The sequence below is a fragment of the Danio rerio genome, chromosome 6 (assembly GCF_052040795.2).
Source record: "Danio rerio strain M-AB ecotype USA chromosome 6, GRCz13ab, whole genome shotgun sequence".
Lineage (NCBI taxonomy): Eukaryota > Metazoa > Chordata > Actinopteri > Cypriniformes > Danionidae > Danio > Danio rerio.
The window spans coordinates 40,951,364-41,023,452 of NC_141026.1; the positions used below are offsets into that span (position 1 = coordinate 40,951,364).

General features: G+C 38.2%; 3 protein-coding genes and 1 long non-coding RNA gene across 9 annotated transcripts in view; 2 read left to right on the forward strand and 2 right to left on the reverse strand.

Moving 5' to 3' along the window:
- ube3a (ubiquitin protein ligase E3A) overlaps positions 1–9,593 on the forward strand; it is a 16,696-nt gene extending 7,103 nt beyond the window's left edge. For all 4 annotated transcript variants that reach the window (XM_087256132.1, XM_087256134.1, XM_087256133.1 and 1 more), the window contains 8 exon segments: positions 1,130–2,376; positions 2,460–2,604; positions 4,046–4,251; positions 5,248–5,412; positions 5,525–5,680; positions 5,771–5,844; positions 6,022–6,165; positions 8,171–9,593. In XM_087256132.1, coding sequence (XP_087112258.1) covers positions 1,130–2,376; positions 2,460–2,604; positions 4,046–4,251; positions 5,248–5,412; positions 5,525–5,680; positions 5,771–5,844; positions 6,022–6,165; positions 8,171–8,291 — 2,258 coding nt within the window. In that variant the 3' untranslated portion in view covers positions 8,292–9,593.
- A 3,325-nt stretch (positions 9,594–12,918) lies between these two features.
- cnga3a (cyclic nucleotide gated channel subunit alpha 3a) lies at positions 12,919–38,772 on the reverse strand. Of its 3 annotated transcripts, XM_087257642.1 has the most exons (9): positions 37,875–38,772; positions 35,929–36,066; positions 30,927–31,028; positions 22,195–22,371; positions 21,769–21,828; positions 18,498–18,740; positions 18,264–18,365; positions 18,081–18,187; positions 12,919–16,259 (listed from the first exon to the last, which is right to left on the reverse strand). In XM_087257642.1, exons 2-9 carry the CDS (start codon positions 36,027–36,029, stop codon positions 14,854–14,856), a joined length of 2,298 nt encoding a protein of 765 aa, XP_087113768.1. In that variant the 5' UTR covers positions 36,030–36,066; positions 37,875–38,772; the 3' UTR covers positions 12,919–14,853. The 3 variants fall into 3 exon arrangements, with proteins under 3 accessions (XP_087113768.1, XP_087113769.1, XP_087113770.1); XM_087257643.1 differs by lacking the exon at positions 22,195–22,371 and having other exon boundaries at positions 37,875–38,716; XM_087257644.1 differs by lacking the exons at positions 18,498–18,740; positions 21,769–21,828.
- Positions 38,773–64,135: 25,363 nt separating this feature from the next.
- On the reverse strand, positions 64,136–65,082 carry LOC141386322 (uncharacterized). The gene is made up of 2 exons (XR_015493954.1): positions 64,835–65,082; positions 64,136–64,352 (listed from the first exon to the last, which is right to left on the reverse strand). It is a non-coding gene; the product is annotated as an uncharacterized LOC141386322 (long non-coding RNA).
- Positions 65,083–65,325: 243 nt separating this feature from the next.
- Positions 65,326–72,089, forward strand: part of stk35l (serine/threonine kinase 35, like) — a 13,319-nt gene continuing 6,555 nt past the window's right edge. Inside the window, 2 exon segments of the mRNA NM_001008627.1 lie at positions 65,326–65,948; positions 69,359–70,122. Of these exon segments, the coding sequence (NP_001008627.1) occupies positions 65,483–65,948; positions 69,359–70,086 (1,194 nt within the window). The 5' untranslated portion in view covers positions 65,326–65,482 and the 3' untranslated portion in view covers positions 70,087–70,122.

Sequence of the window (72,089 nt, forward strand, 5' to 3'; positions counted from 1 at the left end):
CAGGATATTTATATTTGTTTATTTGCTATAAATGCTCATGACGTTCTGTGCATACTTGAGTTTTTAAAGGTACAGTTTATAAATCTGACTGTTTGTATTAAAGGACAAAATTGTACTACAAATATGATATAATTATAAACATATTTGTACATTTTAATACAAGAATTGCTGTGCTGTGCAGAAAATTTAAATTGTTTATGGAAAACATAGTCGATGCGATTGAACTGAACTGATGGCATGATATCGAATTTAACTGAATCGATGGCATGATAATTATTACTGAACCATGAGACCATGGAGGTTCACATCTGAAGGTGTTCATGTTCCTGAGCAATGTATCTAAAACAATGTGAAGACTTGTGCTCCTGTCTTTACGCTTCTCTCCTGACCTTCAAAATATAATTGGCTGAATCCTTGTGATGCTTAATTAAGATCGTGTGTAAGGTAGAATCGAGATCACAATCCTTTTTCGATTAATCGTGCAGCCCTAGCTCCAACACAGTAGTTTCTGCACTGGAAGTTTCTAGTTAGTCTGAAGACCATGATTAGCTGGTTAGGTGTGTTTATTAGAGTAGCAGCTAAACAGTGGCTCTTTAGGATCAAGTTTGGGCAACCTTGCTTTGAGAGATGGTAGTCTGTAGCCTGTCTATGCTTGTCCTTGGTTTTTCCCCAGCTCTGACCCAAATCAGTGCAGAATGTCATATTTGTGACAAAATGTGCTAAACGTCTGCTATAAAATGTGAATAGAATAACATGATATTGTAAATAATGGTATTGTAAATGGAAAAAATGACAAATAAAAACAGCTAAAATGATTCAACAGTCAGTCTGATTAATTTTGAAATTGATATCCAATGTCTTTGTTTGTGCAACCTTTTACCAGGCCAGTTCTGGGCCTAACTTTATTAAATTTGCTAAAGAGAAAAAATTGCTTTACAATTGTAAGTAATATTTCAAGTATATTTTTAATAGATGGACAAAGATGCTCAACATTATTTCTTAAGCACACACTTAATACTTAAAATACTTACATTCTTTATAGCAGGATGGATTCTGTTTGACTGCATTGGTCTTTTAACTGTGTCTTTGACTTTCAAGTGTTTTACTATGTTTTTTTTTTATTTGGCAGATCTGAATTTCTTGACTGAGGATAAGGTGTATGAAATCCTGAGCATCTGCAGTGAGACAGAGGACTATTCTCCTCTAATCCGTGTTATTGGTCGGGTTTTCTCAAGTGCAGAGAGTCTAGTCCAGAGTTTCCGCAAAGCAAAACAACACACCAAGGAAGAGCTCAAGTCCCTTCAGGCCAAGGATGAAGACAAAGATGAAGATGAGAAAGAAACGGCTTCTGGTTCATCCACAGCAATGGAGGTGGAACCAGAAGCTTCAGCATCAAGTGGAGACGGGTCATCTCATGGGGAGAACAACGTCCAAAAGTTGAGTCCTGTAGAAGTTTCTGTAGACATTGATGCTGTAAGAAGAGTGTACGACAGATTATTATCGAATGAGAAGATTGAGGCAGCTTTCCTCAACGCGTTAGTCTACTTGTCGCCCAACGTAGAGTGTGACCTCACCTATCACAATGTGTACGCCGCTGACCCTAATTACCTGAACGTCTTCATCATTGTGATGGAGAACAGTAACCTCCACAGTCCCGAATACTTAGAAATCGCCTTGCCACAGTTCTGCAAGGCCATGAGCAAGCTACCTCTTCCGGCTCTGGCCAAGCTTGCACGGTTGTGGTCGCAGTACGGTGTGGACCAGATCCGACGTTTGGTCGAGACTTTCCAGCAGCTTATTACCTACACGGTCATCAGCAACGAGTTCAGCAGTGATAACCTAGTCAATGAGGATGATGGTGTGGTGGCAGCCACCAAGTGCTTGAAAATCGTCTACTATGCAAACGTGCTGGGCGGCGACCTAGACACGGATCACAATGAGGAGGACGACGATGAACCGATCCCTGAGTCCAGCGAGCTGACGCTGCAGGAGCTGCTGGGAGAGGAGAGACGCAATAAAAAAGGCCCTCGAGTGGATCCGCTAGAGACAGAAATGGGCATCCGTGCCTCGGACTGTCGAAAACCCCTCATCCCATTCGAGGAGTTCATCAATGAACCACTCAATGAGGTGCTGGAAATGGACAAAGACTATACCTTCTTCAAGGTGGAGACAGAGAGCAAGTTCTCCTTTATGACCTGCCCTTTCATACTTAACGCTGTGACTAAGAATCTGGGCCTGTACTATGACAACCGGATCCGCATGTATAGCGAGCGCAGGATTACTGCCCTCTATAGTTTGGTGCAAGGACAGCAACTAAACCCTTATCTGCGTCTCAAAGTGCGCAGAGACCACATCATAGACGATGCTCTTGTCAGGGTAAGTGCCAAAAAGCTCAGATGATGAATGCGGTTTCAAAGAAGTGAATAATTTATATAAAATAAACATGTAATTGGTTGTAGTTGGAGATGATTGCCATGGAAAACCCAGCAGACCTGAAGAAACAACTGTATGTGGAGTTTGAGGGTGAGCAAGGTGTAGATGAGGGAGGAGTATCCAAAGAATTCTTTCAACTGGTTGTAGAGGAGATCTTCAACCCAGATATAGGTAATAATCATTTGTTTTTCCTATTTGGGTTTTTCAGTAGAGCTTTTGGGGTTCTTTCATGCAACCTAATGTACATTTTAGATTCACTTATCAAATAATTAAAACTGACTAAAAACATCTGCTCACTTTTGATTGCATAACTACGCCCCGTTTACACTAGTGCGTTTTAGATCGAAAACGATCCGTGTCCACACTAGCGTATCACCTTGTGTCTCCGAACATATCTCCGTCCACACTACGCCACCAAAATCGTATATCACGTGACCATTCGCACACTCAGGGCATGCGCATTCTGGTGTAAACAGAAAGCATGCGTCTCACTTGGCATTTGGTTATTTGGTTAACAAACGCCGGTTGAACATTAAACGCGATGGCAAAGAAAGCAAGAGAGGTATTTTTGTGGACAGATGACGAGGTCGAGTTGTTACTAAACATACCAAATGAATAACTGCACAATGATGCCTAAAACTGAAAATAGTGCAAACAACGCTCCCATTTCTGTGCCCATGTTGTTGTTTACAGTACTGTCTTCCGGTAGCGTTATAGTCATGTGATTGACTTGACGAATAAGGGAAGTATACGCAATGACACAAAAGCCCCAATCAGGTAGCGAATCTCAGCAGCCCCGCCTCCGTTTTCAAATGTCTCTGTTTTTCCTCATCCACACTGGGATAGAGCAGCAGCGTTTCAGAATGAAAACGGCCTCTCCAGTGTTTTCAAAACGCTCCGTTTTCGGCGCTCGAGAACTTCGGCGTAGTGTGGACGGATGGCGTAACCGTAGCAAAACTTATGCGTTTTAAAACAAAAACGCATTAGTGTAAACGGGGCGTTAAATGCATGTTAATACCAGGTGACATAAACATTTATTATGTTCTTTTAGATTTTAAGGAGTTTGTAGTGCACAATTCCTCTCACAGTCAAACACATTTTACTGGATTGTCCTGCTTTTAATGATTCCAGAAGACTCCAAGAAGAGTGTTAGAATTTATTATGTATTATCGCTAAAAATCCTTACGTATTCAATTGTTGATTTTTAAGTGTATATTTATTATTGAAATGCTCTTGCCATGAAATTAGTCTTGGTTGCTGACATTAGGGTTGGGTACATAGACGATGCCATCGTCCATCGCTGATGGCCGATAGACATCACAATGCTAAGCTGGCATTGCGATCCCACCTTTTAAATAGTTTCTATCTACATAGCAAACAAAACTGTCATGCCTTGGGAACTAAACATAACTAACCAATATGTCATCTGACACAAAGTTCATTGACGATCATTTATACTTATTGTAATTGAATGTGTAATATAATATGTGCCAGTAAGCTTATCATTTCATTCAGAACTTCAGCATTATTCTGTAAATGTGAATAATGAATCAGTGAGGATAAGGTGGATGGTGTCTGTTTTGCTCACTTGTTCTACACTTTTTACCCACAGGCATGTTTACCTATGATGAAAGCACAAAACTTTTCTGGTTCAACCCTTCATCATTTGAGAATGAAGGCCAGTTCACTTTGATAGGCATCGTCCTGGGCCTAGCTATCTACAATAACTGCATTCTGGATGTGCATTTCCCTATGGTGATTTACAGAAAACTAATGGGAAAGAAAGGAACGTTTCGAGACCTTGCAGACTCTCATCCGGTAATCTTTGCCTGCATACGTTTTTAAAAATATTTAGCTTGCTTAATGTTTGTTTTTAAAAATGGAAACACAAATGGTTCACCAAGATGTTGAGATGAATTTGAAAGAAGTCTCTTATGCTCACCAAGGCTGCTTTAATTTGATTTGAAAAATTACGATTCATCAGTTCTTTGTACTTAAATGTCATAATTTTTTAGAAATCATTATAATATACTGATTTATTGTTTAATATATATTTGTTATTTTTTACCATTTAAAAACAGCTGTGCTGCTCAGTGTTTTTATGGGAAGAGTTAGACTTTTTTTTGCAGTGTTTGGACATGTTATCTTTTAATTTCTATTAGTTTTGCTGAAGTATAGTCCCTTAAAATGTTTCTCATACTTTTGAAAAGTGTTGTGTATTTATTTACAGATTTATACTATAAACTTGTAGCTTTTATTGTTTTAATATTTTCCACATTCAGGTAAATTAAACTAAAAGCAGCTGTAGTACACTGTAGATCAAAATCCAGCAAGACAGTGTGTAATGTTTTTCCAAATATTTCTTAAGTTATGTTAACATAGTTATAGATGCATGATTTTGGACCCTCAAACTACAGGCAGGTTTTTTCCTCAATATTTCTAGTCCATACTTTAAATTGATAAAGAGATAATGCATTATGAGCAGCATTTCAGCTTTATTACATGTAGTTATGCATGTCCAGTTCTCAGTCATGCTGTGTATCGTCTATCTGTCTACACTTGTTCAGAATGCAGGCAGTTTTAGATCAGAGATTATGTCTGCTGGGAGATTTAGGCAGACACATCAGCACTTTGCTGGCGGAGTCCGTCGTGAAGACTTTAGCACACGGTGACTGCTCATCAAAATAATTTGGGGCAGGTTAATGCTTGCCCTTTGTCACATAGCAGTTATTTGATGGGCAGGATTAGAGAAATCTCTATCAGTGCATCTCTGGAGAAAATGATTATAATGGTGCTGTTCGTCTGTTTTTACAGGTTCTTTTTCAGAGTCTGAAAGATCTCATGGAGTATGAAGGCAATGTTGAAGAAGACATGATGATTACCTTCCAGATCTCGCAAACAGACCTGTTTGGAAACCCATTAATGTACGATTTAAAGGAAAGCGGTGATAAAATCCCTGTTACCAATGAGAACAGAAAGGTCAGGGAACATTTTTAATAAATGATCATTCATTCATTTATTCATTCATTCATTCAACATTTAAAAACACAACATGCAAGTATGCATATAACATGAAGTGTCTTGTCTGCAGGATTTTGTGGCGCTCTATGCAGAGTACATGCTGAACAAAAGTGTGGAGAAACAGTTTAAGGCCTTTAGAAGAGGATTCCACATGGTCACTAATGAGTCTCCACTGAAATATCTGTTTCGACCGGAGGAGATTGAGCTGCTTATATGTGGCAGCAGGGTGAGTTAGATATACATTCATTACTCATTTTTCATCGGTGTGGTAAAGCTATACATACAAGCGCATGATTTTTGTGTTGTGCTTTTATAGAACCTTGACTTCCAAGCACTTGAAGAAAGCACCGAATATGATGGAGGATACAACAAAGACTCGCGCATTATTAGGTATGTGGATGTTTCTTTATTTTAAATTGTGACTTTGTGTGTTTGTTGTTGTTCATCAGGCCTCATCCACAATGCATATAGGCATTGGCAATTGCGAGAATGTTATCAGTCAAACACTCATTGTAAAATCTACATCCTATGTTGAAAGGGAAAAACTATATTTTTGCTTCTCTTCAGGGATTTCTGGGAGACGGTGCACTCATTTGAGCAGGAGAAGAAGAGACTGTTTCTCCAGTTCACCACTGGCACAGATAGAGCTCCAGTTGGAGGTTTAGGCAAACTCAAGATGATTATTGCCAAAAATGGTCCCGACTCAGACAGGTAAACTCAATTATTACCAAATATCTGCACTGTCATTTCATTTAGCATTGTGTCTTGCTCCATCTTTTTGGTACAGTATTGTTGTGCTAGTTATCCTTATTAAAGGGACAAAACAGGGGTGTATGGTACAGTCAGCTATTTTGCTACTTCTGACAAACAGTGGAAACAAATTTAGATGTATACTGTACTATGCTTTAGTAGTAAACTAGCGATCAGTGTTTCTTTTCCCCTCCATAACCTCCATGTTTTAAATACACAGTTGAGATGTTACACTGTAACAATATATACATATAACAACAAGCTATGGTTGACCCGAGCTTAAACAAACCTTGTCGTCATCTTGTTGAACAGCTACAGAGCTGTTGCGCAAAAAAACAAAGGGAGAAGCCGGAAAAACAAAGGAGTAAATGATTGTTTCAGCAACCTAAAACATGAACAAACTGCTGTGTTTAAGTATTATATTCACTTCTAGACTATTATGAACCCAGAATGACGGAATTACTTTCTATCAAGAGGTTACATGTGCTGGTGAAATTAAAGATACAGATGAGAGATTTGCACTGACTGTGAGCTATATGTTGCAAGTTGTTTTTTTTAACCCAAATAAAGACTAAACATATGCTGCGTGTAGTTTTTCTGTAACTGGTAACTTATCGGAGACTGTAAGGGGCTGCATGTATTCATATATATTGCATTTATTTATTTATTTATTTATTTATTTACCTTATATAATTGCAGACGTTACAGTAGGTTAATTCACACTGTCATTGATCTGCAGTCATAATCAAATCATGTTCATTGAAAGGTTAGTAATGAACACTTATACTTAAGTATTTATGTGTATAAAGTGTCTGTTTTGTGAGAAATGCTTCTCATATGATATGTGAACAGCCTGTACAGCTTTACTGTAGACATTTTCTTGAGCGAGAATAACATCGACTGAAACTTTCTGTCGTACACCATGCACACCAAAAGAGTACCACTGATACCCTTTTAGCAGTGGAAACGCAAGCCTGATAACGGTGACCCATACTGTACCACTCAGTGGAAATGGGCCATAATACAAGCTGGGGGCTGCTCAAAGTGCTTTACAGCATTAAAACAAAATTATGCATTAAAACAAGAATGTCAATAACACAGCATGTTGCACTACTGACAGTGCAACATTCATGATAATACAAAGTTTTATAGGGAGGGTATTGCACAGTTTTGGACATGCCACTGCAACCTGGATCTGGGGACCTCCAGCAACAACTGGCCTGCTGATTGTAGGGCCCTGTTAGCTTGATGAATCTTTAAAATTGCACATAAATGAGAAGAATGACTATGATGGGATCAATTAAAATTTCTAGAAAATAAAAACCCATCATTTTTAGTTACAGAAAGCAAATCTTTAAATCCATATCCAAAACACATGTTTATACATTTACTATCATTTTTTTAAATCAATAACCTTTTGGCTCTGACTATACGTGGGATGTATTTTTTCATATAATTATTATTAAGTTATTTTAGTGTCACTAAAATATTTAGCCTCTTCTTAATGTCTCACAGCTTTATTCATTGTATTTTGTTGTATTTCATGTAAAATCTAGTTTCAAAACGTTGCTTTAAAAAACAATTGTAACATCAAGAGCTTAATGTTTTAGTTGAAAAAAATCACTTAGTTCACCCAAAAATAAAAAAATAAAAACAAAAGAAAATATTATGAACATTTCTGGAAACCAGTAACCAGTAACCTGTGTTCTTGTAAGTTATGCCTATTTTAGAAAATTACAAATCTTGTGATTTAAATAAACCTAAAAAAAAAAAAAAAAGTTGAATAATATACAGATTTTGTATGCTTTGTCTGTTTTTTTGTGTGTGTGACTAACCATCATCAAGTTAATCTCAAATGTTACCCCTAAGAAATATTGTGTAACATTTGTTCTGTCTTAAATACTAAAAATAATGGTGAAATAGCTGTTGAATTAACACCTTGTTCTGGTCCGCCTGTGTTCTTCAGGTTACCCACCTCTCATACCTGCTTCAACGTGCTGCTCCTCCCCGAATACTCCACCGTGGAGAAACTTAAAGAGAGACTCCTTAAAGCCATCACTTACGCCAAAGGCTTCGGCATGCTCTGAGGCTAAAGAACTCACTCTAGCCCTCAGAGGAGAATCAGCTACATCCACAACTAATCGTAAATATCAAGTTTAAATGTAAGGCAACATGAAATGGGTTCAAAATGGGGAAGTTCTGGTGACCGTGTGCCTGTGCCTAAAAAGTAGATAAAACCACACTGGACTCATGGCTCTCTCTCTTTCTCTGTCTCTCTCTCTCTCCCTCTTATGTAAGTGTTCAGGTTCCCTTTTTTTTGTATGCACTGAGATATAGCGTTATTTATTTTAAGGGATGAAATCTCTTGTCATGTCTGCCAGGAATTCCACACTTTTGTTGCTTCATAGTCATAAAAACAGGAGGGACGGTTGGAAGTTTTCAACGGCTGCAGGACTGATCACCAACTAAACTTAATAAAACAAGATCAAAGGGAGGAGGTGGAACTTTGTTGTATTACGGTTGAACTGTGAAAGTGCACTTAACTCTATTCAGAATGTCTTTGTTTTATTTTTGATTTTTTTTTGTCAACCCTTAGGCTTTTCTTTTTAGTTTTGGCTCGTGCTTCATTGGTCTTCCCTAGTTCGTTCACATTTGCGGCAATGTTTGAAAGGTACAGAGCAGCCTCAGTCTCAGTTTGGCATCCAGGAATCTGTATTTATTGAGAATCTGCATTGTTTGTAATGCCGTCGTGCTGCTCGTTTATGGCCAGTGTTCTGCATTTCGCTTCAGATTCGACTTTTTCTCTCCCTCACACACAACTGACCGGTTTGCTAAAGATCACAGTGGTGCACTCCTGCCGAAAACGAGTAGTGTTATAAAGGAGAGATCTCAACTTCCTATAAAACTCTGTCAGAAGCTTCCTACTAGTGTTTGTTTGTTTTGTTATCTGTCTTGTTTTAATTCAAGATGGCAGACTTTTAGTCCATGAATGCTAATTGACGGTGCCCCATGAAGAAAGCGTTTTAGTTGCGCTTTTTTTTTTCTTTGCTCTGCACAGTATCTGGCCCGATACATTTGGATGAAAATGAGGGGAAATTGGCACAAGTCGTACCACTATCTTGTCGTGCCAAACAGTTATGCTGAGAATCGCCGCTCCGATTTTGTTCAGGCGTAGCTGGTAATCCAGATTAGTGATGCCCTGTTCACTTTTTTTTTTTTTTTTGTTTATTTTGTTTTTCCTTATTCCCTCTTGCAGATTAAATGTGACTGTGGTTTGATCCACTGCTGATGGCGCTAACATAAAAGGGGGAAACAGAACTTGATATTGAGAATGACAACATTTGATTGTTTCAAGTTATTCTTAAATAAATTCAAAACTGAAAAACAAACCGTGTGTTGATATGTGGTCAAGAAATCATGTGATGCAGCTTTTGGGGTCTTTTGTGGTGTGACACAATTAAGAAAACTTCTTATAGCGGGAAATGTATGGAGCTAGTAATATGCCAAAACAATCTGAAATGTGTTCAGTTGAATTATTGATGTTTGTAATTTTTTAAATCTGCATTCTTATGCCGTTAAAATGGTTTTGAATTTAAATTTCTTGATTTGAATTTGAATTTCATAACTTGAATATTGAACATCTGAAATTTAAGATGACTGAATTTTTCAAGGCTGAATTTTCATAGACATATTTTCAAACATCAAATTTTTTTTGTTCTGAATTCATAGACTGCAGATATCCAGTTTGTAAAAATACAGTTTCACATTTTCAAGCAATTCTAAACATCAAATTCAATATCCTAAAATTCAAAACCAGAAATTCAGATTCAGCAGCGGAAAGTAGGTCAGCAGTGATCAACAGGGAAGAGTAGACGATTACCGAAAAGTCAAACTACCTTTTGGCCAATCACAGAGCTGCATAAGTTTTACTGGTGTGAGGCTGTATACATGCTTCAGTGAACCAAATTCATATATTTAATTCATTTACATCTCATTGGTTAATCATTTTTATTCACATTTGTTGGTGTTTTGAAGGATAAAGAGCCGTTTCTGACCTTAACTGTAAACTGTTGGGTTATTTCAGTAAACAAAGGCCTCATGTCACATTTAAAGATTTTCAAACTGTTCCAGCATTTAACAACTGTGATAAATGACACAGTTGCATGCACACACTTCATCAAATTATAGAAGATGCTATTTGTTACCTATTTTATAGTACAGCATAAGTATTTTAAGGAAAATGTAATGATATGTTTGCCAAAAGCCCATTATTCACGCTGAAATGCTGCGTCTTTTAAATATCATCTATTCACATCTGAGATGTCATATTTAACCTTACCTTTAGATTTATTTCAATCGTTAGATTTTTCAATATATTTAGGGATATTACATAAGTTTTTTCTTAAATACAATAAAACCCAAAATGTCCAGTAGGTGGCGCCAAATCTCTCTCTGTCACTGAAGTGTTCATTCATATTTGTTCGAATCGACTGACAAGTAACTCGCTATTAATTACTCGCTCAGAGATTTCTTGTTAACCTCATTTGTTAAGTGCTTAAAACTTTGTTTTAAATAGTAACAACATAAGAGGTGTTTTAAAAGTCTATATTGTTGTGAATAGTGTTTTCAATATAATGTTTGTTTTTTTATATATATATATATATATATATATATATATATATATATATATATATATATTTCCATATATTTCGTATATTTCCAGACCCTTTCAAACCCCCACCCTCGTAATTTACACCCTGTAATTGGAGGTGATGGTTATTCTTAGTTTGACTTTTCGGTGATAGTCTGCTCTTCCCTGTTGATCACTCCTTTAAATTAATAAATTCAAAACAATTGTATCGACATATAAAAATTCAGGTTTATTAAATTACTATTGTCAATAGTTCAAATTAGCGCAATTTAAATTCAGATTGTTTTGGCATATTATTAGCGCTATTGAAATGCTGTTGAACTGTCTGTCCTATCGAACTAAACAGCTAAATGGCTCAATACAGTGTTTTGAAATTGCACTAATCTCAGATTGTAGTCATTTAGAATGGCTGTAATTATATTTGTACTATAATGATGACTTTTATACTATAATGATGTTTGGCATTATACTGTACTAGTGTAGTCAAAGAGAAGAGAAAAATCATTCTCTCATTTTCCTTCGGCTTCGACCCTTTATTAATCAGGGGTCGCCACAGCGGAATGAACCGCCAACTTATCTAGCATATGTTTTACACAGCGGATGCCCTTCCAGCTGCATCCCATCACTGGAAAACACCCTTACACCTGCATTCACACACATAAACTACGGCCAATTTGGTTTATTCAATTCACCTATAGTGCATGTCTGTGGGGGACACTCACGCAAACACTGAGAGAACATGCAAACTCCAAACGAATGCCAACTGACCCAGTTGGGGCTTAAACCAGCGACCTTATTGCTGTGAGGTGACAGTGCAGAAAATCAGTTTAGATAAATGAATACAATAATGGGATCAATATTTGAGAAAGCTTTTCTATACCAGATTATGTCTCCAAGTGTGTACATGTATGTAAAACACACACACACAGACATGGGTTAACATTTCCACACCAAACTTAAATAAAAATGATATTACATATCTAGCATAAATTTACTTTTTATAAAAACTCAACATAAGCCATTTCTTGGTGAATAACCTACAGATACAACTACATTTAAATATTGAAATGTGTGTTTGTGGTGGGGGTTATATTTGATTTTTATGTTTTACTTTACTTCATCATACTTTATCTACTTGTTTGTTTTAACCCATATAGCAATTCATTTGTAGCTTATCAGCTGGTTTACGTAGTTCAAGTAAATTGAATGATTCTAAACATTTGTTAGAGCATTTAATAAATAACACATTTGGGTACTTTCTGAGTGTCTTTTTGAGCAAAATTTTTAACAATATGAATTAAAACATCGTTAAATGAACTACACATACTACAAAATGTTCTCACTTCTGCCAAATTAAGAAAAAAAATCTATCTTTGAGCTGCAAATGTAGCTCTTGATTTTGCCAGTACCATTTTGAACATATATTTTAGAAATGATGCCAATTAAAAGTGTGGGGTCGGTACAATTCAAAATAGTAATAATACAAAAATCTGCATTAAACTGATCAAAGTTATTAGTAAAGACCTTTATATTACAAAAAATACTTTTTCAAATAAATACTCTTTCTACCTTTATATTTGCTCAAAAAACATTTTCATGGCTGACAGAACAACCATCTTCATGATACAAAAGTTTCTTGAGCATCAAATCATCTTATTAGAATAGCTTTATGTGAAGACTGGTGCACTGATACTGGAAATTCAGCATTATTATCACAGGAATACATTAAAATGACAAAAAAATGCAGCCTGGTTAAACATAAGAGACCTTACCAACCCTAATCTTTTAAATAATAGTATTTCCTGAGAGCATAAAAAGAAAATCCAGTGTTTTGTGTCATCTGAACGGTCCAATACTGCATAAACTGAATAAACGCAACGTCAGTGTTACATTTTTAAAGGTATAGTTCACCCAAAAACTAAAAGTTACTCACCCTCAATTGATCCCAAATCTTTATGAGTTTCTTTAAAGAGCCCCTATTTAGGCATGGGACAATAACCGTGTTCAAGGTATACTGCGGTTTGGAAAAGTCAAGGTTTTAAAACTGTTAAATTTTTCCTGAGGTATGAGTACAATTTTTAAAATGAATTTATTTTTTAGCTTTTTAGGACAGTGATATCTCCAGCAGAAAAGATGCTGTTTTAAATTGTAAAAAAAAAAATGTGTTTTTGAAAAAAATGAAGAAAGCAGGTCGATTAACTTTAACTATTTAGCCTGACATGTTTAGCTACTGTACCAAAATAATTTAAATGTTTCCCAAATTAAAATATGTTGTATTCGAAGGGGGAAAAGGTTTTGTTTTACCCAGATTTTTAAAAAGAATATATTTTAGAGCAGTAATAACAATACCATGAAACTGTGATATTTATATCCAAGGTTATCATACCATCAGAATCTTATACCGGCCCATGCCTGCCCCTATTGTGGATTTTGAAAATGAGCTTTCATGCAGTGTGTAACACAGCTCTAAGTAAATGAAAACATCCAGCTGAGGTGTCAATCTGTTTAAATCTATTAATTCTTCTAATTCTAACAAGAGTCGACCCATAGTCGAATAAATGAATCTTGTTGTGTTCGGATGTTTTGCCTGCACCTGATGCTGTCGATATGGTACATCACCAAATATGAAGTGCCGGATCTGGTAAAACGTGAATGTGCCTTTTCCTTTGGTCACTAGCAGAGCACAGGGGATCACGGGACTCTTCTTGACATGATGATGACGATCACTGAGCGATGGATTTTCAGCTGTGGGTTAAACTTTATTTTCACAGCAATACCACGGTATAGCCAACTGTGTGATGTGTTTGTTCCTGTCATTTTCTGATTTTTGATACAATAACCTACACTACAGGGTGGGATTCGCCAGCCGTTTGATTTTAAAGGAAGCAGCAGCAAAGACTATTATCTATGGGACTTTGTCAGTAACTGTTGCAGATCACATGGACCAGTTTCTTCTTCCTTCGGATCACAACATGTAAGTGTAATTAAAATCGATTCCCCGTTTTGTGTAGTTTGCAAAATATGTATTTTGTTGTGTGTTGTAACTTGTGCGTGGCTTGTATTTACTTATCTTTTATACATCAGTGCTTGTATTGTATCTCCCAGGTTAAATCTGTATGGGGCTGTTCACATATTGCATCCAAAACCACTTTGAAAACGTGACACGTGCTTCTTAAGTGATTTAAATCCGTTTCTGAACTTGTAATCCTCTGCTGTTTGTCTTTGCTATAGACACCATCAGCTATTACTCACATGCACAGCGCGGTCAATTTTCTGAATAGTTAAACTTTTGCCACTGTGTGGATTAATACTGAATTTGTGTCGTTATTACTTTAGGTTAGCGTTAGGAGTAGAGTAATATGCTGCTGTTTAACTGCATTGCTTTAATGCATTTCTGCATTGGGCTCTCACATACTCTATGTGCTACTTCACAGCCGTTGTGGGTTGAACGTTCAGCGAATCACAACAGCCTGGGTCATCGGACCATTCAGCGCAGGTTAGCCTCACGCAAAGGAGGGGTTTGGGAACAAATGAATCACTGAACAAATCATATAGTAGTTGTTGGGATAATTAGGTAAAATTAAAAGCATATTATCAGACAATGAAGGTGTTTTTTGACCTATATAGCTAATAGGGGCTCCTTAATCTTTAAACTAAAGAAGATGGAAAACCTGTGATTTCTCAACTTCTATAAGTAGGAAAGAGCAATCCTATGGAAGTCAGTGGTTCAAAGTTTTTAGCTTTCGCCAAAATAAATTATTTTGTGTTCAACGGAAGTAGGAAAGTCAAACAGGTTTGCAACAAGTGAAGGGTAAGTGATGACAGCAATGTGGGTGAACTATCCCTTTAACACAAATATATGGCAATTAATACATCATTGTCATATGTCAAATGTATAAATAGATCTGTATAAACAGTTTCAAAGTAACATTCTATGTGTAGAAATGTACATGTACATACATAGGAAACCCGTTAAACCCCAAAGTCTATGCGGATTACTATTTAGTCTTCTTCTCCTCTTCCTTTTTGTCCTCGATCACCTCAGACAGGTCTTCAGGCCGCAGCGTTTTCACTTTATTCTCCATGTTGGTGATCCTCTGCTTGATCTTGCCCTGGTAGGACGTGTACTCTGCCATCAGCTTGGCGAATTTGCCAGTCATAATGTCAAGGTTTCCCTCGAGGCGGTGAATCTTCTCCTCCAGATCTTTGGGATCAGCTCCTGCAGCCGCCACTGCTTCGTCCAGAAGATTATCCTTCCTTAAAATGGCCTTTCCTTTCTCCTCCAGGGCTTTTTTGGCGTCTGGATACTCAGTAAGCGCTTCCACCAGGTCGTCTTTTGAGAGAGCAAAGAGGTCTGAGTAGCCGACACTACGAATATTCGCAGTTCTTCTGTTTCCAGCTTTACTGCCTTTGATCCCAAGGATGCTGATTTCTCCAAAATAAGCGCCATCGCTGAGAACTACAAACTGTGTGATGCCGTCATCAGCCACAACAGCCAGTTTTCCTTCTTTAATGATGTACATTTCTCGACCGATGTCGCCTTTTTTACATATATAATCTCCAGGACTGAAGACTTGAGGTTGCAGCTTCAACACCAACTCAATCAGAAGTCCGGCTTCGCAATCCTGGAAGATTCGCACCTTCTTCAGGGTGTCCAGATGGACGTTGATGGCAATCTCTGCTTTGAGCTTGTCTGGAAGATTCTTCAATACCTCCTTCTCGTCGCAGGTCTTCTTCTCCGTCCAGAGGTAGTCGAACCATTTGATGACTCGGGCCTCCAGGTCTTTGCTGACCTTACGAAACTGCATGTACTGCTTGATCGAGTCGATCTTGGCTTGGAATTCAGCCCGGGATGCATTCATGTTAGAGATCATGGCGCCGACATTACCGACGATGGTAGCGAAAATCAACACACCGATTAGGAAGTCCATAACCACAAATAGATACTCAATGTCTCTAACTGGAGGTGGCGTTTCTCCGATGGTGGTGAGGGTGAGAGTGGACCAGTACAGGCAATAGATGTATTTTCTGGCCAGGCGTCCATATTCAGGGTGGCTGATGTTGGGATACACCCAGGTGTCGGTCCCAAAGCCGATGGTTTTGGAAATGGCAAAGAAGATGCAAGCATTCCAGTGGATGATGACGAGGATGTAAAGCACGAGGTTGCTGATGCGGAAAATGTTGGGGTAGTTTGTTCGGGTTTCTGTGCGGTCGAAGAACTCAAAGAGACGTGCCATTTTGAAGAGACGGTTAAAGCGAAGTTCAGGGTTATTGAATCCCACTTTTAGCATAAAGAGATCTGTGGGGATCATGGAGATCATGTCGTATTTGAACTGTGGGATTGTCCTGTAATTGTTGATCAGTTTTTTGGAGTCCTTGACAAGGAGACCCTGTTCCAAGAAACCTGTGAGAAAATGTAGAATAATTCATTCAGTTTGATTTATTTAGGTTGAAAAATATTGGATATATACAATACTAATATTAAAAAGTTAAGGGGTGGTGAGGTTTTATGTTGAATGGTACATTTTTTTAAAAATTATGTAAACAATTTTACTATCACTTCCAAGAGTTCACACTTAGTTGATAATCGATAATAAAGCAGGTTTGGCATGCTGTCCTGAGAGAGACCCCTGAGCTCAGAAGATCATTGAGCCCGGTGCTCCCTCCTGTTTCATCAGGAAAAAACAGAGTCTGATCTCAGGTAGGTCTCGGCTTATTCCTTAGTTATTAGGAATTGCCACGGCAGAATGAAGTGCCAACTATACCAGCATATGTTTATGCGGTGAATGCCCAGTACTAAAACACTTATATACTGTGCCAATTTGGTTTAGTCATTTCACTTATACTGCATATCTTTGGACTGTCAGAGGAAACCGGAGCACCTGGGGTAAACCTACATGAGCACAGAGAGAACATGTAAACTCAACAATTAGCCCAACTGGGACTTCAAGGCAAAGATGACTAAGGTAAGAAAATTTGGTTATTTATGTATGTTTGGATTGGCATGATTAGTAAATCATCATAGCTAATGTGGGACCAGCCGTGGTCAATCATAAGCCGATGAACCTCTGGTAATTATTTTATGAATACATTTCTTTTAGAGCATTTAATGTTTACTTGATGAATGGCCACTTGAAAATTCTGCTTCCCAGGATTTGTTAGGTATGTTTTTGATTTGATTATTCCAAACTCACTATAAATAGCCCATCTAGCATTACTCCCTTATCTTCATTTTTTTTTGAAGAATCTCCTGTCCACCAAATCTTCCCCCTTTCTTCCTTTACCAGGGGGAGCTCTCGAGAACAACCTAATCTCGTACTCCTTAACATGCCGAATGAATCAGATTCAATTACATGTGCATTAAAATCCATTGTGTTATAAAAGAAGTGGCTTTTTTCATTGTAATAAGTTAATTATAAAATGTGCAAAATTATAATGCAGTGGTTAACCTAATATGATTATAAATATTATTTTAAAAATTAGGAAATTACCCATGGCAACTTTGTAATTCAGTTTGCTATATTTACCTTTGGCCCACAGCTCTCAATTATGTTTGGTGTTTGGCCCTTCATAAGAAAGACTTAGGTCACCCCTGGTTAACAGAATAACAATTTCTGGTCAAATCAATCCAATTGATTAAATGCAGGGTGTCCGCGGGGTCTTATAATTTTAAAATGTGTTGAATTTCAGAAACAAGATTTTAGCCATATATATGGTTTTAAATTCATCTAAATATCATGTTGTATGTCTTAAATCATTTTAAAAAGGTCTTCATTTTCCTATGTCCATGTAAAGCTACCTCAATCAGGCCAACAACCATCAAATAACCAACAATCCATCTCTAAAACGTTTAACAAAAGTTTGATTTATTACCTCTGGTTACCAATATTGTAAAGTTCTCCTTGTATTTATAGCTACCTGATGAGGACACTGACCTAAACAGACTGTTGTGAATACATTTAGGTTATTATAATTTTTAGAACTTGACTAAGAAATGTTATATTGAAAAAAATATATACATGTAAACAATCAGAGTTTGCTTTGACACTTTTAAAATATCTGTTCAAGAAGTAACTTTAATGGGGCAAGTAAAACAATCCTTAGATATAAGTGTGAAATGGCAGAAACCCTCTCAATGATTAATTGTACATTGAAAAATAAAAATGAAACAAGTGTGTTAGTGTATTTTATACAAACTGAAAATCCGAATGAAAAGCCACCACACCTGTTCTGGACCTGACAAACGTGTCCATGTAGTAGATAACATCTGAAGTGTAGTCCAGGACTATCCAGAGTATTGTGTAAGTGTTCTGAAGCTCGTTGAAACAGGCCCTGAAGAAAAACAGACAATGAAGCAGGTGCTATATCTCTCTCCACACAGCCTGTGAAATACAGTGAGAGAACACACCTCGTCACCAGCATCATCAGGTTGTAAAACACTGGAGCTGCAATGATGGACAGCCATCTGTAATACTTGTCTGAAGCCGGATCCATGATCCACACTTCCTTCCTGAAACACAGACTGCATTATAGCCTGGCCACGTTCACTTCTATACTAAAACACGGCATCCATTTTAGAAATTACTGTTCACTTTCTCTATTCTGACACTACTTTTAAATTGTTTTTTTGTGTCGTACTCACGGTGGAGGAGGAGCATCTTTCTTTTTATCATCTTTTTTATCATCTTTCTTGTCATCCTTCTTTTCGTCCTTTTTTTCATCCTTCTTTTCATCTTTTTTCTCGTCCTTCTTTTCATCCTTTTTCTCATCCTTTTCATCTTTTTTCTCATCCTTTTTCTCATCTTTCTTCTCTTCCTTCTCATCTTTTTTCTCTTCCTTTTTGTCTCCGTCTTTTTTTATCTCTTCCTTTTTGTCCTCTTTTTTGCTGAAGGTAGCATTCAGGTTGTTTTTAGTTGAATTAGCAGCTATTCTGCTGTCTACGGGTCACTACTGGGAACCAGCACTAGTATACTCAGTTTTGCCAACTCATTTTCAATATAAGTTGAAAAAAACTGTTGATTTGTTGCTAAAAGTTGCATATAGTGCATCTAAAATGACATACCACCTACATATGTACAAGATGACTTATAGAAAATGACTGGGAGGTAATGAGCTGACAGTACGTTAGTTTTCATTCAGATTTACTACTTTGTATGACTTCTTATTAAATTTATTGTAACAAATTATAAATAAATGAAAGTCAGACAATGTTAAAGAAGAGATCAGGGTCCCATAATGCATTTTAAAAGAGGAGACTCACACGGAATGGAATTTTATCCCATCAGTGACTATGTTTACATGGACATCAGTAATCAAATTATTATATATGGACTATTCTGTCACAAAACACGGTGAAAAGTCCTGCACGACGGTAATATTCGATTGTGGTGTTTACATGTCTGTACTGCACATACTCCACCTGTCTTAATTCAATTTCTGTTTAGTTCGATTTTGACCTCCATCAGATTAAATGTATTAAAAATCGCTGTTTACATGGTAGACTCTTAATCAGAGTATTGTCTTAATTATATTAAAATGTAAACGTACGTACTGAGTTTATTTATTTACTTATGTAATTGAGTGTGAATATATATTTTTTTCCAGTCAGTAATATTATTCAATAACATTCAAAAGTTCACACAATTAAAAATGATGTTTGCTGTTTGTTCAAATCACTTACCTGAAATGTGCTGAAACAACGCAATTCTAACGTTTTTTTTAAACAACTTAATTGTTTTGTGTTGAATCGACTTAAATTTGTAAAAACTAATAAGCTGACTTAATTTCTTTATGTAGTCCCAACTCAAATCGATTGTGTGGAACCCAAGATTTTCATTTACATGTACAGTTGGAGTCAGAATTATTAGTCCCCCCTGTATATTTATCCCCAATTTATGTTTAACAGAAAGATTCAACGCATTTCTAAACATATTAGTTTTAATAACTCATTTCTAACAACTGATTTCTTTTATCTTTGTCATGATGACAGTAAATTGAGCTATTTTTCAAGATACTAGTATTGAGCTTTTAGAAGGTTAACTTGTTTAGTTGGGCAAGTCATTGTATAATGATGGTTTGTCCTGTAGCCAATTGAAAAAATATATAGCTTAAAGGGGCTATTAATTTTGACCTTAAAATGGTTTTTAAAAATTTAAAATGCTTTTATTGTAGCCGAAATAAAACAAATAAGACTTTCTCCAGAAGAAAAAAAAATATTATTAGAAATACTGTGAAAAATTCCTTGCTCTATTAAACATCCTTTGGGAAATATTTGAAGACAAAAAAATTCACAGAAGGGCTAATCATTTTAACGCTGTATGTAGAATAATATTTTTTTGTCTTTTTTATTATATGCAATACTTACTTTGTTTACCAAACAAGTGTTTCTAATTGTAATCACAGCTTGTAAACCTTAAATAAAAATACAAATTGAAAGAATTATTTATATCACAATTCCACATAAATCAGTGGTAAAAAAAAATAAATGCATATTTCTTTTAAAAATTATGTGCAGAAATCAAATGTCTGGCCTTGAAAATGGGTAACAGTTAGTTAACAGATATTTTTTATAGTATATGAATTAAATCTAAGGATTATCCACTTACACAATGTACAGTATTAATGTAAAGTCACTGAACTGAATGAACACATTGCTTAAAGTAAATTTCTTTCAACGTGATGGATAAGGTCTTGACAGAAAACTAGCACTAAATGATCATTCGTTTTATGTACAACCTAATAAAGTGTATCGTAAATGTAATTTATATGTAACTAACTCCAGGCTGATGTGCTGCTTGGCAGGCAATCGGTTTAGTGATATCTTCTATTTGTGTATTTTAGAGGAAAATATATTCCTCTTTTTTTTGGCACTTTTGACAATTTGCGATAAATTTGTTTAAAATAGAAAAACAAAAATGTACTAGCATGTATCCTGAAAAGTTGCTAAGGCTAGCAAAATGGTAAGGGGATAGATCACTCGCAAATGAAAAAAAAAATTAACCATAAATTACTCACCCTCAAATGGTTTCTTCTGTTGAAGATAAAAAAGATGCTTTGAAAATGAGTAAAAAATAACCACCATGAAAGGAAAAGGTTACTAGACATGGGACGATAAGCGGTTTCAAAGTTTACCGCGGTTTGGAAAAGTCAAGGTTTTAATACCGCTAAAATGTTCTCTTATATCATTCCCAGGATATATGTAAGCTTTTTAATGTATTTTTATGTGCTGTAAAAAATCTGTGTTTTTGAAACTAAATAAGAAAGCAGAAGTCAATGATTTACTTCAGCTATATAGACTGACATGTTTACAGCTCTAAAATATTATAAATGTTTCTTAAAATAAAATAGTGTTTAATGGGGATAAGTTTTTTTTTTTTGTCTGTTTGCTTAACCCAGACATTTTAAAAGAATACATTTTAGTTCACAATACCGTAAATCTGTGGTATTTTTATCCAAGGTTATCATTCCGTCAGAAACTTATACCGGATCATGCCTAAGGGTTACCGGTTTTCAAAATTCTACAAAATATCTTCCTTTGTGGTCAATAGAAGGCAAAAAAGAAACTCAAAAACGTTTGTCTAACGTAACGTGTGAGTAAATGACAGAATTATCATTTTCTGTTGAACTATCCCTTTAAGTTGGCAGCACTGAGTACACTCATGTTAACCAGCAGATGGCAGCATTAACACTACCAATACTCGCCGAACACTACTACTAAGCCTTTGTACTAGACTATAATCTACTGATATTAATTGTATATTTCAGAAACATTACAGTTAAGTGTTTCTATTTCATTTAAAATCCTACTTTCTACTGCCTGCATGTATCTAAACACTGAATAACCTTTCTGTTATTTATAAAACACTATCCCGGGGTTTCTATACCAAGTGGGATTGTTTCTATCGAGTACTTACTCATCTGTGTTGTTGCAGTTGTTCATATTGTAAACTGCCAGAGGCCAGGGATTGGCTTTTCTTGAGGAGCAAAAGGCATTTATTTTGACGTCATTATTGCTCATTACATTCTAAGGGATCTAGGACAATCACTGATTTAGTATCTATGTCTACAGTGTTTCTAATCTACAAGCTACTGTGATACTGTTGTACCTATTGAAAGAAACGTACATACTGTTTTCTGATTTGAACATCTGGCTAAACCCAATCTTTTTATTTATGTGTTCTGATCCTGTATGAATCATCTGCGGAAATATTTCTTCACCTGTGCTGCACGATTCTCAGCAGGATTCTTTCATTTTTCAAGGCCACTTATTAAACCAGTGGTATCTCTGACTCTCTGTGCAAAGAGAAACTGTACAGAAAGTCTTTTTTTTTTCAACTTACTTCCTCTTATGCGGCCTGTCAGGAAGGCCTATAGAGGATCGGGCATTACTCCCTCTGCTAGATATGTCTTTGAGGTCTGGTCCACGAAAGCGCTCTAAGAAGGAGTCAGGACGCTCAACCTCTCTGTGAAGCCTGTGTGTGGCCCAGTTCCTCAGCATTATCACGAACTGAGTGACCCTGCGACACCCAAACATGTCAAACAGAAACATTTCCGAGCATTTTATACAGTATGTAGCTTTCTGAGCGACCCATGTCAAATGCACACTCGTTCAGGCTGTGTGGTGTGGCATCTAAAAGTTTTTAGTGAATTGTTTGAATTATTATTTTGGATAAAAATTACTTTACGTGGTTTTAATCCTTTATGAGATTCTTTTTTCTGTTTAACACAAAAGAAGATACTTTGAAAAATGCTGGTTGCGGACATCTATCAACTTCCAAAGTAGGAAACAAACGGCTATTCAAGTTAATAAGTCCAGACTTTCAGCATTTTTTAAAATGTCTTCTTTTGTGTTCAATGAAAGAAAGAAAGTCAAGTAGGTTTTGAACAAGTAAAGTGTGAGGAAATGATGGCAGAACTTTCATTTTTGGGCGAACTGCCCCTTTAAATTTGATTTTGCTGAGTAGTGTTAGGGTTAGGTGTAGCCAGTAGGTGGTGGGTGTTTCTGTCTTGATGAGTGTTCTGCTCTGGCTTCTATGGGAACATCCATTCATTCATTTATTTATTCATTCATTCTCCTTCAGCTTAGTCCCTTTATTCATCAGGGGTCACCACAGAGGAATGAACTGCCAACTTATCCAGCAAATGTTTTACACAGAGGACGCCCTTCCAGCTGTAACCCAGTACTGGGAAACACCAAGACACTCCCACATTCAAAAAATACACTACGGACAATTTAGCATTCCCAATTCACCTATAGTGCATGTCTTTGCATTGTGAGGGAAACCAGAGCACCTGGAGGAAATCCACATGAACACGGGGAAAACGTGCAAACTCCACACATAAATGCCAACTGACCCAGCTGGAGTTCAAACCAGTGAGCTTCTTGCTGTGTGCTAACATACCATATGTTTGATAAAATTGTGATCCCATTTTCTGTATTTGAGGGCTCTCTTGCTTGTATGATATTACTCAAAAGGATATTTCACCCAAATACGGCACCATTTCTCACCATTATTCTTTTAAACACAAAATAAAATATTTTGAAGAATTTGGCAACTGGAAGCCATTGACATACATAGAAAGATAAAAAAAATGTATGTAACGCCAGTGTCAAACATTCTTTAAAATATCTTTTTTTTTTGCATTTAACAGATATAATACACTTGAACAAGTTTGAAACTAATGGGTGATGAAGAAATTATGACATCATTTCGGGTGAACTACCCCTTTAACTATATCAAATCTCATAAGTATTCCCACAGGGATTATGTGCTCGCAGAAATCGGCAGATTTTTGGCCCATCATTAAGTCTATTCATTTAGTTGTGTGTAAATGTGTGTAAATTTATGTTTATTCAGTTTTTAAATTAATTTCAGTAATACTATTGACTAATATGAAAATGTTCAGGGCAACGCAGTAGCGCAGTAGGTAGTGCTGTCGCCTCACAGGTCACTGGTTCGAGCCTCAGCTGGGTCAGATGGCATTTCTGTGTGCAGTTTGCATGTTCTCCCTGCGTTCGCGTGGGTTTCCTCCGGGTGCTCCGATTTCCCCCACAGTCCAAAAGACATGCTGTACAGGTGAATTTGGTAGGCTAAATTGTCCATAGTGTATGAGTGTGTATAGGTGTTTCCCAGGGATGGGTTGCGGCTGGAAGGGCATCCGCTGCGTAAAAACGTGCTGGATAAGTTGGCGGTTCATTCCACTGTGGCGACCCCGGATTAATAATGGACTGAGCTGGAAAGAAAATGAATGAATAAAAGAAAATGTTCATATGATTTATTTACAATACAGTTTGTAAAGTAATATTTTTTTTTTGGGAGATATATTATATGAGAGACTTGCTTTATTTACCAATTGTGTGGATCTAATTGGATATGCATTGTAAACATTAAATAAAAGGGAAAATGGTATACATATTTACATCATATATTTAGTTTTTATTTACGAAACTCCCAAAATCATTCCACATAAATCTGCAGATTTTTTGAACAAAATTCAGATTTTTTTAACAAAATTCTTTTGTTCAAAATTTTGAACAAATAGCAAAAAATGTCCACAGATACTGTCTGGCCCTAGTCCTAAGTATTAAAAGCAAAACAAATAAAACATACAGGCCACATCTTGAACTGTTTGGTCACTCAAGCACAAAAGCACTTTTGGAGTCTATTGATGTGTTGTGTTTGTTTTCTGCATAGTGACCATCCTGATCTCAAGAGGAAACAGCTATTTTACATATGCAGAATAGTTGAATTCATACAATTAATTTCTTTTTAAAAATGTATGGTGTTTCAAAGGAGGAAAACCGAAACACATCTGTCATTGGGAGATGAGCAAATCTAAAATGTATGACTGAGATGGTACAAATTCATACAAATTAGTCACTAAATCAAAAAGGTATGAATTGCTGTGAGATTGTATTAGAGTGACAATGTCAGCTTGCAGATAATTAAAACAACTATTAAAATAATATAATAGACTACAAACTGTCACCGACTCGGTCCCAGTCATTCCCCTCACTGACCAGCAGAGGTCACCATCTCCGGACTTCTAACCATTACGTCATCCTTCTCACTCAGATCCCAGCACACCTGTTCTCCATCTCACTAATGACCCACGTACCACATATAAGCAGCTCACACACACACTTCATTGCGAAGTCTTGTTTAGCCCCGGCCAGCATTTCTGAGCGTTCTATCCTGCCTGATCTCCCGTTTACCACTTCAGCCCGTTCCTCGACTCTGCTCTGTCTTCTGCCTGCCCTTGACCTAAAGCCTGATTACACGGACTCTGATTCTCGCTGCCTGCCCCTGACTAAAGCCTGTATTACGGACTCTGAACCACGCTGCCTGCCCTTTACTCAAGCCTGGTAATCACTCTGCCTCTGTTATCTGCTAATCATCGTTGAGTTGTATGTTGTATGTTCGCACAACCGTGCGAGGTGTTGATGTTTAAGTGTGACTTAATAAATACTGCAAAATGGATCCCTCCGTGTCAGTCTCCCCGTTACAGAAGACTTCGCCCAACACGGATCCCGCAGCCATCCAGGTTTTGTCTCACGAAGTCACAACACAAGCTCAGGTATTGTCAACCCACCAACAACAACTAACACACCTAACTCAGTTAACAGATGAACTGGTGAAATCCCTCCAAAACCTGCAAGCTGCTGTCACTGCGCAACCCACCGCCAACTACTCTCCAAGTCCACTTGTTGTTGCACAACCCCCGATGACTTCCGGAGTTCGATTGGCTTTTCCTGACAAGTTCTCAGGTAACCCAGCAAAATGTAAAGGCTTTCTATTGCAATGCAAACTGTTTATCGCCCAACAACCCCATCTGTTTAAGGACGAGAACGGGAAAATTGCTTTTGTGTGCTCACTGCTCACTGGGAAAGCGCTAGACTGGGCTACTGCAGTTTGGCCAGACAGTACCCCGATATTTCCCTCGTTTAATGACTTTCTCAAACGTTTCTGCACTGTGTTCGATCATCCGGAGGGTGGTCGTAACGCTGGCGAGGAGCTATTGTGTATCCAACAGGGAGATCGCTCCGCAGCTGAGTTCGCCCTGCAGTTCCGCACCTTGGCAGCGCAAACTGGCTGGGCTGACGATCCGCTTGTCACGCTCTACAGAAGGGCTCTAAAGCCAGAATTGCAGCGAGAGATGGCATGTCGTGACGATGGGAAAACTCTGGATCAACTAATCGAGCTTTCCATAAGGTTAGACACTCTCCTCCGCACTCGCAATCCGCTCTGCTCAATTGCTTCCAGTCCTGTATCCTCTGAAACCTCCGCTGAACCCATGCAATTGGGTAGAACCCGTCTGAACCCAGAAGAGCGAGAACGACGGAGAAAAAATCACCTGTGCATTTACTGCGGACTTCCAGGTCATACGAAGGTTTTATGTCCCAACAAGCCTCTCCCTAGAACCCTCTCGGTGAGTGCAACCACTATGTTCACTACCACTAATAATGTTGTGAATCTACCTGTCACTTTGAGAAACGATGGAGATGAGATTGGGACTATGGCCATGATCGATTCAGGAGCCGCTGGTAACTTTATTGATTACACGTTTGCCACCACTCACTCCATTCCTTTAACCTCCTGTGATTCCTCCATAGCCATCACTGCTGTAGATGGGCGCCCTTTGGGAGAAGGACGTATAAAATTCCAGACCCTGCCAATCTTGCTTCAAACAGGCTCTCTCCATGAAGAAGAAATTTCCCTTCTTGCCATCAACTCCCCTAAACACTCTGTGATTCTTGGGTTACCATGGCTACAACAGCATGACCCTCAAGTCTCTTGGAGAACTGGTGAGATCATAAAATGGAGCAATCAATGCTTTACCCAATGTCTGCATCCTGTTTCCCCTATCCAGATCAACACAATTAACAAGACCGAAGACTCTGAACTCCAGCATGTTCCTGATGCGTATCACAATCTAACTGAAGCATTCAATAAGCAGAAGGCTACTAAGCTCCCTCCTCATCGTGATAATGACTGTGCCATTGAGCTGCTACCCGGCACCACGCCCCCTCGTGGTCGCATCTTCCCTCTCTCACAACCTGAAACTGAGGCTATGAAGAAGTACATCTCTGAGGAGCTAGAGAAAGGATTCATTCGACCATCTACTTCTCCCGCTTCAGCAGGGTTTTTCTTCGTTAAGAAGAAGGATGGCAGCTTACGCCCTTGCATTGATTACCGAGGCTTGAATGAGATCACAGTCAAATACCGCTACCCATTACCATTGGTTCCTGCCGCCCTTGAACAACTCCGATCCGCCCAGTATTTCACTAAGTTGGACCTCCGTAGTGCCTATAACCTCATCCGCATACGACAGGGAGACGAGTGGAAAACCGGGTTCTCTACAATTGACGGCCACTATGAATATCTCGTTATGCCCTTCGGCCTAGCAAACAGTCCTTCCGTGTTCCAGGCATTTGTAAATGAGATATTTAGAGACATGCTCAACAAATGGGTCATAGTATATATTGACGACATCCTGGTCTATTCCAATTCGCTATCTGAACATATCCAGCACGTTCGGGCAGTGCTCAAACGTCTCATTAAAAACCAGCTGTATGCAAAAAGCTCCAAGTGCGAATTCCACCAGACCTGCATCTCATTCCTGGGCTACATTATCAGTCCAGAAGGCGTGGCCATGGACCAGCAAAAGGTTGACTCTGTGACACAATGGCCGCAACCCGAAACCATCAGGCAACTACAACGATTCCTGGGCTTTGCTAACTTCTACAGGCGCTTCATACGGAACTTCAGTTCAGTCGCTGCCCCACTGACCGCCATGGTCAAAGCCAACAATGCTCGCCTTAAATGGAACCCCGACGCTGTCCGAGCATTCACTCAGCTAAAGACTCGCTTCTCCAGTGCACCCATTCTGCGTCATCCTGATCCCGAACAACCCTTTGTCGTCGAAATTGACGCATCGAACACTGGAATTGGAGCCATCCTGTCCCAGCGATCCCTAGTGAATAAGAAGCTCCATCCCTGTGCCTTCTATTCTCGCAAGCTTAACTCCGCTGAACGGAACTACGATGTGGGAAACCGAGAACTCCTCGCCATGAAAGCTGCGCTAGAGGAATGGAGACACTGGCTTGAGGGCGCAAAACACCCTTTCATCGTCATCACTGATCACAAGAACCTAGAATACATCCGGTCTTGTAAACGTCTGAATCCTAGACAGGCAAGATGGGCGCTGTTTTTCACCCGATTTGACTTCCAAGTCACCTATATCCCTGGTTCGAAAAACATCAAAGCAGATGCTCTGTCCCGCCTCTCAGACGATGAGACCTCTGAAATCCCTGACGAGCCCATAATCAAAAGTCCTCTAATTGTCGCTCCCATCCAGTGGGATATAGATCAGGAGATCCTCCAAGCCGCCGAAGATAATCCTTCTCAGCAGCCCTGTCCGGAGAATAAAATCTTTGTTCCCCCGTCGCTTCGAGAAAGACTCATCTCCGAGGTACATGACCACCCCAGTTCCGGTCACCCAGGCAGCACAGCCACTGTGCAAATGATTCAATCCCGCTACTGGTGGTCATCCATACACAAGGATGTAATCAACTTCATTAACAAATGCTCACCTTGTCAGATGTCCAAACACTCCCGTCACCGTCCAGCTGGATTACTCCAACCCCTGGAGGTGCCACATCGCCCCTGGTCACACATCGCTATAGATTTCATCACCGATTTACCCATATCTCAGGGCAAAACCACCATCCTCACCGTAGTGGACCGGTTTTCAAAATCCTGTCGCCTTATCCCCATTTCCAAACTGCCCACAGCCATGGAAACGGCCGAATTACTCTGCGAGTGTGTGTTTCGGTACTATGGTCTCCCCGAAGACATCGTGTCGGATAGAGGTCCCCAGTTTACATCCCGACTCTGGTCAGCATTCTTTAAAAATCTCCAAATCAACGTTAGCCTAACATCCGGCTATCATCCCCAATCCAACGGGCAAACAGAGCGCTTGAACCAAGAAATCGGCAGATTCCTCCGCACGTATTGTCATTCGAACCAGAACGAATGGGCCAAATTTTTGATGTGGGCAGAATATGCTCAGAACTCCCTCAGAAAGGCATCTACAGGATTAACCCCATTTCAATGCGTGCTGGGCTTCCAACCTCCGCTCTTTCCCTGGTCCGGTGAGACCTCTGAACTCCCTGCGGTGGATACCTGGTTTAAAAACTGCGAAGAGGTCTGGAACGCAGCTCATACTCACCTCTCTCACGCCATAAGGCGTTTCAAGGAACAAGCCGATCGACACCGACGTCCTGGTCCCATGTATTCCCCAGGACAATGGGTATGGCTTTCCACCCGCGACTTACGCCTCAAGCTGCCCTGCAAGAAACTCAGTCCCAGGTACGTGGGTCCTTTCCAGATAGAAAGACAAATATCTCCTGTTTCGTTCAGACTGACACTCCCTAATCATTTTCGTATTTCCCCAACTTTCCATGTCTCTCTGCTCAAGCCTGCTGCTGGTCCAGCCGAGACGGATAGGGAGGTGGCAGCCGGTGAACAGGGTCCCCCGCCTCTCATGATCGATGGCGAAGAGGCTTACCAGATCCACGAGATCCTGAGATCCAGACGCCGGGGTGGTCAACTCCAATATCTCGTTGATTGGGAGGGGTACGGTTCGGAGGAAAGATCTCGACACAAGGACATCCTCGACACCACACTACTGGAAGAGTTCCACTCACAACATCCGGAGATGCCGGCCCCTCGCCCCCGTGGAAGACCCCGGCGTCGAGAATTGCCTCACTTCAGGAGCCGTTCGTTGGGGGGGGGGCTCTGTCACCGACTCGGTCCCAGTCATTCCCCTCACTGACCAGCAGAGGTCACCATCTCCGGACTTCTAACCATTACGTCATCCTTCTCACTCAGATCCCAGCACACCTGTTCTCCATCTCACTAATGACCCACGTACCACATATAAGCAGCTCACACACACACTTCATTGCGAAGTCTTGTTTAGCCCCGGCCAGCATTTCTGAGCGTTCTATCCTGCCTGATCTCCCGTTTACCACTTCAGCCCGTTCCTCGACTCTGCTCTGTCTTCTGCCTGCCCTTGACCTAAAGCCTGATTACACGGACTCTGATTCTCGCTGCCTGCCCCTGACTAAAGCCTGTATTACGGACTCTGAACCACGCTGCCTGCCCTTTACTCAAGCCTGGTAATCACTCTGCCTCTGTTATCTGCTAATCATCGTTGAGTTGTATGTTGTATGTTCGCACAACCGTGCGAGGTGTTGATGTTTAAGTGTGACTTAATAAATACTGCAAAATGGATCCCTCCGTGTCAGTCTCCCCGTTACACAAACATTGCACACCTCTGAACTCAATCCTAATTAATCAATGGTCTTAATTAGAAAACATTTACTGATTAAATGCAGGGTGTTCGGGGAGCCTTAAAATGTCTTAAATTTAAAAAAAAAATAGCTCATAGATGGTCTTAAATTCATCAAAACATTGTGTTGTATGTCTTAAATCATTTTAAAAAGGTCTTCATTTTCTTATGTCTATGTAAAGCTACCTCAATCGGGCCAACAGCCATCCAGTCACCAACAATCCAACTTTAAAACTTTTAGTTTGATTTATTACCTACCAATATGGTTTAATTGTAAAGTTATCCTTGTATTCATAGCTACCTGATGAAGACACTGACCTGGACAGACTGTTGTGAACATATTTAGCTTATTATAGTTTTTTAGAACTTGTCAAAGAAAGGTTGTGTTAAAAGAAAGTGTATGTAAACAACTAGAGTTTGCTTATTTTAAAACATTTTAAATATCTGGCCAAGAAGTAATTTATTCGATTTTTTAATGGGGCAAGTAAAAATCCTTATCATTTAGTAAGGTATAAGTCTAACACATTTCAATTTGGCAGTTTGGTTGATGAGTTGTTTGTTTCTCTCTGTTAGATTTGTATGACAAAATCAGATTTGTTTTAATGACTGAACTAATGATTTACAGAATGAGTGTGCATTTGACTTTGGCTAGTGGTAATCAGGGATCACATGGTAAACTACATTCAAGTTTAGGTTTGGGTGCTTTAGATGTTACCTCGCCATTGCCCCAGCACCTGTGAAAGAGCTTCTACTGGAGCCTTCAGTGGAAACAATCCCCTGAATGTCAGAGGAGTTGTCGTCACATAGAGAATGAGGCCTGAAGAAAAAAAAGACAAAGTTGTTGCAAAATTCAAAAATAAAAGGCAATTGAAACTAAGCAGCAAAAAGAACAATACAACAATGCGTTTCACATTCATCTTAACTATTTACCTAAATATTAAAAATCTGAGTGATTACATATCTTTCAGAACTATACAAAAATAATTATTATCTCATTATTTTAATACAGTGCATGCGGAAAGTATTCATATTGCTTCACTTTTTCCACATTTTTTATGTTACAGCCTTATTCCAAAAGGGATTCAATGCATGTATTTCCTCAAAATTCTACACACAATACCCCATAATGACAATGTGAAGAAAGAGTTCTTGAAATTGTTGCAAATTTATTAATAATAAAAAAACCTGAAGAATCACATACATAAGTATTCACAGCCTTTGCTCAATGCTTTGTTGATGCACCTTTGGCAGCAATTACAGCCTCAAATCTTTTTGAATATGATGCCACAAGCTTGGCACACCTGTCTTTGAGAATTTTTGCCCATTCCTCTTAGCAGTGCCTCTCAAGCTCGATCAGGTTGGATGAGAAGCGACAGTGTACAGCCATTTTCAGATCTCTCCAGAGATGTTCAATAGGATTTAGGTCTGGACTCTGTCTGGGCCACTCAAGGACATTCAGCGAGTTGTTTTGAAGCCACTCCAATGATATTTTGGCAGTGTGCTTTGGGTCATTGTCCTGCTGGAAGATGAACCGTCACCCCAGTTCAATTCAATTCAATTCAGCTTTATTTGTATAGCGCTTTTACAATGTAGATTGTGTCAAAGCAGCTTCACATAAATGGTCATAGTAACTGGAACAGTGTGGTTCAGGTTTTAGTGTTTAAGTTCAGTTCAGTTCAGTTTAGCTCAGTTCAGTGTGATTTAATCATTACTGAGAGTTTAAACACTGAAGAGCAAATTCATCGATGCGTAGCTCTACCAATCCTGAACCATGCGAGGCAGTGGCGACAGCGGAGAGGGAAAAAAAACTTCACCTTTTTTTGGCGGTTGGGCACGACCATTTTAATTTCTCCGCTGGCCAAAAGTCTTGTGCAGAGCTTCATTCGCCGTGGTTTAGGCTGGAAGATGGCCTCAGCGAAGACTCGTCTGTCCCTGGAGCGTCGCTGGAATCAGACTCATGTTCTCCACTCCCCACGACCATAAGCGCAGCAGCAGCTCAGGATATGGCCTGGTCCCGGATATGGAATCCTTGGGATCATCACGTCGCTGGTCTTGGATCCAATCAGTGACTCCGCATAATCTGAGGACCTCGGGATGAGTATCCCCAGGTGAAGTCAAGAGTACTCTGAAGCAGGTTTTCGTTCAGGATGTCTCTGTACATTGCTGTATTAATCCTTCCCTCTATCCTGAGTAGTCTTCCAGTTCCTGCTGCTGAAAAACATTTCCACTGCTGGATGCTGCCACCACCATGCTTCACTGTGGGGATGGTATTATCGTGGTGATAAGCGCTGCCTGATTTTCTCCAAACGAAAATAATTTTTAATCTCATCAGACCAGAGAATTTTGTTTCTTATGGTCTGAGAGTCCTTCAGAGGCCTTTTGGCAAATTCCAGGCAGGGAGTGGCTTCGTCTGGCCACTCTACCATACAGGCCTGATTGGTGGATTGCTGCACAGATGGTTGTCCTTCTGTAAGGTTCTCCTCTCTCCACAGAAGAACGCTGGAGCTCAGAGAGAGTGACCATCGGGTTATCCTCCCTGACTAAGGCCCTTCTGCCCCAATCTCTCAGCTTAGATGCCCAGCTCAAGGAAGATTCCTAGTGGTTCCAAACAACTTCCGCTTACAGATGATAGAGGCCACTGTCCTCATTGGAACTTTCAGAGCAGCAGACATTTTCTGAATATATTGCCCAGCCTTGTGCCTCGAGACAATCCTGACAGTACAGACAGTTCCTTTGTCTTCATGCTTGGTTTGTGCTTTGACATGCACTGTCAACCTTGGGATCTTATTTAGACAGGTGTATGCCTTTTCAAATTATGTCCAATCAACTAAATTTACCACAGGTGAACTCTAAGCTGCTGAAACATTTCAAGAGTGATCAGTGGAAACAGAATGTATCTGAAAGTTTAATTCAGAGCGTCACGGCAAAGGCTGTAAATACTTATGTAAATGTGATTTTTCAGGCATTTTATTTTTATTAAATTTGCAACAATTTCAAAAAATCTTTTTTCACATTGTCAGTATGGGGTATTGTGTGTAGAATTTCGAATAAAAAATTTATTTGATCCATTTTGGAAAAAGACTGTAACAAAAAAAATATGGAAAAAGTGAAGCGCTACGAATACTTTCCAGAAGCACTGTATTTCAGCTAAATAGTGTTTATTGTTGAACTTGTCACAATCTAATTCAGATGTGCAGAAAAGCTGTTATTAAAGTCAAAAATATATTTGGCTTAAAAACAAACGTGCCTGAGATGATCCTGTTTCATATTGCCTCAGAAATATTACAGTTTAGCAAACAGTCTTTAGGAAATCAAAAGTGAAGTCAGGACTCAGGATGAAATTAATATTTTCTTCAAATGTATAGTATTGAGGTCATGTTTTCATTCATTCATTTTCCTTCGGCTTAGTCCCTTTATACATCAGGAGTCGCCACAGCAGAACTTAACTTAACCAGCATATGTTTTACGCAGCGGATGCACTTCCAGTTGCAGCCCAACACTGGATAACACGCATACACTTTCACATTCACACACATACACTACGGACAATTTTAGTTTATTCAATTTACCGATAACATGTATCTTTGGACTTGTAGGAGGAACTAGAGCACCAGGGAGAACATGCAAACTCCACACAGAAATGCCAACTGACCCAGTCGAGACTCGAACCAGCGACCTTCATGCTATGAAGCGACAGTGCTAACCACAGTGTCGCCCCTTGATGTCATGTTTGATTTTTAATTTGTTTTTTTTATTATATGTTCACTTTCTCCATCACACATATGCTGGATGGAAGTACTTTATAAGCCAACTGAATTAAAATAATAAGAATAAAGACCTAACCAAAAAGTGTACTGCTTGCATTAGATTATTATCAGGGATAGTTGACATTCAAAAGCACTAATATGTCATTTAAAAAAAAAAAGAATTACTACATACAGTATATTGGCTGAAAAGTGCAAAGATTAAAGGGATAGTTCACCCAAATATTGACAACATTTACTTTCCCTCCACTTGTTCCATACCAGTTCAAGTTTTTTTAACTATAGTAAAGAATAGGAAACCAGTAACCATTGATTTCCATAGTATTAGTTATCTATTTATTCATTTTCTTTTCGGCTTATACCCATTTTTAATCAGGGGTCTCCACAGCGGAATCAACTGCCAACTTATCCAGCATATGTTCTACACAGTGGATGCCCTTCAAGCCACAACTCAGCACTGGGAAACACCCATACAATCTTGCATTCACACAAACACATACACTACCACCAATTTAGCTTATTCAGTTCACCTAGTGCCTGTCTTTGGACTGTGGGGAAAACTGGAGCACCCAGAGGAAACCCACACCAACACGAGGAGAACATGCAAACTCCGCAAAGACGTACCAACTGACCCAGTGGGAGCTCGAACCAGCAAACTTCTTGCTGTGAGGTGACATACCCACTGCGCCACCATGTTGCCCCAGTTGTTCCCACAGCAAATGTTAAAAGTTACCAATTTACAACATTCTTCAAAATATCTTCTTTTGTGTCTAATAGAATAACAACTCAAACTGGTTTGGAACAAGCACTGTAAAAAATAAGTTCCACACAACTGATTCATATTTTCCCAACATAAATCGATTAAGTTAACACTTTTATCAAATTTATGTGAATTGAACATTAAAAAATTAAGTTGTCCCAATGAAATCTCAAGAATTGTGTTGATTCAGCTTATTTTAAATAAGTAGTATGAACAAGCAAAAATATATTTTTGAGTGATTGAAGGGAGAAAAAATGCTGACAGAATTGTCATTTTTTTGGTGGACTTTTCCTTTAAATACAATCGAAAAAGATTACAAAGTTTCACTATACAGTAGTTTGTTCTCATTACTTTTAATTCCTATTTAAATGTGTTACAATCCTCTGTTGATCTGTTTCCAGTGGTTACTAATGATTATATTGTGATATATTTATAATTTTGCTTAGTTGTAATAAAAACAGTTAGAGCCTGTTTGCTTTCATTTATTAACATGCTTGTTGTTTATGAAACCCACAACAATAAACATTGGGGGGTATGCAGAAGTACGCAGAAGGACTTTTACGTTTTTTTAGTAACCTGGGTTAAACGCTTCCGGTGAACTGTATATCGCTACAAAATCAGCGACTTTAAGGTCTGTTTTCATTAAAAATCAATGATCTTCACTACCTGATTGTTATACGATATAAGGTGGGTTTCAGATTGTACAAGAATCCCTGCATTAAATTACATTTTCCCGCTCCATGTCTTTAAAATTTGAAAATATATTGAACCCCATTTTCAATAGAGTTTCTGCGCTCGCCTGCTGATCCTGAGAGGGCGTTCATGTAAACGGCTTTTCATTTTGTTTTACGCTTAAACTACTAAATGAATGCTTCAGTCTATTTAACTGGTTATATTTTAATTACATTACAACATTGATGCTGTATAAGGAACCTTATGACGTTGAAAAAAGTCACATTAACCCTTCACCGGAAGTTTATCAGTATGGGAAGAAACGCAAGCTGTGCATATACCCTATAAGATACTAAAATATTCTGTACCCAGTGTAATTCAAAGGTTATAACAAGTGAAATTTCTATATTTTTTATCAATAAACTACATCTTGGTCATCTTAAATTTCATTGTAACATTAGGATGCAAAAACATAAATGTTGTAAAACTGCACACTATGAGTCTTGATTTGTAATTCTTACCTGCTTGCACCATTTTCAGTGTGGTCCGGTTCATCTTCAGAGGCCCGAACTGATAGCCTGTGTTGTGACGGGTAGGACTGTTCTGTACAAATCTTCGCCATTCTTATTCCTCTCTTTGCCTATTTTAGGCATCCAGCACTTCATAAGACAAAGCAAGACAGCATAACAAAAGACCATGAATTATTAAACATTTAAAGCATGCATTTGATCCTACAAATTATGCTCAAAGGCATAATTCAAGAAGGCTTTCAATGGACAATAATTAAATAATGCATTGCGGACATTAACGTTGTTGCAGATCAACCCAAATATTAGTGGGTTTAAAATCTGAAGAGTTTATGAGAACGTTATTGACTTGATCTTTGCAAACACTGACAGCCTGCCATCTAAACACACCGCCTAAAAATACTTGCTGCTTAAACACTAAATAAGATCAGCAGCCCTTTGCTCTGGTAGATGGCAACCCAGATGTACTTTAAAGCCACTTGATATCAAGGGACTTTCTACATACTGTAGATCTCTAAGAAAGTAGTTCATGTAAATAATTTTGTGATTAAACTGTGTGGTGAACTTATTAAACAAATATAGGTTAAAATCCAAAAGACAAAATGACCAAAAATATTGCAGTTGTACACCAAAATATTAATTTTGGTTTCAGGGTCATCAAACAAAATAATGATGCTTTGCTTTCTCCATCTAATGATGTTTAGTTTTATCGTATAGCTGAGTGAAGATTAGTGTAATTAGTCTAACACCACCAACGCTATTTGTGTAATCTATTCCAAATCCAGAACAATGCTAATGCTGAGGACAGTGAGCAAATTCTCGTCTGCTTGATTTGTAGACTGTAAAAAGCGCAGGGTTCTACACAATTCATTTATGTTTTCTTAGCACAAATCAATTAAGTTAGCAAATTTAAGTGGATTGTACATAAACATTTAACTATTCCTTAAAAAAAACTCTAGAATTGTCTTGTTTCAGCTCATTTTGAATAAGTATTTTGAAAAAGCAGCAAAATATTTTGTTCTGAGTGTAACAAATACAAAAAAAATGCAGGATTCCACACAATTCATTTATGTTGTCCCAACCAAATTGATTACGTTAACTTAATATATATATATATATATATATATATATATATATATATATATATATATATATATATATATATATATATATATATATATATATATATTTGAGTGCATAAGATTCCTGTCCCCAATGGTCCCCTTACAAATACATCAACTTTTTGATGAGCTCCCTTCTTTCAATTCTCATACTTTCTTCTCAAATTTAACAGGGACAATTCTTCTTGCTTTAAATGTTTTAGTGTTTTTCAAATTATTTAAATAAAATATTAAATTTATATAGGCGAAATATTCATATACATTTTAGCACAAAAATGTTTTGTCAATCCACCTGAAATTAACAGAAAAAGTGACCATTATAAACATTATAAAATGACTTCATTATATATTCATACACTTCCTAAACTAGCTATATCATCTTGATATAGTCTTTTTTTCATCTAGCCCTCAAAAAACGATTTTAAAAATAAATAAAAGTGCATATTTACAGTAAATGTGCATCTGTGATGCGACTTTAATTTGTGATAAAGCTGGCTTTCTTACAGTGTGGCTAACATTGTAAAATATGACTACATTGTCTGTGATTCTATTCCTCACTCAATAAGTGAAAAACCGAACAGGTTTATGGACACTAAACGGTTTAGTTGGAACGTTACTGCACGTGCGCCAGAAGACAGGGAATCCTGTTAACTTTTACATTTGTCTAATTGCAAGTGCATTAGGCAACATTTTGGTCATCATTGTCAATACAGACAATAAAAGCAACAGTATGAGAGACTTTCGTGGCTGTTTTTTTATATTTAGGCTACAGCACGTATAGGCTAATCAGGTAGGAATCACGTTATCTATTAAACGTACCTGTGAAGCAACAATATCCAGTAGTCCAACAGATTTAGGCAGCAGCTACAGGCTGAATTCCTGTTCAAGTCTCTCTTTGGATGAAGCAGTTGGTGATCCTGCTCAGCGTGATGTAAAATCCCATCTTCACAGAATTAATTCGAGTTTACTTTCATGGTCATCAGTTTACACACTTTTTTGATCCTTTTATTTGATTGGGCTGATTCGTGTCTCATAAATGTCCAGTTTGTTTTAAATTAGACTGCTAAAAGATGCGCTCCGATTCGAGAGTCTTTGGCTCCTTCGATGACTGACAGCTCCGGGCTTTCGATGTGGAGGTAGGCGGAGCGTAGTGCTCGTCTTCTCATTAATATTCATTAGCTGTTATAAACGGCTAATTGTCATTTCTACAACACAATAAATTGGTTGATATTTATAACTTAAATGTTATTGTTTTGTAATTCTACTGACAGATATACTCTTGCCTTTTTTGACTTGAATTTAAAGCATTTTTTCCCTGTAAATAATCCCTAAATCACTGATTTTTATCTAAATGTATCCCTCAACTATGCCTTTTGGATAAACTATCCCTTTGTACGTCTGCACTATGAGAACACAGTTTCTAAGTAGCAAGGCTATGTTTTTGTTCTGATGAGCCAGCACTTTTAGAGATAAGCCATGGACTGAAAATGGTGGCAGGCATTGATGGCACTATACCGATATCACCAGCTCTGGCATCAACATGGTTGTCCCAGCCATCCAGCCTTGCTAATGAGACCTGAGAAATCCTTAAGGCAATCTGCGGAGTTGCATCTTTAATCCCAGATTAGGCCAGAACGCCTATCTGAGCCACCTAATACTCTTTCTTGGCCTCAACCCTTGAAATACTAGTGTTCACCAGTTCAACTGGGCTGACCTTATATCGCACATGTTCGGTACATGATTTGGCCTTTTGTTTTGTTTTCTTACTGAACTGGGTCAAAAGAGGACATTATCTTAGGGCAGCATAAAAACTTACACCTGATCTCAAGAGTTCTGTGTGCTCCTGTGCTTTTGAGCATGTGCAAGACAGATAGAGAGCGAGAGAAGCTGGTTCAAATAATATATAGCATTTGAAAAGTCATAACTTTCAGTGTCATGTCACCTGCCAATAGCATATTATTAACTTCCCTAATAAGGTCTAAGCTGCCCTTTACCATCTGCCATCTGTCACAGATCTCCATAAGATCTGCTTTAAAGGGACAGTTCATCCAAAAAATTGAAAATTTACTTATCTTCAAGAGATTCCAAACCTATTTGTGTATCTTTCTTCTGTTGAACATAAAAGAAGATAACATTTAACCATTGACTTCAGTAGTAGGAAAAACAACTACTATGAAAGGGAATGGTTACAGGTTTCCAGCTGTCTTCTATCTTTTTTGTGTTAAACAGAAGAAAAGGAATTAAAACTAGTTTGGAACAAGTAAAGTGTGGATAAATTATGATAAATTATTCATTTTTGAGTTAACAATCCTTTTAAAGGCATACAACGTTTGAATTCATGCTAAAAGTATGACAAAATGCACCGTTTTAAATCGTTTTGATGATTGAAAGGCATATGATCATCTCACAATATTTACATTATATAGAAGTGTGTTACATACTTGTGTTTCCTATTAGTACAGGTCTGATTAAAAACAATGCCACCGATTTATGGGAAATTTAAATATAGTCCTAACATATGGTATCACGTTTTTTCACGATTATTTTTTAAATAATCATGTATGCTAATTTAGTACGAGATCTTTGGCAGGTAAATGTGACATGGTTGCTGCGCTGTAGATCCTTGTTTTTTCACCATGAGTTATGCAGAAGAGATATTAGTCTTATCTTTAACCTGTTAGGAACATATCCAGCAGGCACAGAACGTCAACATGATGTCAGATTGAGGTTGTACTTCAACGTTGTGGGGAGGTTGCATTTTGTTCGGAAATGAAAATCGGGTTTGTGTCAGAACCCGAAGTCAGGCCGACGTCAATGTCCAACATAAAATCAACCAAACATCAACGCCAATGATGTTACAGCTTGGCGTTGTGTCGACATTAACACAATGACGTCTAGCAGATGTTGGATTTTGGTTATCATACCTGAAAAATAAATGTCAGTATTTGACATCAATATTATGTTGGTTTAAGATGTTGGCTCAACATTGGATTTCCAACACAGCCTAAAATCAACCAATTATTAACGTCATTTGACGTTGTCATTGGACTTCTAAATAATGATGTCCTCAGAAGCTGGCTAGACATTGAATTTTGGTCATCTGACATCACGACCTAAATCTAACCTCATATTAACATCTTATGATGTTGTGTGTCTGCTGGGTAGGAAGGTATAGTCTACCATTTGACTTCTGGCTTATTCTGTTTTTTAAGAGTGTATAAATGTCCTCTGGCAAAACCTTTAATCAGAAATCAAAGAATTTTCAGTCAAATGTTCCTCTCACACTCCACATCTGATTTGCTGCAGCGTGGCACTTCTAAACCGTCATTCTTTCCATCTCAAGAGAAGTTAAGTGTCTTCGGCTCAGCTGCTGCAGGGCGTTTTTCAAGTGATGAGGACGTTGAGTGGCAGAGGAAGCACATCGCTGCTGCAGCCTTTAGAGAAACGCCATGATGTAATGCAATACAACAAATAGCTATTATTAATAAATTCTCTCTAATGTCACACAACTAAGATCACCGTCGCATAGTATGGGCTAACGCAGATCTGCTTTTCACACAGGCTCCATAATTAGCTGGCTAATTGTCTAAGTATGCATAATGCCTCTAAATAGACCATTGGAGTCAGTTCTGGTGGCGCTTAATGCAGCCTCATCTGACAAGCGTATTTGTTGGGTGCAAGTGCTGTGCTACTGCAGCCTCTATTTTCACTCAGATTAAGACACCTATTCAAAACAGTACTGATTAGAAAGTAGTGTGGTTGAACTTTAAATGACTGATTTTATGTGTTGACTGTATTGCAAACCAACTGTTGCCATGTGAATGAATAATACAGACACCAAATAGTCACTAACTTTAAAAAGCAAAATAAAAAGTCATTAATTAAAATCAAAATTCGTTCTGAAATGAACTTAAAAGGATAGCGCATCCAATAACAAAAGCTCTGTCGTCATTCACTCCTGTAATGTGTATCGGGTAACGAATTACAAGTAACGTGAGTTACGTACACTGTAAAATCCGAAAAGTTAAGGTATCAAACCATTTGAACAAACTGATAGCAACAAACCATTTAAGTTCAAAAACTAATCCTAATGAGTGCAGTGAACTTAATCCATTTGAGTAAATGAAGCAATTTGAGCACAGTAAAACCACAATAAATGAAGAGAATTCAAAACAACTGAGTACTGTAAAACCCAATGAGTTACGGCAACTTAAACCATTTGAGGAAACCGATTGCTACAAACTATTTGAGTTAAAAAAAAAAAACTAATCTATATGAGTACTGTGAACTTTATTTAAGCTGAAGTAATGAGGTATAGATAATTAACTCATTGCCTTTAACACTGAGTAAAAAACTTTTCAAATAAGTAGAATTAACTTCTAAATTTTGAGTTATCTACACTCATTTCTTTTGAAAAAGTTTACTGTTGGGTTTTACTGTGTAATAATATTACTTTTCTATGCACCGAGTGATGTAATGCATTACCTTTAAAATTATGTTATAATATTTGAGTTACTTTTTAAAATATGAAATGCGAGTTACTTTTTAGTTTAATTAATTTACTTTAAAAAATAAACTGCTGAATTAAAATGCATTTAGTCACGTTGAATCCTGCATACAATATGAAACTGCAGGAACAGACGGATCGGAAGATGACAGAGTCTTACATTTCTGTGATGGAAATATTCTCTTTATTTTAAACAATTTTGAAAAGGAAAAGAGGATCAAAAAGTATCTGTAAATCTGTAAATACAGCATGAATAGCTCTGGGGTCAGGAACTTCTTAAAAGATAACGTTATCCTACATTTTTTAGTTGTTTTTCAAAGTAAAAGAAGGTTATGGTGTGTTGTTATTTGTGTGTTGTTATTTGCAGAGCTCATCTATTAAAAAAAGAAGAAGAAGAAGAAAAAAAAAAGGCCAGGTCAGGAAACAGTGACACAAAAATAACTCAAAAGAACATAACGCATTACTTACCATAAAAAGTAACTAAGTAACACAACTAGTTACTTTTTTGGGGAATAACTCAAAATTGTAATGTATTACTTTCTAAAGTACTTTCCCCAACACTCTTGTATGACTCTTATATACACTCTTATATTAACCTTTGCATAACTAACATATGCTATATTCTGGAGAAAGATCTATTTTTTCAAAGTGTGAAGAACATTTCAATAATTTATTAACAGCATATTTCACTCGGAAAAATTGTTTGTGGAATCTAAAATGTCCATGCATGTTTAAGGTTCCCCTTGAAAACATTTTTTTAAGCATGAAAAAATAAATGCTGGGAATGCCCACAGAATTTTGTTATTAAGCAAAATTATTCTTTATTATTCTTTAATTCTTTATTATGAATTGATGATGTTACAACTCTCCCAGAGCCTAGCAGTGTTTGTTTGGAATCACGTACCGAAACGTTTGGATCAGTTAAAAGCCTCTTAGCACAAGCAGCCAGAAGGTAAAGGTAATCACTATCTTTAAACACAGCACCCTCCTCTGTCTGCCTCCTCTCTTTCTCTCTCTTGCTCACACATTCACTCAATCATAGCTTTAAGACATCTCTCATTCTATACTGTAACTTTTACACAAGTGTGCTCAAGAATGCAGACTGCTAGAAACAGAATCAATGTTATGTAACCAGCTTCCCTCACCATCATTCTATACACATGACAGCAATACATCCACGTTGCGATCAACAAATTTAAGACCCCATTTGATTTCAACTAGAATTGCAATACATTTGTGTAACTAAAAATGCAGTTTTTCAGTTCAATATTTAAGGGCAAGAGCTATAATCCTATAAGATTGAGCTTGTAATGACATTGAGTTTAATGCATCCTCAATTGAATTTGTAATTTGAAATTTGCACACTTTTACACACAACAGAGGGAATGCTTTCTAAAAATCATTGCACCTGTCGCTCAGTTTAAGTCACTGACCCATTCATCTAATTTTCTGCTTTGTTTTAATTGAACAACTCATAAAATAGAACAAGCGACACAGTGGTTAACACTGTCACTCACAGTAAGAAGGTCGCTGGTCTGGGAAGTTGGCATTTCTGTGTGGAGTTTGCATGTTCTCCTAGCGTTCACGTGGGTTTCTTCTGGGTGCTTTGCTTTTCCCCTAGTCAAAAGACATGCGGTATAGGTGAATTGAATAAACTAAATTGGCTGTACTGTATGTTTACCAGTGCTGGGTTGTAGCTGGAAGGGCATGCGGTGCATGTGTAAAACATATGTTGGCAGTTCATCCCACTGTGGTGACCCCTAATGAATAAAATGACAAATCGAAGGAAAATGAGTGAATAAAATAGATGCTATCAATGCCTTTGTACATTTCAGTGTAATGCAAAACATTAACTGGAACCACAGCGTGGTACAAACACATTAATTAAAGACTGCTGCTGCTCATTCTGTTAATTAGAATCAGAATTAATCAGATACCATAAACACTTCATACGGCAAAGACTGAGTGTAATTATCCTTGCGTGTAGAAGTTATTTAATACTACTGATCAATAGTCAATGTTTAATGTTTGCATCTGCTCTGAAATACAAAATTTTCCTATACACACACACACACACACACATATATATATATATATATATATATATATATATATATATATATATATATATATATATATATATATAGTATATATGTCCTGCTCTGATTGTGTGTTTATGACTGTAATGCCATTGCTTCAAAGAGTACAACTTTGACCCGTAGCATTAAACACTGTTATCCCATTCTGCTCCTACAAGAATCAGATCAACAATCAGCCTGTGCTTTTCTATTTGATCATCTCTCTGCTAATTAAAAACATCCCACATAGCAAAATTTCTCTGGCCCAGCTCTGGCCCACACAATCAGGTTCTGCTTGGCCCACATGCCGCTGTGAATTATGGTACATGACATGGCACACCATGGGCATGCTTTTTCTCAAAGTGACCTGATTGGTAGAATTTTTTTCTTTACCTTAAATTATTTAATTGTATTTTAAATATGGATCAAGACTGCCCAAACTCACATGAAACTCACATCAATTTTTAACATCTGGGCCAAATACTACGTTTTACATCTGGCCCAAATCTTGTGTGCCGCCTTAAATACGGTGCCACCTCTGCCAAACCTGGGCCATGATGAATGCCTGCTGTGCCAGCTTTATGCCAATTCTGTGCCAGAATTCTTTGCTACTAGGGACATGCAACTCTCTGTCTGTAAAAATATTTCCAGTCTATATTTTATTTAAATGATAAGGAGGAAATTGCTAAATAATGTTAAGCAACAAATATGTTTTATTGCAGATGTAAATACTTGATTGAGTTTGAGTTGATTGCTGTTAGTAAAGATTCTATTCAGATTTCTCATTAATGGAATACGGTTTTAAAAAGTCTACAATGCATAAATGGAGTATGACCAAATTTTCATATTACACACACACAAAATGGTTTATTAGTGGTAATTAAGGTGCTAATTAAGTGGTTCTTTGGCTATTGAAAATAACCTATGGATAAAAGGTCGACCAGGTGCTTATGATGTCTGTTAACGTTAAGGTGCTACAGACAGGTAGGTAGAGTGCAAGAGTGAGAAATTTGAGAACAATTGGAAAAAAAATGTATATAAGACAAAAAATTAAACAGCTACCACCACGATTCTGCTTTCTGGCCAAAACACCTGTCAGATTATGAGTGCTGTGAGCTTGTTCAGAGAGGGCCTGTTCAAATAAAATAACATTTCCCAGTGAACAGTAACAGGAACTATTTCACAAACAGCAATTATTCAATTAATTTTAAAACTGGTGACAAGATTTGATTGATTATATATATAGTTGAATTGACAATTATTTACGGCCCTGATTTATTTCTGTGTAACGGAGAGCAGATTTTTCCAACACATTTCTAAACACAATAGTTTTAATAACTAATTTTTAAAAACTGATTTATTTTATTTTTGCCATGATGACAGTAAATAATATTTGACCATTTTTCAAGACACTTCTATACAGCTTAAAGAGAAATTTAAAGGCTTAACTAGGTTATAGGTTAACTAGGCAGGTTAGGGTAATTAGGCAAGTTATTGTATAATGGCGGTTTGTTCTGTAGACTATTGGGGGGAAAAAAAGTTAGCATAAAGGGGCTAATAATATTGGTCTTAAAATGGTTAAACTGCTTTTATTATAGCCTTGCTGTTATACTGCTTTAATTTATTATAAATAAAACAAATCTTTTTCTAGAAGAAAAAATATTATCAGACATTATCACAAAAATTTCCTTGCTCTGTCAAACATCATTTGGGAAATATTTAGGAAAGAGAAAAAAAATCAAAGGGGGCTAATAATTCTGACTTTAACTGTATATAATAAATACTTTTACAGTTTATGTAGAAAAAAAAATTATCTACAGAGAAAAATATATATATCTACAGAGAAAGAGAATGTTTTGAGTTTCAATGCTAGGGCCTTATACATGAAAATGCTTAGGCCCCCAAATCACTATGTCTGCCCCTGGCTACAGATAACCATATTTAAAGATATAGGTGTTATGTAGCATTTAAAGCTGTTCCCCTTATGAGTACAAGTTAAGAAAAAAACTTCCGGTGAAAGATTAATGTGACTTTTCAATTTCACAAGGTTATTTTTTACAGCATCGATGTTGTAATGTAATTACAATACATTCAGTTAAATAGATTTAAGCATTCATTTAGTTATTCATACGTAAAACAAGTTGAAAGACCATTGTAACCACTAGCACCCAGCATTAGCAACAGGCTAGCACATAAATTCCATTAAAAATACTGGAGTAAAATAAGCAGTCATATTTTAAAGACATGGTGGGGTGATCTGAGACCCTCTTCACAAGGTATATCTAACAGGCAGTATGAAGACCGTTGATTTTTTAAATAAATAAGATCTTAAACAGTGCATTATGTAATAGTAAGACAGTTCACCAGAAGCCCTTGGGCTGCCAGGCTGAAAATTAAAAGTCTGTGTGCATGCATTGCCCATTAACTGCAATTTAGATATTTAGCCCCATTTTTAGACTGTATGTGCACAAGATGTTAGGAAAACCTGCATTAAATTCAATTTAAAGTGCTTATCCTTTATAGTGTTATTTTGAACAATTACTTGACATATGCATATATACACCCACTGGAGGTCAAAATTTCAGCGTAACTTACATTATTTCTTTAGTTTCGTGGTCACTGCTTTTTTTTTTTTTTTTTTTTTTCAACATGAGTTTAAGAGCAATTTCCTAAGCATATTTCATGAGTTGCGTGTATTCTGAAGCACAGTACACGCTCAGAAATAAGGGTACACAAGCTGTCACTGCGTTGGTAGCTTTTCAAGAGGTACACATTTGTACCTACAAGGTCCATTTTAATACCTCAATGGTACATATTAGTACCTAAAAAATAATGTTCCTCCTAAAATTAGTAGGTACTAATATATTTTTGAGGTACCAATATGGACCCTTTGAGTGTAGATGCATGCCTTTTGAAAAGGTCCCAGTGACAGCTTGCGTACCTTTATTTCTGAGAGTGTACAACAAACCTACCAGTTCTTCACGTTGTGAGGACAAATAATCGAGAGTGGGGAAAGACTGAAAAAAAATTGTGTGAAGAAGTCACTATTCTTTAATTTTGGTTGCAGTTTTCCGCAAAAGAAGTGTATTTTGTTGATCCGCCTTGATTGTTTTGTAAAAAATGATTCTACCTGATATTGCCATAACTAAAATTCCATTATTTAAAAATCATATTCTTTGGCTTTCAATGATTACCACTTTGGATGAATTCAATGGATCAAGCATGATGTGTGTTGAAGCAGAGCACATGTGTTTTGATGTTTCATGTAAACCCAGGGAACATGTGGCCACTCTCCCTCTTTAACAGACAGATGCCGATTACGACAACAGTATTCTTAGGGTGATGAGATGTTGCCATAGCAACCATAATGCTTGTAAACTCACCTGGCTCAACCTTCAGAAGCATAAATGAACCCATCACAGGAACTCATTTCAGATGTGTCCATTAAAGCTTCAGTTAAGGCTTTGAAAATAAAGTGGATTTCACAACACAGAGTGAACATTTAGGAATGGATTGTTAATACTCAAATGAAAAAAAAAAATCTCATCCTGCTAGTGTTTGCTTGCCTAAGGCCATGTACACACTGCATTATTCAGCGTTTATCCTACACACACCGTTTGGAAATATATCAAATGCATACTGGAATGAATAACCATACATTTAAAAATTAATTTATTAATCTAAATGATTTTTTGACAAAAAAAAAAAAAGATCACAGTGGAGATCATAGCAATGTTCTGATAGGTCATTTTGGTTTTGATATTTTTGACCAAAGTAATCTCAGTGGTCACTTTTATTTGCTGTTTATTCTTACAAGATCTGGCAACGCAAATTAGTCATTAAAATTACAAATTAGAATTACTAGTTCCACATACTTTGTTTGAACCACAAACAAATTAACAAATTATCAGCCCTCATGTAAATTTAAATTATTTCCTAATTTTTTCCCCAATTTCTGTATAATGGAGAGAAGATTTGTTTTCCAACACATTTCTACACAGTAGTTTCCCTTACTAATTTTTTTATAACTGAATTGTTTTATCTTTGCCATGATGACAGTACATTCAATTTTACAAAAGATTTTTCAAGACACTACTCAGCTTAAAGTGACATTTAAAGGATTTAGGTTAATTCTGTAAGTTAGGGTAATTAGGCAAATCATCATATAAAATATTGCATGTTGGGGGGGCTAATAATATTGACCTAAAAAAATTGACCTTTAAAAAAAATGCTTTTATTTTAGCCGAATTAAAACAAGTAAGACTTTGTCCAGAATAACAAATATTTTAGGAAATACTGTCAAAAATTTCTCTTGCTCTTTTAAACATCATTTGAAAAAGAAATTTCAAGACGGATAATAACTTTGACTTTAATGTCATTGTTTAGTTTACTTGTGTTAAATGCATAACATATTGTGATAATATTGTTATAGCTTTAGTAACCCGCTGTTAACAGAGGTGTCAAGTAGCATTGGTTTATAAGGCTGCTTTGCAGAATGTACACTTGTGAGGTTGCCATGTCTTCTTAGTTAAATCAACACTTCAGTCATCGTTGGCCTTAAAAGACCCAGATTATTGGAGTTTATTAAATAAGCAGCTGCAGGTGGTTATTTTGGAAAGTGGCTTGTTTATTTTTAAGCTCAATGATTAGTTTAAATGTATCATGGGCTTGTTCTTATTTTTATTTTTTTTTTTATCTTTTTTTAATATTTTTTTCTAGTTTTAAACACATCTTATCAAGTAGTTGTTCAGTTTTAATTTTTGTAAATGCAGTTGTTCAAACTTATTTTTTTATTTATTTGGTTGTTGAATGCTGTTGTGATTAAACATGTAACAAAAATGTACATTGTTGTATATGGGCAGGAAAATTAAATCGATTTCTTGTTGCTAGATTTTATTAGAAATGTAAACACAGTAAGACAATGACAAAACTAAATAAATTCAGTTTTATTCACTATAAAAATGAATAAATACGCTCTTAATTAAAGATTTTTGTTTAAGGTTGAACTTTATATTACTTGTATAATAATTTCAAGTGTGAACTGAAAAAGTGGGGTGACAGTTAAGGGGTTAACTTAATTTATTTTAAATATGTAAGATTCAACTTGATGTTTTAAATCAGCTTAATGTCATTTAATTTGAAAATGAGTTATTTTTTTAATTTAGTTCAACAAAAATATGAGGCTTTTTATTTTTATAGCGCAAGTCATTGCAAATTCAGAAATGAGTTGTGTTTTGCACAATAACATAACAGGGATCTACTCATATTTGAATAGGGTTGTTCTCTAAATTGGAATGTATCAATCTAGAAAAACTGCACTTTATTGACATCATGTCAAGAATAAAGGTCCTTCAACCTTTTATTTTGTATTCAAACTCATACCACAAATGCTAATTGTCTTTTGAAATGTCCAAGGGGTCCAAAATGACTCATATAAGATCTGTATAAATCATAATGTCAATTGCTTTGACGTTTTTCAAGCCAGTACATTCAAACCTGTCTTATAATGACCGAGGTAAAAACAACAGAGAGATTCATGTAATCAAGCCAATCACTCATTTCACATTCAAGGAGACAATATTGCAGTAAAGTGATGAGGTGTGTGTGCCTGCGTGACACTAATCCTCCAGCATGAAGCCTCTCTCTTCTTCTTGTGTCCTGATTACTCCTGCATTGATTGTGTTTCTCAACAGTCTCTCAGAGATCGGCTGAAGTGGCGGACAGAGACAAGAGCAATGTCAGATTACAATAATCTTATCACAATAATCTTAAAATCATGACCTTTGTTTACAACAAAAAAATAAACACGGCAAAGACAATTAGCCCATTTGATAAATAAATATTGGATATGAAAAATACATTTCAAACTTTTAAAAATATGATTAAATATTACATTGTTCAAAATTATTTCAGATTTTTTTATCATTTACAAGAGAATGGATAAGATCTAAAGTCTGCAATGCTTAAAATAAAAATAAATAGGATGAAATGCATTCAAAAGCTGCTTAACAGCACAAACAACTGTGCAAACATGCTACTTAAAAATTCAACAAAAATATTTAATTGTTTGTTTGTTTGTTTAGAATTAGTGATTTATTTTTTAGTTTAGAAGTCAATTTTGGACATCAAATGTTAATTTATTTTCTTAGGGAAGGAATTGGATTTTCAAGACAAAGCCTATGTTGATCCTCCAAAGATGGAGGTAAGCCCTGTTAGTTCAATTCTAATATATTCAAATTAATTATTTATGAGATGATATTAAAAGCAGAGTTTGGCTATTCTTTAATTATGTAATTTGTTAGTATTTTATTTTATTATTTTTATTTTGCTTTTGTTTTTTGCTCAATAGTAAATAAGATAATGATAACAAATTTTTAAACATCCCCAATATGTTGTCCTTTATAATTGTTAAGTTGCCATGGCAGCCACACAAAAGCAATGGCGTGCTGCACTTCAGAGCTGTACACACCAGCCTATTGTGCCACACACAAACACAAACACACACACACACACACACACACACACATTCATTTTCTACGCCACTTATTCTTGGTGGTCTCGATTTTCAAGGCTACGTTAACGGAAACAACAGCCAAATGTTTCCAATGTCTCTGCATTTTAATGAGTCTCACACATACAAAATGTTCGTTCCTACGGAGATGCAAAGAAATGAAGTTGCGCCTATTTAGGGCTGTTTTTTTGTTTATCCTTTGCATAATTACACATTATTTAATATGAGCTGTAGTAGAGTAAAAATTAGAAGATACAGCCTTGGGTCTATTTGTCAGTCCTGGAGAATGACATGATTTTTCGCAACCATTCAGGTTTACTGCACTAGAAAGTGCTGAGTTATCATTTAAGTCTTGAAAATCCTTCATATTTTTGTGATCTTGCAAATATGTAGGCTAGTATTCATAAGAGAACTGGGTGGGTATAAGAGGGCTTTCAGAACACTGTCCTACAATGATAACATCACTGCCATCTGCAGGATGATCTGCGAAATAACGAAGACATGGAGGAGATTTCAAATCACTGTTTTATATGAAATGTTCATTTCTTCAAAGATCAATTTTAAGCATCTTCACTTCAGTCTTCAGTGTCACGTGATCCTTTAGAAATTATTCTGTATTAATTATCAATATTAGTAATAGTTGTAAGCATTTTTAACTCTATCAATTCTATTATTTAGAGGGGAAGCTCAATCGTATTTTTTTCTTATTTTTATAATTATTTCTACTTTAAATTGCATCAAAAAATGCATTCATTTTGAAATTAAGTTCTTTGAAGTGTTATCAAATGCTTTTACTCTCACGTTTTCAAGCTATTTAACGTGTCTCTAATGAAATAAAAGTATTTTTAAGATATTTTGTATGAGGCACCATGTAGAGTTTAAATCCAACTTTGCTATCAACACATACATAAAGCATGTGCATATACACCTATAAATTATTCATATGTACACCTTTACTATTGGATGTTCAAAACAAATATGAAACTTGTGTATATAAACTGGATCCTTACATTTAAACCCACATTAACACATGCACATACATATAAACTTGCTGCATGCAAACACACCTATACACTCGCATATAAACTCGGTCCTCACATAAACATCTGATAAACGCCCACATTAATACACACACATACATATAAATGTGCTGCATGCAAACACACCTATAAACACTCACATACACATATAAACTCAATCTATGCATATGCACCTATAAAACATATGAATGTAAACTCGATGTTTACACACTCCAATAACACTCTAACAAACATACAAAATTAAATTCACAAACGTATATACTGTAGCAGACTGAAGAAGGTCAGGAAGCGTTTAGCAGTCAAAACTTGTCTTTTATTGAACTTTTGTACGTTGCAGACAGAGTAATCCTTTTAGCTCTTCACATAAAACAACTCTCTCTCGTCAACCAAAGAAAACCCCAGATACCTGTCAATCTCTCGAAAACCCGCCCCCTCCCTCTCAAGTGCGCAGACTCCTTTTTCCCTTAATCCAGCCCCTTAAAGCCCTACATTACCCAACATAAATACACGCCAAACTACAACAACCAGGAACTGTATTTAAACCTTTTCTAGCATGCTACACTGCCCCCTCCTCACAAAGTTCCTCGACCTCGAGGGAACAAACATAGTCCTGGAGACGTCTTGGTGGCCTCTTGACTCTCTGAGACCGAGGTGAGCCCCTATCTGCAACAGGGCCACCAGAATGTGAACTTTGTAGCTCAGGAACTGGTGTAGTTTCAAGGAGGACATCTATAGTATTAGAACTACCCAACCCGTGTCCCGCCTCATTCTCCAGAACAGGCATAACTGTAGGAGAGGCCAGCACTGTATCTGCTGAAGCACACCCTCTGTACGGAGCCAGTCTATCCCTGTGCACCGCTACTTTCCTGCCTCTTGGTGGCATCTGCACACGGTAAACAACTTCCCCAATTCTCTCCAGTACAATGCAAGGCCCCACCCACTGTGCATCAAGTTTAGGGCACCTGCCCTTCTTCCTCTGTGGGCTGTACACCCACACCCTCTCTCCCGCTGTGAAGTGTCGCCCTTTCGTTTTCAAGTCATAATTCCGCTTCTGTCGGATCCCCGCTTTCAGCAAGTGTTGCCTTGCAAAACTATGAGCGGTTTCCAAAGAGGCCTGAAGCCTACTTGCATACTCAGGGCCCGGTGGCACAGCAGGTGCATCAGGAGGCCTTCCATAAGCCATTTCCCCGGGCGTTCTGATTTCTCTGCCCAACATTAAAAGGGCGGGAGTGCATAAAGTTGAGTCTTGCACAGCTGATCGGTATGCCATTAAAATAAAAGGCAAGTGCCTGTCCCAATCTTGCTGATTGGTTTCAGTTACAATGGCTAATTGTTCTGCCAGAGTCCTATTAAATCTCTCGACAAGACCGTCACTTTGTGGGTGTAAAGGGGTAGTCCTTGTCTTGTGGATCCCCAGTTTTTCACACATAACTGCAAATACACGTGACTCAAAGTTCCGGCCCTGATCACTGTGGATGGACTCAGGGACCCCAAAACGGCTAAACATCCCATCCACTAATGCATCTACCACTGTCTCAGCTTCTTGGTCAGGCAGTGCGTACGCCTCTGGCCATTTTGTAAAATAATCCATAGACGTCAACACAAACCTGTTACCCCTCTCTGAGCGTGGGAATGGGCCCATTACATCTACCCCCACCCTCTCCATTGGCCCTCCTACAGGGAACTGCTGAAGAGGAGCAATGGACCGACCAGGGGGACCCTTACGGGCAGTGCAAGCATCACAACGCCGACAAAAATCCTCTACATCTCTCCTTACCCGCCCCCAGTAAAAACATTGCCTCACTCGATTAAGTGTTTTTGAAACACCAAAGTGTCCAGACCCCACTGTACCATGAGAAGCCCCAATAACCCTCTCACGCAACACTTTTGGTACCACCACCTGCCACCTTTCCTCTCCAGTGGTGGGGTCTTTCCACCCTCTCTCCAACACACCATCCCGCAGACGCAAGCCCTTAAATTTGGCCCATAAAGTTTTTGTTGACAGTGACATAATAGCCACTTCCTCCCACGGAGGTCGTTGTTGGGCTTGAACCCACTGAATTACTGGCTGCAGGTCTACATCTTGCTCTTGCAGCCGCTTCCAGTCCTCTATGCCCACAACCTCCATTGCTGCACACACCAGTGTATCCCCACACTTACAATCAGCAGAATTCTCCCCTGCATCAACATTCCCCAGCTCTCGGTCCCTGGCTTCCTTCTTGTCGCAGTAGCGACACCCAGCTATCGCACACGGCCGGCGAGACAGAGCATCTGCGTTTGCATGGCTCAACCCTGTACGGTGAACTACCTTCATGTTGTACGCCTGAAGTTCTTCAATCCAGCGTGCCAGTTGGCCTTCTGGCTCTTTAAATGACATAAGCCACTGGAGAGCAGAATGGTCAGTGCGTACTGTGAAATGTAACCCACACAGGTAATACTTAAAATGTCGCACAGCAAAAAGCATTGCAACGAGTTCCCGCCTGGTAACGCAGTACCTGCGTTCAGCCTTACTGAATGCTTTGCTATAGTAGGCAATGACTCTCTCCCCACTAGCCCCCACCTGAGAGAGAACTGCCCCCATACCCACATTGCTGGCATCTGTGTCTAAAATGAAAGGAAGTGCCGGATCAGGGGGGGCCAAGATTGGGGCTGTAACCAGAGACAGTTTCAGGGCAGCAAAAGAATCCTGACACTCCTCCGTCCACCTAAAGGATTTATCCTTCTTCAGCAGACGGAAAAGTGGGTCTGCAATGCTGGCAAAACCCTCCACAAACCTCCTGTAATATGACGCTAAGCCAAGAAAACTTTTAAGCTGCTGTGCTGTTGTGGGAGCAGGCCAGTTGCTCACAGCCTGCACCTTTTCTTCCACTGTGCCAATTCCCTGTCCTCCCAATTTGTGCCCTAGAAATGTCACCTCCTTCCTAAAGAATTTACATTTTTCTGGGTGCAGCTTCAAGCCAGACTCACTCACACGAACCAGCACATGACTGAGGGATTCCAGTGAGGTTTGAAAAGAGCTACCATGAACCAGTATGTCATCTAGGTACACCAGACACTCAGACCTTGGAATACCCGACAACACCTTGTCCATTAACCTTGCAAACGTGGCAGGTGCATTGCAGAGACCGAAACAGAGCACCCGGAACTGCCACAGCCCTCGACTGGTGCAAAATGCTGTTTTAGGCCTTGCATCAGGCGCAAGCGGTACCTGCCAATAGCCAGAACGAAGGTCCAAGGAAGTGAACCATGAGGACCCCACCACCAGGTCCAGTGATTCGTCGACACGGGGAATGGGGTAGGAGTCCTTTCTGGTCACTTCATTAAGGCGTCTGTAGTCAACACAAAATCTCCACTGGCCCCCCTTCTTAGGCACTAAGACTACCGGTGCAGCCCATGCACTCTCGGAGGGCTCAATTATCCCTGCTTGTGCCATTTCTGTCAAGGCCTTATCAGCAGCATCCTGTCGTGCAAAGGGGAGCCTCCGTGGCCGCAGCCTAACAGGTGTGGCATCTCCAGTCTCTATTTCATGTTGCACTAGGTGTGTTTGCCCCACATCTCCCTCCCTAAATGCAAAACAGTGTTTGAATTTAAACAGCAAATCCCAAAACTGCTTCTGCTGACACTCATCCAAGCCCTCACAATTCTTACACCATAACTCCCTCAAATCCCCCAACCCTGTCTCCTCCCCAAGAGGGGAAATCAGAGTGCTGGTTCCCTGCCCTTGCATGTCATGGAATTGTGGGGCCACCCTGGGATCGACCACAGGCGGAGCAAGGGCTAAGGAAGTAGGAGAGTTCTTTACCCCTTGAGGACTGTTGTCAGCTTTGTTGTGGTTTTGCAAGTGTGGTATATGTTCCCCCCCATTAGGCTTCCCATGAGAAGATTTTGCCTCTAGAAGGCCTGTAAAAGACATATCCCTGTCATTTCCAGTGGACATGACAACCTCAGGACCCCCTTCGAAACAAAGCATACCATTTTTCAAGTCTAACTTACAGCCTGCACTTCTTAGGAAGTCTAGACCGAGAATACAGGGGTCCTGGACAGTAGCCACCCACACTGAATGTTGTAATGTCTTCCCTCCGACAGTGAGCTCCACCTCCCCTTTACCCTTCATTGGTGCAAGTTCCCCTGTCACTGTGCGTAACAGAACAGTGGTGGGATCCAGTCTGGCATTGGTTGGTACCAAATCTGGTCTCAAGACCGTTACAGTAGAGCCTGTATCCACCAATGCCACACATGGAACTCCTTCTACTAAAATTGGTACATGACAAAAATCACTAACACATGTTCGACCCACCACAACTACAGACTCTTTGGGCCCATATTTCCCCTCCCCCAACAAAACATGTTTTCTCTTCGTTTGCCCCACTCCTTTGACCCCTGATGGAAAAGTCTCATGGTCGGGATGAGAGTTGAGGGTCCGCACATCCCCGCTCATGCGGACCCCAGGCCGTTTCCCTGGTTCCCCGCTACATTAGGACACTGTCTGACTAAATGTCCAGTCTGACCACAACCCCAACAAACCCGTGGTCTCGTGCGAGGACGTTGCTCGGCTTGAAGTGTCACAGATCTAATTAACTCAGTTATCTCTGAGACCCAGGCTGGTCTTTCACTTAACCCCTCCCCCACATCAGCAGACCTTACTGGAACAATATTGTGATGACTCTCTTCCAATTTAGGGGTTCCACAAACAATTTCTCTCTCCAAAGCCATTTCCAAAGCATCCTGTAGGGTATGTGGGTGGGCCAGTTGAGTTTGTCTGCGGAGCTCCACAGGGGCCAGGGCCTGGACGAACTGGTCTCTTGCAAGCTCCCCTTGAACAGAGGGAGGCATGTGGGCATATGCACGTCGAGTCAGATTCTCAATGTCGTTTGCTAAAACTCTCAGCTGCTCTCCAGGAAGCCTGCGTCTATTATTCAGTTCAGAACGCAGGAGGCCTGACTGTTCAAATTGGCCAAAACGTCGTTTCAGAGCACCGACAAGTGCATTATAGTCATGTCTGTGTTCAGGGCTTAGAAGTAACAAGCAGGACAGGGCATCGTCAGTTAGGCACATAGCCAATTCAAGAGCTTTGCGGTCCTCTGACCAGCCTCCAGCTCGAGCCAGCAATTCAAATTGAGCATGAAAAGCTTCCCAATCAGCTTTGCCTGAAAATTTGGGTGTTTTAACAGTCACTATAGCTGTAGCGCCGCGGCCGCCACTGCATTCATATGCGTCGGCAGACAGCGCGGATCCGTGGGCGCCGCCATGTTTATTTACATCGTCAGGCAGCGCAGCTCCGTGGGCGCCGTCATGTCCATTTTTATCCGCACCCGGCGGGGTTCCAAAGGTGCCGCGGCGTATATCTACATCAGCCGACAGCGCCAACCCTTGGGGGCTGCTATGTTTGTTTTCATCAGTACCTCGCGTTGTAACATGGGCGCCGCCATGTTTGTTTATTTCTCTCGTGACTGTTCGGTAACTCTCGGCGGTACTCGGCTCTGGTAACGAAAGCCCGGCGTCTGCTGCCATCCGCCTCGTGGCATCAATCACACGAGCTCTGTGAGATTCCCATCGATCTTCCTGCTTAATCAAGTGCTCAGGAGGCGACATTGATCCATCCAGAGCCCCACGAAACCTTTGACTTTGGTCCTTAGATTCGGACTTTATTTTTCCTTGGGTCTTCTTCCACATCGCGTTGGTTGCAGGACGAAAAATAAGTAAATGCGGCTATCCAGTTCACTTCTGACACCAGTGTAGCAGACTGAAGAAGGTCAGGAAGCGTTTAGCAGTCAAAACTTGTCTTTTATTGAACTTTTGTACGTTGCAGACAGAGTAATCCTTTTAGCTCTTCACATAAAACAACTCTCTCTCGTCAACCAAAGAAAACCCCAGATACCTGTCAATCTCTCGAAAACCCGCCCCCTCCCTCTCAAGTGCGCAGACTCCTTTTTCCCTTAATCCAGCCCCTTAAAGCCCTACATTACCCAACATAAATACACGCCAAACTACAACAACCAGGAACTGTATTTAAACCTTTTCTAGCATGCTACAATACAATTTGTGTATAAACATGCAAGTGATTTCATGTGTATATACATGAATTCTCAGTGCAAAAGGAAATTGTTTCAGTTTGAAAGGAAGTAGTTTAAAAGTCCTTTAAGCATATCGTGAATTTATATGTGATCATGTTGTTGTGGGTGTATATGCAAGGATTGCATTTATATGTTTATGCGAGTGTGTGTGTTAGCAGGCAACCAGTTTACATGTATGTGCATGTTAATGTGGGTGTACTGTATATGCAAGGATCCAGTTTATTTGTATGTGTGTGTGTATATGGGTGTATGCATGCATCAAGTTTATATGTTTATATGCAAGTTTCATATATGTTGTTTTGAACATCCAATATAGTATAAGTGTACATGCACGTGCTTTATGTTTGTGATGATAAGAGAAGTTTGATTTAAATCCTACATGGCGCCTCATAAAAACATACAAAATAAAATTTACAAATGTATATACAATTAGTTGGGTTTGTACAAGTGATTTTATATGTGTATATACACAAAATCTCAGTGCAAAAGGAAGTTGTTTCAGTTTAAAGGGAAGTAGTTTAAAGGGCACATAGTTTACCCCTTTTTTATGATTTAATATTAATATTATGTATAATGGCACTCTATTATCCAAGCTGGAAATATGATCCTTTTAAGTAACCAGTCTGACGCGACGAACTCATCCAAGTCGTTATATTCTTTTCTTGTGTTTATTTGTTCTTCAAAGCAGGAACAATCCTTTTCTTTATATAACGATACAATATGGAACGACGGTCAAAAACTGTATCACTCCGTCTCTTCCTCTCTTTACAACAAGGATATGACGTGATCAGTCATCAATAAGCAAAGGCATAATTAAAGCATGCAGTAATAATTTAAACATTATTTTGATTGTAGACAATATAAATGCAATAAACAAATAACAATAACTATACATAATATTTTACAATTTGCATAATAGATATGGCTCTAACATTATGTTTCTTCTGAGTGTGCCAGTTTAGGCTCAGTTCAACACACAGTTAAGATTCTTTTATTATAATGTGTTAATGTTGTCCGTAGTGTATGAGTGTAAATGAGTGTGTATGGATGTTTCCCAGAGATGGGTTGCAGCTGGAAGGGCATCCGCTGCGTAAAACATATGCTGGATAAGTTGACGGTTCATTCAGCGGTGGCGACTCCAGATTAATGAAGGGACTGAACAAAAAAAATGAATGAATGAATAAATATATATATATATATATATATATATATATATATATATATATATATATATATATATATATATATATATATATATATATATATATATATATATATATACTTAATGCTCCACTTTTATCAGTTTCATATTATTACATAATTTATTGTTCAAGGGTTAATTGGTATTTCGGTACTTCATCTGCCATATCACTCTAAAATTTGTTGCAGTGTATTTTTTCTCTCTTTACCTTTTTCTCTATTTCAGAGTCAGTTTAGTTGCCAAGTGGTCACACTTTTCAATAAGGTCTCATTAGTTAATGGTAATTGATGTATATTTACTAACATGAACTAAGTTTGAACACTACTTGTTCAATCATAGTTCAACATGAACCAAGGCATTATTAAAATCAAAGTGCAAACTTTATATTAGTTAATGTACTGATAGTTACCATGAACTAACAAAGAACATCTGCATTTCAGTAACTAACATTTGCAAAGATTAATCAATATCATAAATGTATTGTTGATTGTTTGTTCACGTTACTAAAAACAATACCTGACATTAATTAAAACAAACTTATTGTAAAGTGTGACCAGTGGATAAACTGAATGAACAATTACTGTTTAGTACAAGTTTTATATTCTCAGCACTCAAAGCACTTCAAACATTTGTAGGCGGACATCTCCTCAACCGCCAGCAGTGTGCAGCATCCACCAGCAGAACCAACAGCACACAATAGCTAATGGGAACTATTATAAAGCCAATTAGATGATATGGGGATGATTAGAAGTTCATGATAGACTGAATCAGCGACAAATCCAGCCAGGATATAAAGAACACACCCCTACTCATTTTAACGAACACCCTGGAATTTTTATGACCCTATATTCAGGAATTCGCTTTAACGACTCATCCAAAGAATGGGGCTCACTGACATTATGGTGTTCGGTGAGCGCCCACTATTAGCGCCCCCTAGGGTAGTGTAGGGTGAGCGCCCCCTGTTAGCCTTGCCATCATCTCTTCCAGCAGCAATATTGTTTTCCCATTAAAGGGCACCTATGATGAGAATCATCTTTTGTAAGCTGTTTGGACAGAACTGTACTGTATGTAAGTATAGTGTGTCCACAGTCATATTGGAGTGATATGAAGACAATAAGTCTTCATATCTATAACATCAGAAAGATCCGACCCTTCTTATCTGAACATGCAGCTCAACTCCTTGATCAAGCTCTTGTTCTCTCCAAACTGGATTACTGTAACTCTCTACTAGCTGGGCTTCCAGCTAACTCTATCAAGCCTCTTCAACTGCTCCAGAATGCAGCAGCACGAGTTGTCTTCAATGAACCTAAACGAGCACATGTCACTCTGCTGCTAGTCCGTTTGCACTGGCTGCCAGTTGCTGCTCGCATCAAATTCAAAGCTCTGATGTTTGCCTACAAAGTGACTTCTGGCCTTGCTCCTTCTTATCTGCTCTCACTTCTGCAGATCTATGTGCCCTCCAGAAACTTGCGTTCTGTGAATGAACGTCGCCTCGTGGTTCCATCCAAAAGAGGGAAGAAATCACTTTCGCTCACGCTCACGCTCAATCTACCCAGTTGGTGGAATGAACTCCCTAACTGCATCAGAACAGCAGAGTCACTCGCTACTTTCAAGAAACGACTAAAAACTCAACTATTTAGTCTCCACTACACTTCCTAATCTGCAATTGCCTCTCTAAATATCACACTGACTGTACCAAAAAAAATAAATAAAAAAATACTAATACTACTAATACTTCCCTTCTTAGACTTTACAGACCTGAAACTTGCCTATAGCACTTATTCATTGTTGCTCTTGGTTGTGTAAATTGCTTCCTTGTCCTCATTTGTAAGTCGCTTTGGATAAAAGCGTCTGCTAAATGACTTAAAGTAAATGTAATTGTAAATAAGTCTCTTTTTTTAAAATTCCTGATGTTTCAAGGATAGGATCCAAGTCACTGCCATTTTGAGGCCCACCACAACGTGACGTAGGAGTGTGGTTTCCCCGCCCACCAAATTGATTGAAATCTGCCTATTAACACGTCTCCATAGTAATGTGTATATTCATATCCACAAGAGAGCATGTGCGCAAAGCATCTGGAATTAAAAGATCTGTTGAGCTCTCTGTGATCATCAATCATTATCAAATGGGATCAAGAATAAGTTTCACAAGTTTAAAATGTTTTAAAAACAGCATGTTTGTAAGAAAGACAGTAAAATCGATTCTTAATTCATCACCACAGCCGAAAAGAAGACGCATATCGGTTTTGTGGACACTTAATCAGATTTATTTTGTACATTAACATAGCGGATGTCCATACACCAGTGTATATTAATGTGTATCCTGTCACATTTGCTGTGCAAAAACAGTGCAAAGCTAAACGTGCTTGGAAGTGATCTTTATAATGACTGTGTGTGTGACTCATCATTGTAGAAAGGCTTGAATTTACTCCGCAACAAATATAACAAATAATCATTGGGAAAGTTCTAACTGTAGTAAGGAAGATCTGCTTCATTCTTGTCTGTCACTGTGCTGTTTGTCTACGTGAAGGCTATGGCTCTTACACACACGTGGGAACAGTGGACAGGGAAAACTAGCACATTCACATTAAAGGCACAGGCAACAAAAACAGTTACGATGCTATAACAGCTCAAATGTCCCAGATTTATTAAGGTATATAACAAATAATCACAAGCGATTTATATTACATCTTGAAAAAGGGTTAAAATAGGTGCCTTTTAAGTCTACCATCCAGGTACTGACCAGGCTCAACCCTGCTTAACTTCGTAAGGACAATCACGTGAGTTGTAGAGCGATAGCTGTTGGTTAATACAATTGGATCTGTATGCAACCTTTATGATGCAAGCTGAGAGTGCATCACTCAACGATGCAATCTCAGACACAATGCACTCAATGGAGTGAGTGACGTCACTGTGACGGGTAAGGTTAGGGGTGGGGCTAAGTTAACATATTAAAAACCATTGGATGCAGCTCAGATTGCACTGCACCAGGTCTACATCTAGACCCCTCTCGATTAAAATAAAGTCCTCCACTTACTATTACAGATGTTAAATGTGATCCTGGACCACAAGTGTATATTCTTAAAAATCTTGAGTTGCACAATTGTATTTTCAGCATTAGCTAAAAGGCTAATGTGAGTCAAAATAATAAATTTGTCATTCATGGCAAAAAATGATCATAATATTAATTAAAATCATGTTTCATGAGGATATTTATGAAGAAGTTTCCTACTGAAGACTTCATTTTTGATTGGTAATATGCATTGCTATAGCAATAACGTAATTTGGTTGACTTTAAATGATATTTTCTCAGTATTTTAATTTAGAACCCTCAAATTATTTTAAAATAGTTATATCTCTTCCAAATATTATCACATCGATACAAACCATTAATTATAATACTTGAAATTTTGATTTTCTACTCTACTACTGACTTTCTAGTCTGTTGTTTGGGTATAATTTAGAAAACTGACAGTCTAATATTTATTTGTGTTTGTGTGTAAAAACATTCACAACATTAATTCAAAACATGCGTTCAAACTGAACTGCCAGGAGAGGGAACAAGCTTTGTCTAGCTGGCTAGTTCATATAAAGCACATTCAGACTTTCCTCACTGTAAAGAGACAAACAACACATTGACATTTAAGCAGGGAAGCATCGACTGGCAAAGATTTCAGACATGACCTCATGCCAGCCCGTGAATGTGGATGAATGATGGCATATGAGGTCACTGAGGAGGTCTCATTAGGACAGTCTTTTTGAAATTAAATCACAGTTAGGTTCAGATACTAAATAGTTTAAATGTTTGCGGAATTTATTAATTTATAAGACATGAGACAGTGTTTGTTATTGTAAAGAAGATCGTGAGAAGCAACAGCTGCCACTTCGTAATGCTGTCATCTTATGTAAGCCATGTAAATCCTGTTCAATAATATCTGAAAGCTTATATCCTTTCTCTGTGAAGCTTAGTCTTCTGATACTGTACACAATGGATTGATTCTCACTCACTGTTTACAAATTATAACATTTACACCATTATTACACCATTACTTTTTAATAGTAAAGTAAAATAAAGAGACATTAATTAGCAAATTTAGAAATTAAATTGTCTAGATTAGATTCTCAAAAACTCTTTTTCACACATTTTCTCTGTATTTACTGGATTAATAATTGTGTATTTAGGTTTTAGTCTATAAAGGTGAACATGTATTATACACATAGAAATCACATTTTTGGAAGCAACACTATATACTGGGGGGAAATAAGTGTTCAACACGTCACCATTTTTCTCAGATAACATATTTTCTAAAGGTGCTGTTGGCTTGAAATTTTTACCAGATGTTGGTAACAACCAAAAAATTCACATAGCAAAGAAAACAATGTTAATTAATTTACTAATTAAGTAATGTGTAGTAAAATGAAATGACACAGGAAAAAAATATTGAACACAAGAAAAAATGGATGTGTAGAAAGACAGAGAAAGCCCAGACTGTAGCTGAAATCTCCCAGTAGTTATTCACCAACCCTCTGCCCTTCCTCATTGCAAATTATTGCTTTAGTCCAACATCAACATTATCAGGATGATGAAGATGAAACCAAGGTGGTCATTTCAGCAAGACAATCATCCAAATCACAACCAACCAAGGAAACTCTGAAATGATTTCAGAGAAAAAATATCAAGCTGTAGAATGGCCCAGCCAATCACCTGACTTGAATCCAATAGAAAATGCAAAATAAAGATAGACGAGATCCACAGAACCATCAAGATTTTTACACTGATGAAGTCGGTGTAAAAACTCACATCTGAACAATGCACGTGACCTCTATGAGGCATCTTTAAGCTGCATCATCAAAAAAGACTTTAATATAAGTAAATGCTGAGTAGTTCAGTACTTTCTTCTTGTGTGATTGCATTATTATTTCAGATAACTTTTTTTGTAATATCTTTATCTTTGTAATGTTTGGGTTTTTACCTAAATTTGGTTCAATTCCATGTCAACTGAAGAAAAAAAAAAAAAAAACTACTAACCACCCTTTCTGATTTAATGTAATAACATGAACATTTCATAAAGCTGCTTAAAATGATAATTATTGTAAAAGCATTATACAAATAACCTTGAATTGAAATAAAAAATACACAATATTATACATGTATGATATAAAAAATTATGAAAGATACAATTGACTTTAATTATAGGCTACATATTTTCATGCCAACCGTCATGGTAATGCCACCAAAAGATGATTTCTTTATACTTCAAAACAAGAATCTATTGATATATAATATTATATGATATAAAATGTATATGAATATGTCTTAAAACATGGCGCTTTTTATTATTTTAAAACTAATAAATGCCTTAAATGCTGGTTTTATTTCAATTTTGGAAGGCAGAATAAACAAAGATATGTTTTACTATAAATCATAAATAAGAAAAACTTGACAATTCTAAAATAGCCGCCTTTTTTCCAAAGCTGTAAAAGAAGAGTTCACATACAAAAACCTCTGAGTGCTGTCTTAAGTTTTCCTCTAAAATTAGCGTTTTCCTATGTTTATGTTTAGTTATTTCACTTTAAAAACAATAAAAGAAACCTATTCTTTGCTATAACAGTGAAATTACTGAACCTACATACAGGAGACTGTGAAAAAATGGTCGCTTTAGAAGAAAGTTCTGATTCACTTCAAATATATTTGATGGCAGGTGATGGGTGTTTCAGAAGCCCAGATGCTCCTCATCGTGTCCGGCCACGTGTGTGTGTGCGCGCGCGCTGAGCTGTAGAAGCACATGCTCGCTCATGCTGGAGGGACTGAACCATTCTGGACCACACCACGGGTGACAACGGTCTTCGTGTTTACGTGTATTTACGGGTTTTATGCATTGACAACCTGAAGTGAACATAAAAGGAAAGCGAGTATTAATCTACAATTAGAAATCAATGTACTGATGTACCACAGCATGTAGCCCATGCTGAGTATTGCTAGAAGGGCCAAACAGATGACGTAATTCTTTTTTTAAATTTTTATAAATACACACTTAATTTGTTTTTGATTTATTTAAATGCTATTTTTATGTAATACCTTTTTTATTTTAATATTAACAAAACATTATTTGCATAAGTAGCACAACAGTGAGATGCAAAAATATCAAGAAAATAGCAATGATGGTGATAGTAAATAATAAAGAAATATATTAATACATGTATTAAAAAAAACAATAAACAATCATAAAGTACACATAACATAGTTGTAGTGGGAAAATAATACCCTCATTAAATAAAACATTTTCTTACAGAACGTCAAAAGACAAACTTATCAGAACGTTGTCTTATTACCGACAATAAACCATTTATGACTAAATTTACACTTACACTCCTTCAGATGTGATACACATTTCACCTTGTCCAAGGTAAATAAAAAGAAAAATAGACTTCAGTTAAATATTTCCAATCCAAAATCTAAATAAATCCATTTAATTATTTAAAAAACACTTCTGCACGTGAATATTATTGCTTTTTAGAATTTGCTTGCTTCTGTTGCTCTCATTTGTATGTCACTTTGAATAGTGTCTGCTAAATGCAAAAGTGACAACTGTTTCAGTGTCATGTTACAAAACAACACTCGTAACGTTAAACACATTTTCAAAAAAAGCCTAGATGAAATTAACATGAACAAATTGTATGTATTTAAAAACACACGGTGTCTTATATTTCCTTCAGCACCAATTTAACAACACAACTCAAGCCACAAGAGGCGTTTACTTGAAACGTGTGTCTCGTGTGTCCTCGCGGGTCATCGACCCCCCCCACCGAACAGGGAAGTGGGACGATCCAGACAAGTTCTCTCAGTTCATTCAAGATTCATTCCGTTCGGACCAGATGCAGGACGGTCGCTGAATCGCCGTATGAAAACAAACCAGATGTCAGCTAATATTTAAGCGCTGCTGAACTTCCTCGAGCCCTGGAGCTATGAACGCGGAAGATATTTGCCAACGCACGCACACAACGTGAGGAGGCGCGATGAACGCAAAGGACCGAGAGCGGCGCCGGACGCGCAAAGCTGGCAAACGAGCCGAAAGCGCGAGTGTCCTGCGCTCGCTCAGCGTCGACAACATTGACGAGGAGAATGAAACAATGGCAGGCGAGCTGGACATGGGCAAACATGGCAGCCTGGAGAGGCGGATCATTGCTCCGCGGTACAGCTTGCTCCGTGAAGTTGGCAGGGGCAGCTATGGCGTTGTGTACGAAGCCATTGCCCGTAAATCAGGTGCGAAAGTGGCAGTGAAAAAGCTGCGCTGTGACGCGCCCGAGAATGTGGAGCTGGCGCTGGCCGAGTTCTGGGCTCTGACCAGCCTGGAGAAGCGCCACGAGAACGTGGTGCAGCTGGAGGAGTGTGTGCTCCAAAAAAACGGGATGGCCCAGAAAATGAGCCATGGCAATAAGCGTTCAAAGCAGTATTTGAGGCTGGTGGAGACCTCGCTGAAAGGTGAGGGGTGTTAGTTCATTCAAGCAATGCTATTTTGCAATTGTTCTAGAAGGTCAACAGTGTATGTGGGTTTTGTCATGCTCAAACAGTGTTTTTTGTCAGTGACAGCTCTCTCGCTTGGTCGAAATGACACATTGGGCATTTAAAATTGACATAACGTCGATGTATAGTGATTTAGCATTGTTATATGAGGTAAAACGAGCAAGGATCCATTGTTTGGCAGTGACTCACTTATGACACCGGACGCTTGTATCGCGCATGTCTATGTTCTACATTTAAGATTTCTTACATAAAAAGTAAACAAGGCGAAAGTCGGTCAGATTTGCCCTCCTCCCACAGCCTTTTCTCGGTTATGAAACTGAGGTTGGGAGTGGGGGAGGTGCTGGTCTTGGGGTCAAATCATGTCGACTTGTTAAAACAATGAAGGAACTTACATGACAACTGTTCACGTATTTTACACCCAAAAAGAAGACGGTGGGGATTTTCATACAGGCCAATCCGGCCTCGTTAATCCTAATGTGCTGGGATTGCCTCTTTGTTTGACTGCTTTCATATGTATGCCTGAGTCATCAACGTGATGTAGCTTTGTGTACTGAATGATATGCAAAGTGATGCTAGACGATCAACAGCTCTCAAGCAAATACAAGTCTATATTTAGTTTATGTGGATCTGAAAGTAGAAAAAGGATGGTTTATTGTTGTGTGGGTATTACACCGTGAATAGTCTTCATGTTCATATATACAGGCATGTTTATAAGAATTATCTAAATTTCTATATTAAATATATATTTTGAGAAATATACATTAATGTTTCCTTTAACTTTACGGTTATGTTAGCAAAACAACAATGTACTAAGATGGATGACGATATTGTCACAGCAATCCCTGGCCACAGATCCACAAACAAATAACAAAAATTAGCTGCTTTTTATTTGTAAGGCCACCCTATGTTCATATCAACACTAAAAATTTAGAAACACTACACATTCTGCACACATACTGTGCCGTGGCCTGCTATTTGTTGTTCAAGTTGTCATGAACTTGCACATACCTTTTGACTGAACTTGTAATACATATCATAAGTACATGACCTCACCATCATCACAAAATCACGTTTTTGTAGTTTGAATAGAGACAATAATTGCTTTGTTTTTAAGAAATTACACTTTAAAATGTGTCTTTAAAAATGTACGCTTTAGGCATTCAAAATATTTTTTGTTGTGTAAATGAAAATCCCCCCCCCCTCCCTTTATATGAAAACGGTGGCGGAAAAAGGCCTTAGTTGAAGTGAAATTGGAAGAAATTTAGCGCAAAGTTACAATGCATCTTGAGGACGATTTCATCAACAGAACAAATCAATAATCATGCATATTTCATGAACTAGTTTTACGCTGTGCTTATGGAGCCAAATCAGTCTCAAAAATAATACATTTACAAAGTTTTCATGCATCCACAACAAAATCCAATTTGTAAGTTTAAAATACGATTCAAAAATACACAAATCCAATTCGTAAATTCAAAATGCGATGAATAAATAGACAAATCCTACTCGAGAATTCAAACCACGATTCAAAAATACACAAATCCAATTCATAAATTTCAAAACGCGGTTCATAAATACACTAATCCAACTTGAGAATTAAAAATGTAATTCATAAATACACAAATCAAGTTCAATTGGCAAAAATATTTATGATTTTCTGGCTCCATGTGCTCTTGACATAGTAAAGCGAGGTAATTCGCAGACAAGCAGCCATTTTATTTTGGTGACAATATTAAAAATCTGAATTTCATATTGTTTCAGAATAATTTTGTGCTTTAACAAAAAGAGATGTGATGGTTTGATTGTGTTTTTGTTCTTGAGTATTTTTTCAATGTAAATGACAACATCAAATTACGTCATTAGAAAGTTTTGAAGTTTTACAATAAGACCTTCTTTAGATTTTGGTAATACCTGTGAGTCTCACAATATGGTTTTTATTTACAGCAGCATGTGCAGATTCAGGTAATGCTTGCTCAACAGAACCAGGAAAGGGATAAAAATAAAACCCCTGAAAGCACAGTGCAGTGTTTATTAATTACACTAAGGCATTTTGGCTTTTATCAGGGGATACAAGTCAGTATTTGCTGTTCATATGGGAGCTAGTTTGGTCCTCTGGGAAGAAACCGTAAACAGCCTCAAACTGGTTCCACACAGCAATCCAGCCTTTGAAAGTGATGACAAAGCAGGTCGTCTTTTAAATCTATTGCATTTGTTTCTGCTTCTGTTTGGTGCTTATACCCTCTCACTTTAATATATTGTTTTGACACTTAAATATGTGCAGTGTGTGATTTTTGAGTTCCTAGTTGGTAAAAGCAAGTTGGTTTACTTTACGGCCAAATTTGTAACGCCCCTTGCTGCTATTTTCAGGCATGCATGAGCAACTCTTTCTGCTTGAATATGGAAAGACCAAAACCAAGTAACAGTTTGTTGGAGTGGCATTTTATTAATGTTTTTTAAATATGCAATGGCAATACATTTTGATTACATTGGCATTATCAATTTTTATATTGGGTATGCACCTTTCAGAGTAAAAAAATAGTGGATGAACTCCTTTAACTGCAGGCACTGGTGCATTTAACTGTAGATTTTGACTACAGGTGCATTAAAATAAGATGCAGTTACTTTCATTAAATTTCAGTCATTTCCTTTGATCTCTTTATTTGTTTCAGCCAGGCTTGTGGATATTTAGGGAAATGACATTCTTATTGTAGAGAGCATTTTGTTTCACCAATATGTTCAACACTGAGTATGTTTACATGGACACCAATAAACTGATTTTAATACGATTAAGACATAGAGCATCATAATCGATCTAAACAGAAATTGAATTAAGATGTGGAGTACACCGATTTTAGTTGCATTATTAAAGTTCAGTACAAACATGTAAACACCGCTATTAAACTATTACCATTCTGTTGGATTTTCACTGCATTTTGCTACAGGATAGCATATACACACAGCTTTTTGACACTATTCTCTGCACCTACCGAGTCGGGGAAGGATCACAGACACCTGCATCGTGAAATGCGGAGGTTTTTTCCCATACGGTGTACAATATCAAATTCCACTAAAACAACTCTGTTCTAGCAGTCTATACTCTCTTCCAATATCTTGTTTGTCATAGGGGGCATGCTTGAAATGTTTCTGAATGAAAAAGGAATTGTTAAACTGCAGTTAAAGTCAACAAATGAAAAATATTAAACACCCGAAATCACACAAGAATCCAGAGGAAAGTGAGTAATTTGGTGACGCAATGATGTTAATCGAATTATGTGTTATAACGGAAGTGGAGACATGTACAAATGTAAAAACTTCAAAAGCCCTAATACTGAAGTGTATTTATCTCTGAATTTGTTTTTTATTTCCAGGTGAGCGTGTGCTGTCGTGTCCTGATGAGCCCTGCTACCTGTGGTTTGTCATGGAGTTTTGTGAAGGAGGAGATCTGAATCAGTTCATCCTGTCCCGCCAGCCTGATCCCCACACCAACGCCAGCTTCATGATGCAATTGAGCAGCGCTGTGGCGTTCCTTCACCAAAACAACATTGTTCATAGAGACCTCAAACCAGATAACATCCTTATCTCGGAAAGTTCTGGAGCGCCTGTGTTGAAGGTGGCAGATTTCGGACTGAGCAAAGTGTGTGCTGGTCTGAGTGCCGGAGTACGGGATGCAGAAGAGGGACTTGACAAAAACAGGAACGGTGTTGTTAACATCAATAAGTTCTGGCTCTCGTCGGCATGCGGATCAGACTTTTACATGGCACCAGAGGTTTGGGAAGGACATTACACAGCCAAAGCGGACATTTTTGCTCTGGGTATTATCATCTGGGCCATGATCGAGAGAATCACTTTCATTGATGCCGAGTCCAAACGGGAACTACTTGGGACGTATGTGCGGCAGGGGTCTGACATCGTCCCGGTTGGGGAGGCACTCCTGGAGAACCCAAAGATGGTATTGAGTATTCCCCAGCGCAGGCGCTCGCACATGTCCGAGGCACTCCGAAAACTTTTAAAGGACATGCTGGCTGTCAATCCTCAGGACCGACCAGACGCTCTGGAGCTGCACAATAGGATGGGACAGGTCACTTGCGCGGCGTGAACTTTGACCTCTGTCCTAAAAGCATTGCACACACAGGTATGTCTCTGCCAAAGGAGTTACCTTTAAAGAACAGATTTGGTTGGTTTTGGGTTTGTTTGTTTTTTTAAGGCTGAGCTATACTTGTTCATCAAGTGATTGCCGTAAACTACAGCAAATGCCTTGCGCATAGTCATGCATTTATACTTCTGCATTCTGTTTATGTTGCGCTGCAACAACACTTCCTAAACGCTAGCTGGCAGCAGGCTTTAATGTTCCTCTGTGTTGATAATTTATTTGATTTTTTTTTTTTTGTGGCTGTTTTGTTTGCATGGGAAATGTCTGTAATGCTACCTTAAGGTACCTAAGGAAGCTCTAACTCGCTTATTCAGCGCCGAAAACAAGCTGACATGCAACAGATTTATCCATAAACACAAAACAAAAGTTTCCACATGGAGTTTTTCCATGGGACACAACACTGGTCAAACATTCGCTCCAACAGGCTCGCTCCAATGTTTAGGACGTTTTTTTGAGAGGTGCGCATATGGATCAGCGTCAGCCACAGCAAAGGGTATGTGACTGTTTAAAGGCTGCCCCGGACCATTCGCACACACTTACCACAGAAGTGTAAGGGTGCACGCTACCGAAGCATGCCCAGGCACATTTCCCTGGTTCATATGACAAGTGTGAGTGCTCCAAATCGGGCCCAGATGTGGTTCAGGTGGCTGGCCCTGGCCCGGGTGGAAGAGGTGTGCCAAAGCGTGGTTCGGTTGGCCTTTGGCGCAGTACACTTGTGATGTAAGTGTAAACGCCTGAGCCTGAAACTGAAGACGCAACGTCACTTTTAAAGGACTGTTTCATAAGGATTTATTAATCCTTCGTACTTTTCGATAAATGCAAACTGCCATAGTTTATTAAAATACAAAAGTGTGCTCCGGTTTGAAGGCAAAATGCAGTGTGAGGGCGAACTCGCATTAGGTACAGTTGCCTGAACTGTGCTGAAGCACAATTGTCCTCCCCTCTTCCTCTCGGCCTGCACTCACATTGCATTTTTTACCTACCGAACCTGAGCATGGTTACATCATTGATAATGCAACTGTCCGGTTTAACAGGAGGAGAAGCACTCTCGTTCAGCACAGTGGACATTGTTTTTCAATTATATAATTTTGTATTATTTTTAGTCGTTTGAGATGCAGTGACATGCAGTCACATATTTTGCCGAACAGATCCACCCCTTTTAACGCTCATAAATTATGATAAAGTCCTCATGCTGCAGGTATTAGGAGGTTTGCTGAAGGTGCAGCTGGTGTGCAATGAGGGATTTTCGTCAAAGTGTCCAATAAAGATGTAAAATTAGACGTTTGCAATGTATGTCGTGATAAAGTCCCTTGAGGTGGAAGCAAGCAATGGCATTTTAACACCTTCAACATGATATAGGCATCTTAGAACAAGCCATACAACTGAATATGCTGAGTATGAGAAGTATGATGAACCATGAACCATGCAGTATGAACCATGCTGCACGGATAGTACGAAGTGGACAGACATCGCGTTCAAAATCAGAATCATGGAATTAATTTGCCTCTACAAACAACCTGTGATATATGGAGTGCAGGCGCCTGTCCAATGTCCCTGCTAAGCTTAACAGCACACTTTATTGACTCAAACTTCGAAAGACACAACATTGCGCTACACTGTCAGGATTTCACAGGGTCACATTCTGCAGAGGGTTTGGTGAACGTGTTTAACGGCATGTTTCAGTCACAGCTGATCCATAGAGAAAAAAAATCCATGCGATTTTAACAGACATACTAGTATCTTTTCCATTAAGTACATGACTTATTCATTAGATACTATCCTAGTGCCAATTCTTTAGATACTAGTGCTTTTTAAAAATATACTAGTGCTTACTCATTAGACACTAGTTCATTTTATTAGATACCAGTCCTGATTCGTTAGATACTAGTACCTATTAAATAGATACTAGTACGCATTCATTAGATAGTACATATTAATTAGATACTAGT

Bases quoted from the DNA above. Each gene is read 5' to 3' on its own strand.
- cnga3a (XM_087257642.1), bottom strand. From the start codon at position 36,029: ATGGCGAAGATTTGTACAGAACAGTCCTACCCGTCACAACACAGGCTA. The intron at 31,029-35,928 runs GTAAGAATTACA...TTTTTTCTTCAG, and splicing joins ACTGAAAATGGTGCAAGCAG to GCCTCATTCTCTATGTGACG. The intron at 22,372-30,926 runs GTAACATCTAAA...TGGGTGTCGCAG, and splicing joins GGTGCTGGGGCAATGGCGAG to GGTCACTCAGTTCGTGATAA.